At 40.2% G+C, this 72089-nt stretch overlaps 3 protein-coding genes across 5 annotated transcripts; all 3 read right to left on the bottom strand.

The window, feature by feature from the left end:
• Window positions 1–25668: 25668 nt before the first annotated feature.
• LOC104433508 (protein DETOXIFICATION 29) lies at window positions 25669–30035 on the bottom strand. 3 transcript variants are annotated; one of them, XM_010046278.3, is made up of 8 exons: window positions 29583–30035; window positions 28828–29369; window positions 27988–28074; window positions 26637–26693; window positions 26328–26566; window positions 26136–26254; window positions 25922–26008; window positions 25669–25832 (listed from the first exon to the last, which is right to left on the bottom strand). In XM_010046278.3, exons 1-8 carry the CDS (start codon window positions 29976–29978, stop codon window positions 25746–25748), a joined length of 1614 nt encoding a protein of 537 aa, XP_010044580.1. In that variant the 5' UTR covers window positions 29979–30035; the 3' UTR covers window positions 25669–25745. The 3 variants fall into 3 exon arrangements, with proteins under 3 accessions (XP_010044580.1, XP_039162350.1, XP_039162351.1); XM_039306416.1 differs by having other exon boundaries at window positions 25682–25832; window positions 29575–29708; XM_039306417.1 differs by having other exon boundaries at window positions 25682–25832; window positions 29571–29698.
• An 8978-nt stretch (window positions 30036–39013) lies between these two features.
• On the bottom strand, window positions 39014–43604 carry LOC104433507 (protein DETOXIFICATION 29). Its single transcript, XM_039306134.1, has 8 exons — window positions 43097–43604; window positions 42347–42888; window positions 41526–41612; window positions 40183–40239; window positions 39874–40112; window positions 39659–39777; window positions 39445–39531; window positions 39014–39355 (listed from the first exon to the last, which is right to left on the bottom strand). Exons 1-8 carry the CDS (start codon window positions 43496–43498, stop codon window positions 39269–39271), a joined length of 1620 nt encoding a protein of 539 aa, XP_039162068.1. The 5' UTR covers window positions 43499–43604; the 3' UTR covers window positions 39014–39268.
• Window positions 43605–69161: 25557 nt separating this feature from the next.
• On the bottom strand, window positions 69162–69974 carry LOC104451220 (major allergen Pru av 1). The gene is given in 4 exon segments (XM_010065935.2): window positions 69162–69371; window positions 69374–69403; window positions 69406–69464; window positions 69791–69974. Coding segments are annotated over 4 exon segments (483 nt in total).
• Window positions 69975–72089: the final 2115 nt, after the last annotated feature.

Genomic DNA, 72089 nt, shown 5'->3' with positions numbered 1-72089 from the left:
GTATATCCCTTGGCCACGAGTCTTGCTTTATTTCGTACGACTTTTCCTTTCTCATTCATCTTGTTTCTGAACACCCATTTAGCTCCAATAACAGTTTTACCTTTTGGTTTGGATGTCAATTCCGGACATCATTAATGCTGAACTGTCCGAGCTCTTCTTGCATAGCTTCAATCCAGCTTTCATCAGACAAAGCTTCTTCTATGCTCTTTGGTTCAATTTCAGAAACGAGTGCCACATCACTAGACTCTTCTCGCCTTTTGGATCTAGTGCGAATTCCTTCATAAATTTCGCCAATTATAAGATCTTTGGGATGACTGGACTTATGCTTCCCGGTTACTTGTTGATTTGTCGGTTGATGATCTCTTTCTTTATTTGGATCTTCACTAACAACCCGATGCTGGTTTTCCAGAGTCCGAGATGCTTCTTGAGTTGTAGACTTTGGAGGGTGCGGGATGTGTTCGGACTCTTCTTGATGAGTCTGATTTGATTCATCTTGCGTTGAGTCTTGAAATTTGACATTCATTGACTCCTCTACAGACTAACTCTTCTTGTTATAGACTCTCTAAGCTTTGCTTGAAGTAGAATATCCAAGGAAGATACCTTCATCTGATCTTTCTTCAAACTTACCAACTCGATCTTTTGCATTTTTCAATATAAAACATTTGCAACCAAATACATGAAAGTATGAAACAATAGGCTTCTTTTCTTTGAATAACTCATAAGGGGTTTTCGAAGAATAGATCTTAAGAAGACTCTATTGATGATATAGCAAGCTGTTGAAATTTTCAAACTTCAGCCCAAAATCGAGAAGAAATTTTACTTTCAATTAAAAGAGTTCTAGCCATTTCTTGAAGAGATCTGTTCTTTCTTTCCACAACTCCATTTTCTTTGAGGAGTATATGGAGAGGAAAACACATGCTTACAGCCAGATTCATCACAGAATTTTGTAAAATCTTGATTTTCAAATTCACCTCCATGATATGTTCTTATACTAGAGATAACACATCCTTTTTCATTTTGAACCAATTTAGCAAATTTTTCAAAATACGAAAAGGTTTCAGACTTACTTGCAAGGAAATATACCCAAGTAAAACGGGAGTAATCATCAACAATTACTAGGTAATACTTCTTACCCCCAATACTTTGAGTTCGGTTGGTCCGAAGAGATCCATATGCAGCAACCGTAGTACATGATTAGTAGAGACATAATTAATTGGCTTAAAAGAATTTCTTACCTGCTTTCCGGAATACATGGAGTGCATGAATCAGTCTTTTGGTATGGCAACCGGGGTAGTCCTCGAACAAGCTGATTTGAAGAAATTTTGGCTAATTGCTTCATGTTGACATGACCAAGCTTTTTGTGCCATAAGCTTGCTTCGTCTTGAATTGAGATAAGGCATTGCGATTCATTTGGTTTCACATCCGTAAGATAGATATTTCCATGTCTTCGACCCATGAAAGACCGAGTATAGTCTTTACCGATTCCGTAACATGTTCCTTCTTGAAAGAAGATCTTGAAACCAGTATCACACAATTGACTAATGCTGAGAAGATTGTAATTGAGTCATTCCACTAAGGAAACATTACTTATTGTGAGAGTTCCAATTTTCACGGTTCCAAATCCCACAATACTTCCTTTGCTGTTTCCTCCAAATGAAACTTTTCCACCATTTACTTGAGCAATCTTTATAAAGCAATTTGAGTCTCCTGTCATGTGTCTTGAGCATCCGCTGTCAAGATACCACTTTACCTGTTTCTTGACGGAGACCTGCATTTAAAATAAAGTCTCAAGCTTTCTTTGGTACCCAAATTTTCTTGGGTCCTTTGGTGTTAGTAAGATAAACAGTATTAACCCATACTTTCTTAACAGGTTTCCATACCATAGGACACTCTTTTTCAAAGCGATCCGGACTGTTGCACTTAGAACATCTGAGAGCATTTCTACCTACAGGTTTTACAAAAACTTTCTTGAAGTGATTTTTGTAAACCTCACTTGAAAGCCTTTTCTTAATTCTTTCTTTTACTTTAGGAAAATCAATCAAGGGGATTGTTTCTTCTGTCATACCTAGACCAGCCATATTGAAGTAAGGTCTTGTGCTTTGAAAGAATTTTCTCAAGTTTTTCAGACCCTATAGAAAATTTCTTTGATATATTTGATAAGTCTGTTTTTAAAAAGTATTTTCTTTTAAAAGATTATCTTCATTTTCTTTAAGATTGGAAACATACAAGTCTAGACTTTTAACTCTTTCTACTAAAACATTTTCCTTTTGTTTTAGAGCTGAGTTTTCTTTTTTCAGTTCGGAAATTCTTTTGAGAGAAGTCTTAAGACAAAAGCATAGTTCATCAATATATTTAGAAACTTTGACAGGAATTTTAAAATCACTTGCCTCAAATTCACTGTCCGAGTCCGATCCCGAGTCCGATCCAGTCCGAGTCCGATTGTGCCATCGACATAGATTGGCATATTCATTATCACTTTCTTCACACTCGGTATCACCTCCGGTTTCAGCTTTGAGAGCTTTTCGAAATTTTTTAGCTTTTCCTCTCTTCTTCTTCGTAAGAGGACAGGTTGGGTCCGACGTGTCCCTTTTTCTTGCATTCAAAGCAGACTACATCTTTATTTGGTTCCTCATCATCACGAGACTTGGTCCGCTGTCTTTGAAAGCTTTGTTTCTTTGAGTTGAACCTTCTTCCTTTTCTATTTAGTTTTCTGAATCTTCTTATCATGAGAGCAAGCTCCTCATCATCCATATCATCTTCGAATCTGTATCATCGAATCATCATTTGATTTTAATGCAATGGATTTCTTACCTTTTGGATCTTCATCTTCATTGATTCTTTCCACTTCATAGGACTGAAGAGTTCCAATCAGCTCGTCGAGATAGTGGCATGATTCTCTGCGTCTCTCTTATCGAAGTCTTTATGTGATTCCAATCCTCGGAGAGTCCACGCAGTAGCTTGTTTACCTTCATGGGATCGAAGTTGGTTGACCTTGATTTTCAAGACCATTCACAATATCGTAGAAACGACTAAACATGTCGATATTGATTCTCCGGGTTTCATTCAAGGCTTCGTATTGACCGAGAAGAATGTTGATTCTTGTTTCCTTTACTCGATCTGTTCCTTCATAGGTGATATGCAATCTGTCCCAAACTTCTTTTGCTGTACCACAAGAAGATATTCTATTATATTCAGTTGGTGATAAAGCACAATATAAGGAGTAAATTGCTTTTGCATCGAGTGTTTGTCTCTTGATTATTTCTTCCCGAGACATTCCGCTGGTTTCTTCAGTTTCTTTTCCTCTTTCGTAGATCGATGCAAAGTGGTAGGAGTAATTCCTTTTCTACAACATCCCATTCCGAGGATCCTTTGATCGTAGGAAAGCTTTCATCTTGTTCTTCCGGATGTTGTAATCCTTTCCATCAAAGTAGGGTGGTCTGGTATTGCTTTGCCCTTCCATCGCCCCGGTGCTAGCATACTAGCCATGGATCTTTTACTATGAAGTAAAACACTTCAAATAAAGTAAGTACATGTGCTCGATACCAATTGATATTGCTAGTATAAACACCTAGAGGGGGGTGAATAGGCGCACAAACAATTTGTCTCAAACACGAAGCAATTCTTAACAAATTGAAATACGATCGAGGTATAGAGAGTAAGGAAGAGAAAATTGAACACAGGATTTATAGTGGTTCGGCTTATTCCAAGCCTACGTCCACTCTTCCGCACCGACAACCCACCGGCTGGATTTCACTATAATCAAAAGAGAAGTTACAAAGACAGCTTTGCATTGATTCCACAAAGTGTAGATGTTCTACCACACCTCCTCAAGGTCTCTCACAAATATAGACTCTCTTTTGTATACAAGTATTCGCTCAAAGGATTTATCTAAACAAATAGGAGCTTCAGACTTTGGAATTCTTCTATCGCGCCCTTCTTGAACAACTAAGAACATCTTCCTTATATACTCATTTATGCCATCATACCCGTTGGCACTTACCAAAGGAATTCCTCCAATCTACCCGTTGGACGGAATCAATTAGGAAGATTGTTCGAGCTATTAAAGGAACGTGTTGATAGCCCATCAATCTCGTTCGCCCATACAATCGGGATCTCGGTTTCCATAAGTAGAACCTTCCAATAATATTTAGACAATCATCGAATCTTCAGTCATTGAATCAAACTTGATCAATCAAAGGATTCGATATGTCTTCTCCAGCCACGAGATCTTCTCCAGAAGATAAGGTTAAATCCTGAACAAAACATCCAGTTCTGGATAACCTTTCTTCAACGGATTAGAGACTGTCAATGAGGATAGACTTTGAGTCTTGAGTTTGGCTGTTCGGAAGTTTTCAGACTTTAACTAGCAGAGTCTGCAGACCTTTAGACTAGACTGATGGAAACGTTTTGTCAACTTCAAAACACTTTCACTGAGATTTCTCCAACAGCATTGACCTTGTTTTTACCAGGCACATTGCTTTTTCATGCCCCTTAATTTTGTCAAACTTTTTACTCTTTGAACTTTGGAACTCTTATGACTTTTGAGATGCTTTTCACGTTTTCTTGTAAATATCAAATGTATGTGGTCAATCCTTATGCCTTGCCCCAATGAAGGGAGATGATCACCGCTCGGGGTTTAGAAATGAACAATCAAGCCCAAATTGGTTAAAGCAACGAATATCAGTGTTTGGGTAGAGAAGGAAATGCTCTTCTTCACCTTGGGATGAGTCAAGTTCTAATAAGAATTCCTCTAAAGCTATTACCAGAAGATTGATGCAAGTGAAAGTAATAAAATCTTTCTTAATCTTTCGCTACAACACGATCGAAACCTCCTATGTTGACCTAGTGTAGGGTCGCTCTCAACAGGGGTATTTTGATGGATCATCTTTATTCAGTCCAAAGGCTTAGCAAGGGATTAGTGCGATGCTTGGGATTGATGAAGGAAACACCTTTATCATTTCTATCTTTGTTTTTAATGTGGATGAATCCTTCATCCTAAGAGAAGGTCGCCTTACATTTTTTCATCCTAAGCACTTCTTGTTTGACATGGTTAACGTTTCACCCTTTTGCCCGAATAAAGTCATTTTTATGAGGCCCTTTTCTCGAGGGTCACAGACATGAAGCACTTTTTTGTTGTTGTTTTTTTTTAATATCATCTTTTATTTATCTTTTTTTTTTGTTTCCACTGTCCCGGTTTACCTCTCATTCAAGAAGAGGAGATACTCAGCCGTATGTGTGGAGACTTGATGAGTCCTTGATTTGACTTTTTCCTCCGCCATTTCCTCATCGAACGGTAGGGTGCCTAAAACACAATTAGATATGTGTGTATGTAATATATGCATGATATCTATGATGCTATGCGACTCGGATTGTGCATGAAGTGGCTCCTTGGCCTTGATTTCATTTATGGAAAATACTTCTTGACTGCATCAGCGTTTACAGGTCTAGGCAATTCACTGCCATCCATTTCAACTAAGCTTTTGGCTCACTCTAATTTAGAAGGCTATTTCGTCCCGACAAGTGATGCAGGAAAAGGAGAAACACTTGACAAGGGTTTGAGTTTCCTGGCAAGTGGTACAAGCTTACCAATCTTAGAAGTCTTTTATCTATACTTGGTTAACAGCTTATCAAAAAAGATTATTTCAATTTATGATTTTGAAAGAAATATTCTTTATTTATAATCTTCGTCAGGTTTACAAATAAAGACCCCTTCAAAATGAGATAGAAACAATATTGTCTAAACTTCTTCGAGTGAAGATTTTTACATTTGAAGCTCCTACGTTAATTAAGGTGCCCTAATCTAAGAGACTTTATAAAAAATGTAATGCGAGTTTGAGAAATAGAAAGATTAGTTAGGCTAAAAAAATTCATTGAAGGTGTTTAGAGTTGGTGATCACCTTAACATTGTTACCAATCTTCTCTTTCATCGGCGATTCTCTTCTCATTTAGATCCTTTATCGACCACAAGAATCCAATACCAATCTTTCCAAAACTTGAGAGATCACTGCTTCTCTATTGGGGATTTTTTTTGTTTTTGTTTTTTTGCACACTTGGCTTTAGCCACATCTTTTTGCTATTTTTTTCTTTCATTTTGGAAATCTTAAAACTTATTATGAAATTACAATTGACAACTAAAACTTATAAAAAGTATAACCTTGTCTTAAAATTTGTCAAATTGATACAATTGAGTCATTTCGTTAATTTTGTCCAACTTGACTAATAGAAAATGTTGACATAACTTTTTTTTAATATTTTCTCTCTGCTAAGTGACGATGACATGACTAAAACATAAAATATAAGATTAAAACGCTGTCGTTTTGATTTAAACTTAATTTTTAATACAAAATTTATTTAAATTAAATTTAAACAAGCTAAATTACAATTAAAATCTCTCTCTCTCTCTCTCTCTCTCTCTCTCTCTCTCTCTCTCTCAATTTAGTTTATTTTTAATCAAATTTGAATAAAATCTATATTAAAAAGTTAGATTTTGACCAAAACAACATTATTTTAAATAGGTGGCGACTGTTGCCTTGTTCGGGTTTTCCATTTTTGGCACCTGGTGATTGTTCTCCCTACCGTGCCTTCTTGCCTCTCCGGCTTCATAGGACGCCATGGTTGTTGACAGTATATGGGTTGAGATTGGCTTAAGCGGGATGCTGCTGATGTCAACCTTTGCTTGGTTGCTCGGTGGCAACTGATGGCTTCCTGTCCGGAGGGTTGTTGCTTGCTGTGCTGTTTTGTTTTTGCCTATTGTTTGGGCTTTTCAGTTTGTTTGCTGTCTTCCTTGTCTCTTTCGGTTCCCTTCCACTCGCTTTGACATGTTGTCACTTTGGGTGTAAGTTTTTGGCTTCGTACTCTCTTGTATAGTTTGGTTTAAATCTCGATATATTCTTACCTTTCACAAAAAAAAAACATTATTTTAAATACGTTATCGCCACATAGGATAGAGAGAAATAAACCACACCAGCATTTTCCGTTAGCCAAGTTAGATGGAATCAATGAAATGGCTCAATCACACCAATTTTATAAGTTTCATGACTTGATTTCATTTTCTATAAGTTTTAGGACTTAGTTACACTTTTGTAACAAAATTTAGGATTGTCATTGCATTATTCCTTCATTCTCTCTCTCTCTCTCTCTCTCTCTCTCTCTCTCTCTCTCTTACTCTTTTTTTTTCCAAGCATTTTTTTTTAATTTTTTGTGTATTTTTTCTTTGGATGCATTTCGTGTAGTGCATTCACGGACCTGCCAAACCTTGGTTTTTACAGTGTCATCAACTTTAGTTAAATTCAACATTTTTGAACCCTTAGGATCTTTACCTTCAAGCAACGCATCGAACCATACTGTTTCAATGCAGTAATTCATCTGTCTTACCCTAGTGTAGGGATGATCACCACTTGAGTTGTCAAAAATGAATTTGCAGGCTCAATTAGACAATGCAATGGATAAAAAGTGCATATGATGGAGAAATAAATGTTTTTCATCATCTTAAGGCACTTAAATTCTTGTATGAGTTCATCTCCATTGAAGACGCTTGAAATTTGATATAAGCAAGAGCAAGAAAATTTTGTTGATTTTTCTCACCTCGAACTACCAATTTCACCTCTATCTCACCCCAATATAGGGTGGTTCTTGAAAGGAGTAACTCAAAAAAAAAAAAAAATCTCCAAATATTGCTAATATGAGTTAAACAATGGTTTATTTGTAATGTTTAGGATAGAGAATAAAATGGCTTTTGTCATTTTGGTGTATGTACCTTTTGTAAGAAAACCATTTATCATGTAGACATGGAATGTTTCCACTCATCTCATAATGTATAAATAGGGGCTTGTATATATGATAAGATTTATCTTTTATTATCTTGACACATCTCATTTAGCTTTCAAAAATCCACAATATTCATGGATTGCCTAACTAAATAAATTCTCCATGGAAATTGATAACTTAATAGGCAAAATAATCACACAAATCTTTCTCAAAAGATATGAACATTTTATGTGGTCATCAGCCTTAAGCGCAAAAGAGTTTGTAACTTCATAATAGACAATCTATCATCCAAAAAAAAGTCATCAAAACATGAGAAGCATAGTTTTGAGTGCTCAAATTTGTCGTTGTAAATTAATGTAGATTCCAAGCGATACTTGTTGGCTAATGATTTTTGGGCAACACTATAGTTCAAGCGATGGCCAATATTAACCCCTTGTGTTGATACACGGCGAACTCCTATTCAAGTGGGAAAAGTATTTCTTATGCAGCAAAATATCAATAACGGAATTGCACAGATGGCTCATATATACATTTGATGTTCCTTCTTTCCCTTTCTTTTGGTCATGACGAATACTATTGCTACCGGTGGAGTTGGAAATTAGTTGGCAAGAGTCAGGGACATAGTAGTTGAAGTTACAGAGTGATGGGCAAGATTTGTTACGAAATCGCACGTCGATTCCAGAAAAATAACGCTTGCAAACAATTCACCAGGTATAATATAATAATAAAAGAACAGAATCAAAAGAACACGCCAGAAAATTTGTTAACGAAGTTCACCCAAACCTGGGCTACGTCTCCGTGTAAAGACACTCTGTGAATCCATTAGACTTTGGAGAAAGTTGGAATACAACGATGATCTTAAGATTAAAACACAAAGAGATTGAGAACCCCCGTAAAGAAAAAAACTTACTTTTTTCTTCTCTCTTTTTCTTGCCTTTCTATTTTCTTTTTCAGCGTCTTAACGGCTAGCATTTTACCATCGCTAATATAAATGTATCACTTTTAACCTAAAAGAAAATCTAATAGAAAAGACAAAAAAAGCCCTTAAAATATTTGGCTTCATCTATAACAATCTTCCACTTGAAGAAAAATATATCCAAGCACCAAGCAACTTTGCATCCATCTTAAAAAAAAATAAAAATTAGTACTTGAAAAACTTGTGCCTCGGCGATACTCCTCATCAATCAACATGGAGTAATACCAATGATAGAAGTACATAAAATATGCTTCTCTCTGTCTACTACCTTGGTCAACATGTCAGCTAGATTCTTCGAGCCATCAATCTTCTGTAACTTTAACTCATTATCTTTTAATGCTGATTTAATAAAATGATAACGCTTCTTGATATGTCTAGTCATTGGGTGATAAGCTACATTCTTTGCTAAGTGCACTGCACTTTGACTATCATTCCACAGTGTACTGACTGGCTGTTTTCGATGTAGCTCCTCCATGTAATTTTGTAACCATATGATTTCCTTGGAGGCTTCTTTGATCGCCACGTATTCAGCTTTTGTCGTCGATAAAACAACTACTTTTTGTAGTTGAGATACCCAACTCACTGCTATATTTGCAATTGTAAAGACATATCTAGTGGTACTCTTACCACTATCTTGATCACCCAAATGATCTGCATCTACATAACCCTGCAACTCTAGAGGTGTACTACAATAAGAAAGTGAATAATTGGAAGTACCTGTTAGATATCTCAATATCCATTTCACTATATTCCAATACTCTCTGCCTAGGTTCTGCATATATCGACTCACAACTCCCACTGTTTGTGCAATGTCTGGTCTCGTGCTCACCATGGCATACATCAAACTCCTCACTACTGATGCATATGGAACTACTGCCATCTCATCTTTTAAAGCCTGAGTGCTCAAACACATATTCTTGGAAAGTTTGAAGTGACTCGCTAGAGGAGTTGCAACTGGTTTTGCCTTGTCCATGTTAAATCTCTTTAACACCTTGTTCACATAGTCTTCATGTGACGGTCATATTTACTTATTTTTCCAGTCCCTGAAGATTTTCATGCCTAAAATATTCTTGGCCTCTCCTAAGTCTTTCATAGCAAACTGTAATGATAACATCTTCTTCACTTATATGATTCTTTTCATATTGGAACTAGCCACTAGCATGTCATCCACATATAAAGAGAGATACATAATGTCATCATCATCATACTTACGAAAATAAACACAGTGATTAGACTTATAGTGTGCAAAACCTTTTTCTTTCATAAAACCATCAAATTTTAGGTACCATTACCGCAGAGCTTGTTTCAACCCATGCAAGCTTTTCTTTAAGCGACATATCATGTGCTCCTTACCTTTGACTACAAAACCCTTAAATTGTGCCATGTATAGTTCTTCATCTAAGTCACCGTGTAAAAACGTTTTTTTTTTTCGTCTAATTGCTCAAGATGAAGATCCTCCATTGCAACTATACTTAGCGGAACTCTAATTGATGTCATTTTCATTACAAGTGAAAATATCTCGGAGTAATCGATCATTTCTTTTTTAGAAAAGCCCTTGATTACAAGTCTCGCCTTGTATCTAATACTACCATTTGCTTTATTCTTAATCTTGTACACCCATTTGTTTAATAGAGCTTTTTTACCTATGAGGAACTTGGTCAACTCCCAAGTTTTGTTATGAAGTAATGAGCTCATCTCGTCTTTCATAGCACACTCCCACTATAAGTGAGACGTGTCTACCTTTGCCTCATCGTAAGTCTCCGTTTCCCTTGAATCTGTATATAAGATATGGCTCAGAATATAATTAGCTGATAGATCAAAAATTACCTTTGACTTTCTCACTCGTGTAGACCTCCTCAATACAGGTACTTCAAGGACGTTAGTGTTCTCTGAATCACTACGTTCCTCTTGAACTACCTCTTCATTGATAATAGGCTCATCTTGAACCACTCTTTCAAGTGCACTTTGATCTACTGGAAACATCTTCAAGAGCATTGTATCTAATTCAACATATTCTAGTTCTACTACCTTTTCATGCTTTGTCTGACGATCCTTGTACATCTTTTCTTCATAGAATACCACATTCCGACTGCGGATGACTTTGTTATTCTCATAATCCCAAAACCTATAACTATACCCATCGCCACCGTATCCGATAAAGACGCACTTTTAGGACTTAGCATCAAGCTTTTTCCTATCCTCTTTGTCAATCAAAGTATATGTAATACAACCAAACACCTTTAGATGTGAATAATTAATCTTTTTACTTGACCACTGTTCTTATAGTATTTCTCCATCCAACGCACTAAATGGACTTCTGTTGATAAGATAAATAGCTGCATCAACTGTGGCAACCCATAAGTGTAGCGGGAGACCCGCGTGTAGCCTTATGCATCTCGCACGTTCTAAAATAGTCATGTTCATCCTTTTAGCTACATCATTCTCTTGTGGAGTTCAGGAACAGTCTTTAATCTGTGTATGCCTTCTCGACTCAAATATTCTGCAAATTTCTTACTTGTGTATTCACCCCCATTATCAAACTTTAGAGCTTTAATCTAATAACATATCTCTTTTTCTACCATGGTCTTCCACATTTTAAACATCCCCTGATTTTTCTCTAAAAACATAGACCCAAGTCTTCCTTGTCGCATCATCAATGAAGGTAACAAAATATCTCTTACCGCCATAAGAGAGTTCCTGAGCAGGTCCTCATACATCAGTATGAACCAACTCTAGCTTTTGGTTTTTATTTTGTCGCCATTCAATTGAAAACTAACAAATTTCTATTTTCCATAAATGCAACTCTCACAAAAATCTAACTCGACGCAAACTTGGAAGTAATTTTCTCAAGTGTAATTGCTTTACACCTTTTTCACCAAGATCTTCCAAACGATAATGTCAAAGTATAGACAAATTACCTGTAGCCATTGTAGTTGCAATCATATCACTGATACTGTTTCTTTGGAGAAGGTAAAGTGTACATGTACGCTTTCTCTTTGCTACTACTCTTACCCCTGAGGTTATCTTCCACTCTTCGCATCCAAAGGTTATTACCAAACCTTCTTGGTCAAGTTTACTGGTTGAAATTAAATTTTTCTTTAATTCTGGAATATGCCTAGTTTCACGTAAAACTAGACATTCTCCACCTGAGATGTTCACAGTCATAGTTCATTTCCCAACAATGAGACACATGTGGTCGTTTCCCACAACCACTTGTTCGAAATCTCTATTGGCATAATCATCAAATATGTCTCTTTGCGAGGTGCAATGAAAAGAAGCACCAGAATCAATAAACCATTTATCTATCGTCAAGTCAAACCTTACAGACAAGCACAAATTATCTAGCAGAGATTCATCGCTAACCACATTAGCTCATTGATTCTCATCTCGCTGCTTCTTTTTGTAGGCTTCACACTGAAACCTCCAGTGTCCGGTTTGGTGACAAAACCAACACTCATCTTTTGCAACCTATCTCTTACCCCTTGATTGTGATCTGCCACACCCATTGAATTTTCCTCTACTTTTACTTCTTCCACGGTTCTCCACTGCGAGTGCCATTGAAGATGTAGATATAGAAAAATTATCTCCGACTGAGACTTTCCTTTACATATGTTCATCCATGATACTACTCATAGCATCATCAAGAGTTAAATCATCCTTCATGGTGCTCGAAATACCCTACACTGCGGTATTGTAGCTTTCTGGAAGAGAACATAAAAATAATAAAACTTGAAGCTTCATATCTAAATTTATGCCTGCGGATTCTAATTGACCCGTGACCTGCGTAAAACTATTAATATGCTTTGCCACAGAACCTCTGTCAGATAACTTCAAATTAACTAGTTTCTTCAACAAAAATACCTGATTTGATGTGGATGGCTTCTCATAAATATTTGTTAGAATATCCATGGCTTCTTTTGCAATTTTTGTTTTCGCAATGTGGTACCCTGTCTTTTTCGTCAACCCTAGACGAATCGCACCTAATGCCTTTCAATTAAGAATTTTTCATTCGGCTTCTGCTATCGAATCCACTTCCGCCAACTCGAGTTTCCAACTCTCAAGTGGTGCATAGAGATCTTTTTGATAAAGATAATCCTTGATTTGTAGTTTCCACCATCTGAAATCCTACCCATCGAACTTATTGATTCCGATTTTATCTTCTGCCATCATGTTTGCTTTCAATCAAACGTCACTGAAAAACCCTCAATGTTCTCGATTAGCCAACCCAAGCTCTGATACGAGTTGTTATAAAATGGCACGTCGATTCCAAAAAAATAATGCTCGCAAACAATTCACCAAGCATAATATAATAATAAAAGAATATAATAAGAACACACCAAAAAATTTGTTAAAAAAGTTCACCTAAACCTAGGCTATGTCTCCGCAAAAAGGCACTCTACGAATCCACTAAATTTCGGAAAAAAGTTGGAATACAACGATGATTTCTCTCAAGATCAGGGTATAAAGAGATTGAGAACCCTCGTAAAGAAAAAAAACTCACTTTTTTCTTCTCTCTTTATCTTGTCTCTCTATTTTCTTTTCCAGCGTCTTAACGGCTAGCGTCTTACCATCGCTAATATAAATGTATCACTTTTAACCTAAAAGCAAATCTGATAGAAAAGAAAAAAAAAACCCCTTAAAAATATTTGGCTTCATATATAACAAGATCAGGGAAGTGAGAGGGGGACTTTGTTCTGGTTCTCATGTTCTGAAGAATCAGGGCTTAATTGCAAAACAGTAAAACACGGCATCTTCCTTGCATTACTCTTCCCGTTAATGAGTGGGCAAGTAATACGGCAACGTAATTTTACATAAGCTTAGGTACGCCTTATGAGGACTGAATGCGCATTTGAGTGCAGTAACTACAGTTCTCGAGTAATGACATTCGCATTTTCATGTGATTCTGGTTCCTTTGGGCTTCCCATGATGCTGCGAATTGATTTTCTGGAGAGAGTATAGACATGAAGAATTAGTTTTTCAAATTGGGGTACGTATTTTCTCTCTCATTATGTGGAGATTCCTCTACCGCTCTGGTAGTCATCTTCTTCCTAAACCCCAATTCATTTCCTTTTAGCTTCGGCTTCTTCGCATCTACTTCACCATCTCATCCTGCAACTCCCTACATCACTTCGATGGAGCTCTCCATCTCCCACACTTTCCACCCTTCCTCCTTCCCTTTTACGATTCTTCCCTGTTTTCCCATTCCATTTTCTCCATCTACCCACTATCCCACCTTCTTCGTTGGTTCTATCTAAGTCGTGCATGTTCATCTAGCAACTTCACTGATGCCATTCCCATGTTCTGCATGCAACCTCTGTTGCGACCATCACCATCAAATCGAACTTTGAAGCTGTTTCTCCTATCGCGACGATGGACCTAGTTGAAGATGCTCGATTAGCTGCCTTATGTAGCCGATTAGGCAAACTTTGGTCATCTAATGCAATTGAAGCTTGGGACGATGCTCCTCCTGCAGCCACAATAGAAGAATGTAAGTTAACTCTTGTCGGTAAACTCTTAGCCAACTCAAATGTCAATTTTCCTGCTTTCCAGCAAACTATGAAAAAAGCCTGGTGGATAGACACTGTGAATGTTACTCCAAGAGAAGAAGGGTTCTATGTTTTCAAATTTATATCAGAAGCAGACAAACTGAAGGTTCTTGACAATGGACCCTAGTTATTCACTAATAATTTGCTTCTCCTCAAGCCTTGGGTTCCTAATACGCCCCTACACTACTACAATTTCACAACTTGTGCCTTTTGGTTACAAATCTTGGGCTTACCCCTTGAGCGATGCACTGAGCAATTCCTGAGAAGAATCGCACAGGATGTCGGCCAGCCTCTAGAGGTCTGGATTGATGCAAAAGAAGGACCTACATCTAGAGCAATAAGAGTTAAGGTCGATCTTCCTCTCACAGAACCTCTCAAACCAGGCAAACTTATACGTGTGGAAGGGAAAAATATTTGGCTCGACTTTTGTTATGAACAGTTGCCACATTACTGTTATTCCTGTGGTGTTTTGGGCCACTACGCCTCATATTGCAAAGAAATTCCCTATGATGAGACTCAGTTTGATAGGAGAGACAACAAGTATCATGGACAGTGGTTACGCGCTAAAGCTAATGAACATAGTCCCTATTGGCAGACATTTTATGAATTTCACATTAACCCGGAGGACATTGAAGAAAGTGTACCTGAAACACCTCAGCTAGGGCTTCTTTTACTTCCTCCTGCCCCTGTGGAGATACCAACTTAGCCAGTTTCTACTGATACACACACCATTCAGAATCTTCATAGCTCACATGTTGACAGTCATCATGATGTTCTGCTCTCTCAGAAAGAGATAACAACCCCCCTGTTCAAACACATATAACCGAGGTCAATGTACTTCACACTATTGCATCTCCATCAAAAAAAACCTAAACATCCTCGCTTGCAGGCTAAAACTACCCAGTTAAAGAAAGCAAAGAAACGTCCTATACTCCTAGATACTCTGGATGAAAGCACTCTGTTGGATACCCCTGTTCTTCAGGCTGGCAGGGCCTATGACGGGGCTGTGGTGGCTTGCCCAAATAAGCCACCAACTAACAAATGAAGATCCTAAGCTGGAACTGTCAGAGATTGGGCAATTCCCTGACAGTTAGCGCTCTTCGGGCCATAGTGGCTCAGGATAAGCCTGATATAATTTTTTTGATGGAAACTTGAAACCAGCAACCAGTTATTGATCAGCTCCAACGCAGGCTAAACTACAACAATCATTTTGTGGTGAACCCTCAGGGCTTGGCTGGAGGAATGGTCCTATTCTGGCAAGATCACATTTCACTTCATGTCCTGGTCCACACCTCTCATCTTATTGACACTGTTTGTTCTGACAATAGGGGTATTTCTACTATGAAAAGTAGCCTGCTTGACTTCTTCTCGAGTTATGTCTACTGTTAGGGATGAGTTCATTTCTGCTGTGACAATTGGAGGACATTGTGATAGGATAGGTTGAAAATCTCGATGACCACACGATGTATAAAGCCTATTAAAAAATGAATGAGTTAGTATTTCAAATTAAGGATGATATGATCGACCAAGATTTTCAATCACTAGCGAGATGAAAAAAAACATAAAATGGCTTGTTAAATATTGTAATGGACTTGTAATGACTAAATAACTCGTGCGACTGAGGTTTCTCTTGAAATTTGGGGGCCAATTAGATCTCTAAAAGTCGTTGGAATTTGTTGAACATCAAATGAATCCCGCGATGGATGCTCGCATCTCATGAGTTGCCGATCAAATTGCGACTGGCTACAGTGAGGGTCGTCTCCGCCAAAATTCTTTCGTTCCTAGTGAGTTATCGGCTCTGTTTCATTTTGGGAAAAGTACTAAAAAATGTCCTAAACCTTTTGTCTTTGTGCTGATTTAGTCATAAACATTTTTTTGGTGCCGATTTAGTTCTAAACCTTTTTACGTTGTGCCAATTCAGTCCTTTCTGGCCAATTTTGGCTGGATTTTACTAACTGGACGCCGGCCAGTTGACGTGGCCTGATCGACGCTGACGTGGACAACTTTTAATAATATTTTAATATTTTTGAATTTGCTTATTCTTTTTTTTTTCTTCTCTTCTTCTTCCTCTAGCCGGTCAACGAACCTTGGCAACCACCAGAGGCGACGGCCGGCGAGGTCGACCTTGACCTCGCCAGCCACCTCGCCAGTGGTCGCGAGGGCGGCATTGCGCTAGGCAGTGAGGCTCACCCTCGATGGCCATGGGCGAGTGTCGCGACCTAAATTTTCAGGGGCAATCCTAGAAGTTTAGGTTAATGGATTACTAAGTCCGAAGACTTGGCGCGGACCCTCCCAAGTCCTACCAATCGCGACTTGATAGAAATTAATTCATTTAAACATGCAATTTCAATTTGGAGCCGCCACTAACCAATTATGGTTGGTTAGAAACCCAAGTAAAGTATGGGAGAATACTTTACTATTGCGAACCAGAGATTCAATAGGTCCGGGGACATGATTACGCTAGATTAATCTAACGCCCTTTCGGTACCTTTTATTTTAATTTCAAAAATATTTTGCAGGCAATGTTGATTAATTTAAACCTAAGTTACTAACATGCAAATGGTGGTCATGCGGGTGCGCAATCAATAAAATAACATTCAAATAAAAATGCTAATAAAAATGCATGTCCTAAACATGATTTCTAAATGACATGACACCTAATTTTTCTTTTTTCTTTTAAAAAAATAATTATATGCAATCTTAATCTAAATTTAATATGCATGGATTTTACTTTAATGATATATGGTATGACTTAAACTTATTACTATATGTATGCAATCTAATTTTTATAATCCTAAATATGCGTATGCTACATGATATGTGATGAATGACATGATATTTCTACATGCATGCTATTTTATGATTTTTTTTTATGATGATTGATTTTTTAATGCATATATGCAACCTATACTAAATAATGATGATGTGAGATTAATTATGAATTAACCTTAACTAACCAATGAAATGATTTTTATTTTTTTTATTTTTTAATGACATAATGTTTTTTTATTGAAAAGAAAGTAACTTAATGGTGCAATGATTTTCTTTTAGCATTTTCCTTTTATTAAAAAAACAATTAAACTATAACTCACATGGCATGCATAACATTTTTTTTGTTCCTCTTTTTGTTTTACTAAATGAAAATTGACTTAATCTAAAACTAATTAGACTAACTAAAGTGAATGATATTCTAATTTATCTTAGGAATCAATTTAACTTAAACTATACTTTATCCTGAAAGCTATATAAAAATCAAGACATGCCAACATTATTTAAAATTAGCCCTAACAAAAACCACCCATCTAAAAGTATAATCTAAAAATTATAATCCTATAAATGCAAATTCTAATTTACTAACCCTAAATGCTCTAATGCAATATTTAGATTTTTATGTACTTTTTGATTTTGATTTTATTTTTTTAATTTTTCCAAACAAGTAATTATTTTAAAAGAATTAAGACAAGAATTAAAATAACCGAAAAAATAATCCGTTGTCTCACAGATTAAATTAACAATTATTTTAACTCTATAACGATTTAACAATTGAAATACTATCAAAATTCCTAAAAATTAAAGTAATTAAAAAAATGACCCGACGTCTTACGGGTCAAATTAATAATTACCATAATTTGAGATAAAGTACTTGCAGTTAATACCTACGAGATTTATAAAAGAAAAGCACATCTCAATATTCTAAATTGAACAATAATAACAAAATAAATAAAATAAAGAAAAGCAAACTACCTAATTTGCTTTTTCTTTTTCTTTTGTTTTTGTTTTTTGTTTTTCTTTTTTCTTCTAGTCACGTGCTCGTGAGTCTCTGGGTCACTGGGGAGCAGCACGTCGTCGGACCAGCAGGGGGCTCCGACGAAGGTGAACCGGCGGTGGGCGAGCGGTGAAGAGGTGACGCGACGGTGGGCACTGGATCTGCTGGCGTCGCAGGGGTGGTCACGAACAGAGGTGCTGCAAAGCATCACGGGCGAGCAGCGCAAGGGGAAACTTCAGGTGCGGGCGCGATCGGAAGCGGGGCCGTCGTGGGATCTGCAGAGGGGCTCCGGCATCGCTGGGTCGTTGGCGGGGCTTCGGGTGCGAGTCCGGCGTCGCGAGTGTTAAGAACATTCATTCTTTGAAGCTCGGAACAGAGAGGAAGCTTGAAAGAGAAGTTAGACTGCATCAAGACAAGTCTATGGCTGTCATTGGAGAAGCTTGGAAGAAGTAGAATTCGCAATTGTGTAACCGTAATGCTGTCAAATAAGGCCAGCTGTGTATCTACATAAGACGGTGAAGATAAGTCGGTGAAGAAAAGATATCACGTGAACAATTTCCAGAAGGAAAAGAGAGGCGTTAATTTCGTTAGCTTAGCCTTTGTGAAATAAGTTCTTTTCTGTTTAAAGTCTTTACGTTGACAGCTAGCATTCGGTTTTTTTATTAAGCTTCTGTTGTATATAGATAAAGAGCGACTTCTTCTTCAAACATTGATTCATTGTAACCGTCTATGAGAGAATAGAGAGGAGAATACTCCATTGAAAAGGTGCTCTGTATTTTTGAGGTGAATACACCATAATACGTAAGAGAATAAGGAATCATCTTCTTCAATAGCATTCATCTGTAATCTTGCTCTTTTTCACATGGTATCAGAGCAGTTATCGATCATCTGGATTTCAATGATCGCAGCAGATCAAAGTAGCTGTTGATCATCTTCGTGTACTGATTTACTGAAAGTTCTCACAAGAATCTTGCGTTTGATTCTTCGTTTCCTCGGTAAGATCCGAACCTTGCTGGTATCACGAACAGATCATCATCTCGATCAACAGTAATCCTGTTTTGAGTCACAAAAATCGATTTCTGTCATCAAAAATCTCTCGAAAGTGCAGCAATGGCGGGAAGGACACGAAGTATCCATTTCCAATACATGTTAACATCTCCAATTTTGTCACGATTAAACTTGCTGAAGATAATTTCCTATTGTGGCAAGCACGTTTCACAGTTCCTTCGAAGTCAAGAACTCTTCGGTTTCATCAATGGTGAAATATCTTCACCTCCTCGAATCCTAAACACCGAAATCGAAGATTGTGAAACAGAAGTCATAAATCCAGATTATACAGATTGGACAAGGACCGATCGTTAGTTTCATCCTGGATCGGTGGAGCTGTATCTCGAGAATATTCTCGAGCTTGATTATTGGTTTAGAAACTTCTTATGAGGTATGGCAGACCCTTCTTAATCGTTTTACTCGAAATCGGTAGCTCGAGAGTTTGAACTAAGAGGAAAGTTACGGGCATGTCAAAAACGAGATAGAGCGCTTTCTGTTTATCTGAGGGAGTATAAGTCCATTTGTGATCAGCTGAATGCAATTGGAAAACCTATAGATGAGATAACTAAAATGTTTGGTGTTCTTGAGGGTTTAGGGCCTGAGTATGAGAATTTCAGAACTACTATCTACCGTTTGAAACCCCAAAGACTATGATGAAGTGATAGCACAGCTTGAACGATTTGAAACAAGATTAAAGACATATTCGATGAATCAATTTAACCCTAATGGGCTTACTTGGGACAAAGAAGTTCTGAAACACAACTGAAAGGAAATTCTGAAAGAGAATACAGTTTTCAGACTTCAAGTTTTGGAAGTCAAAGAGGTGGCAACAGAGGAGGACGCTTTTTTGGTCGAAGCCGTGCAATGAATAATGCAGGCCGGAGTTATGGATACTCAGGAAGAAATCAGTACTACAGACCAAACAATTTGAATCAGGAACGAACTGATCAACAATTCAAGCAGAGGATTGATTATTCTAGTCCCGGGACGGGGTTTCGTCCATATGCCGTTATTCACAAAGGTATCAAGACACTAAATCCTATCCGACTCAAGTCTTGATGCCACGAAACATGTACAAAATGAGAAACCAACAGAAAGCATCCGGTTAGAATGTCGATTTGTAAAAGACCAGACACGATGCTCTTCGGTGCCGGTATCGTTTCGATAACTCATATCAGCTGAAGAAATTCCAACCGCTTTGGCAGCAGTTCATCTAGAGGATCCAAGAGGAAGTGAGTGGTATCCGATACGAGCAACAGCACATATTAGTGCTGATCCCGGTATTCTTCTCAACTCTACTCGATATATCGGAAATGACACAGCTTATGATAGGTAATGGCTCTTGTTTACCTATTACTTATACCGGTAATACTCGTTGAATACAGAAAATAACACGTTACCCCTAAATGATGTCTTGATTGTGCCCGAAATCAAAAAGAACCTCCTCTCTGTTTCAAAACCGATGATGACTATCCCTCGTTCTTTTATTTTTGATAAAATTGGTGTCTATATAAAGGACAACCAAACCAACAAGACAGAGATGCTCGGAAGGAAACTTAGAGGACTTTACTTGTGTGGATCCTCAAACTACAGCAAAGATACTTTACTCGAAGACATAGAGCAATAACAGCAGAGATGTGGCATCAAAGATTGGCCCACGCAAACTTCAATATAGTAAAGCATTTGCAGAATAAAGACTTGATTTCCGTAATACAAAGTCTGAATCCATTTGCAGCAGCTGTCAAGTTGCAAAAAGTGCAGCCTTACCTTTCCCATTATCGACTCTACATCTACTATACCATTAGAAAAGATACATTGTGACATCTCGGGGTCCTCACCAAAGTGAAATCTTCACAGTAACTTTCAGTATTATGTCATATTTGTAGATACTTTTTCTCGCTACAAACTGGGTCTATCCAATGAAGTGAAGTCCGACTTTTATGACATCTTTGTCATGTTTCGAAACTAGTCGAGAAACAGTTTGATCATCAAATCAAAATGTTTCATTGTGATGGTGGAGGAGAGTTTACTAGTAAAAGGTTTCAAAGTCATTTACAGAATTGTGGCATAAAGCAGAGTCTGTCTTGCCCTCATACACCAGAACAGAATGGAATTGCAGAGAGGAAACATCGCCATATAGTCGAGTTGGGGTTAGCCATGATGTATCATTCTCGAGTTCCTTTGAAATTCTGGGTAGATTCCTTCATAACAGCCAACTATATTGTCAACATTCTTCCTACACCGAAATTACAAATGGCTTCTCCTTATTCCAGACTTTTTAATAAGCAGCCTAGCTATGACCATCTCAAGGTGTTTGGGTGTGCTTGTTACCCGTGTCTTCGATCCTATGCTCAACACAAGTTCGACCCTAGATCTCTCACTTGTGTTTTTCTGGGCTATAGTGAAAGGCATAAGGGGTATCGTTGCCTTGTACCTACTAATGGCCGAATTTATGTTAGTCGCCATGTGGTCTTTGATGAAACCTTCTTTCCATTTAAAAGGAAGGTAATATCTGACTATGATCAGTACACAACTTTGTATAATCAATGGGCAGATGTGGTTAATCTTCTTGATTCCACAAATACAACCTCGGTGGACAACCCTTCCACTAATCATACAACAGCATTTCAACTACCTCCTTCAGAATAATCGATCGCACTCATATATCACAATATGAGGGTGTTCCACATATATCAACTTCTCCTCAGCAACAGTCAGACTCGATTGCTACAGAGCAACAAGATGCTCTATCTCAAATTGCCGAGTCAGGAGAACTTATCTTTAATCAAGTTCAACCAGACTTAACAGCCACTTCTTCAGGTACTTCTCCTGTCCATTATATGCAAACTCGATTGAAGTCTGGTATCATCAAACCTAACCCCAAATATGCATATTTGGCTGACTATAAAGTACCTTTGGAACCAAAATCAGTCAAAACAGCCTTAGCTGATAAAGGATGGTATCAAGCCATGAAGGAGGAAATGGATGCCTTGTATGAGAATCAGACATGGCTCTTAGTTCCTAGAACAAAGCAGATGCATGTTATAGGCTGTAAGTGGGTGTTTAAAACTAAACTAACACCTAATGGCAGTCTAGAAAGATTAAAAGCTCGTTTAGTTGCAAAGGGATTTCATCAAGAAGCTGGGGTTGATTTTACTGAAACATTTAGTCCAGGTCATCAAGCATGCCACTATTCGGATAGTCCTTTCGTTGCAATAATGAAGAAGTGGACTATACACCAGCTAGATGTTAAAAATGCTTTTCTCCATGGTACATTGAATGAAACAGTTTACATGGAGCAGCCCCTGGTTTTGTTGATCCTCAACAATCTCATTGTGTATGTTTACTTAAGAAATCCCTATATGGCCTTCGTCAAGCACCACGAGCATGGTTTGACAAATTTAGCAACTTTCTCCTGGAGAATGGTTTCTTCTGTAGTACTGCTGACCCGTCTCTCTTCGTGCTTCACTCTGGTTCAGACACAGTTCTACTACTACTATATGTTGATGACATAGTTCTGACAGGAAGCTCAGCTCAGTTACTAACCACTTTGATTGAGTTACTGAGCCGTCACTTTCACATGAAAGATTTGGGCCATCTTCACTACTTTCTCGGCATTGAAGTCAAACGCTCTCCTTATGATCTATTTCTCTGTCAAACCAAATATGCCATTGATCTATTAACAAGAGCTCATATGACCAGCTGTAAGCCTGTATCAACTCCTCTTCCACTTCGAGTAACTCCTATGACAGATGATACTACTTTGCTCGAACCCTCTTGAGTATAGAAGCCTTGTGGGAGGGCTTCAATACTTAACAATTACTCGACCCGATCTTGCTTATGCAACAAATACCTTGTGCCAAAAATTGCAGCATCCAACAATTGCGGATCTTCATCGATTAAAAAGAGTACTTCGCTATGTCAAAGGCACTACTCATCTTGGTCTTTTTCTTCATTCACGTAGCTCCACAGCTCTCTATGGCTTCTCAGATGCTGACTGGGCTGGGTGTGCTGACACCAGGCGATCCACAACTGGCTACTGTACATATCTTGGATCAAATCTCCTTTCCTGGTCAGCTAAGAAACAACCAACTGTTTCTCGTTCTTCCACGAAGCCGAATACCGAGCTCTTGCATCTACTTCAGCTGATCTTACTTGGATTGCTTTTGTTTTGCGTGATATTGGTATATCTCTTCGTCTCCTACTCTCCTATTTTGTGACAATAAGTCTGCTATATCTCTTACAGCCAATCCAATTCTTCATGCCCGAACCAAACATATAGAGGTAGACTTCCATTTTGTTCGGGAGAAAGTCTCCTCAGGATCTCTCCGTATTAGTTATGTTCCTAGCCATCTTCAACTTGCAGATATTTTTACAAAACCTTTGACACGTTTTGTTCATATTAATCTTCGTACCAAATTGGGCATGGGATTTTCATCCCCTCCCAATTTGAGGGGGATGTTAAGAACATTCATTCTTTGAAGCTCGGAATGTAGAGGAAGCTTGAAACAGAGAAGTTAGACTGCATCAAGACAAGTCTATGGCTGTCATTGGAGAAGCTTGGAAGAAGTAGAATTCGCAATTGTGTAACCAGTAATGCTGTCAAATAAGGCCAGCTGTGTATCTACATAAGACGGTGAAGATAAGTCGGTGAAGAAAAGATATCACGTGAACAATTTCCAGAAGGAAAAGAGAGGCGAGTTAATTCGTTAGCTTAGCCTTTGTGAAATAAGTTCTTTTCTGTTTAAAGTCTTTACGTTGACAGCTAGCATTCGGTTTTTTTATTAAGCTTCTGTTGTATATAGATAAAGAGCGACTTCTTCTTCAAACATTGATTCATTGTAACCGTCTATGAGAGAATAGAGAGGAGAATACTCCATTGAAAAGGTGCTCTGTATTTTTGAGGTGAATACACCATAATACGTAAGAGAATAAGGAATCATCTTCTTCAATAGCATTCATCTGTAATCTTGCTCTTCTTCACAGCGAGGGGAGGACACGAGCGGCGGACGGCGTCGGGTGCGGGTCTGGCGTCGCGGGGAGCGGGCTGCTGCGATGGAGGTCCGCCGGTGTTGAGTGATGCTGGAGCAGCGGCGGAGGTGGCGGGTCTGCTCGGAATTGGCTAGGCTGCGGGTTGTAGAGGCGCGGTCGTCGGGCTGCAACGGAGGAGCAGTTCCTCGGGCAGAGGGTGGAATGGCTCGACTCGGGCTCGGCTAGAGCAGCAACAACGTCAGTACAGAGGCAGATCGGCACTGGGTGGTCGCGGCGTGGTGGTCGCTCGGGTCGTCGTGCCGTTCGGCGGCGCGTCGGTGCAACACGGGCCGCCGGATCGAGGGCTTTCCGTCGGGTTCGGTGTTGAACTCAAGCGTCGCCGGATTGAAGCGAAACGGAGCCGGTCGTCGCGGTGGAGAGGAGTAAAAATCGGAGCCGGCGGGAGGAGGGCCGAGACGGAACCAGCAGAGGGAAGAGGGTGATGAACAGTAAATGTCCAATCACCTTCTTTCCCTTCTGCTCTATTTTTCACTTTTCTCCTTTTTTTGCCCTTTTTTTAACTTTTCTCCCTTTCTCTTCTCTTTCTCTCTGCGCAAGTTTAAAGCTTCTCTTGACTTTTCCTTTTTTGTGTTTTCTTTTTCCTTCCCCGAAAGATGAAGAGAAGCCCCCACAAACCGAAGCCTCGGCTTCTCTTTTATAGAAGAAAAACTTGAAATTGTTGAAGATCCGGCGATATTCACTCAACCTCTTCAACAAAGAAATGGCTCCAAAATCCGGCCGTTGAATTATTTTGAATTCAATTTTTTTTTCAAAATTTCCCTCTACAACCAAATGCTATATTATTATTTTCTAAAAAATAAATTAAATTTTAAAATAGGTGTCAACAGCGAGGCTCGACCCTCACCAGATCTGGCGAGAGCGAGCCTCACTCGCCCGACGCGAGGCCACCCTCAAGGCTTGGGCAGCGAGGCTCGCCCTCGCCAAATCTAGTGAGGGTCGAGCCTCACCCATTGTAGGTGAAGGAGACCCCCACCAGCTCGGTGTGAGGAGCATGGGGAGGAGAGTGAAGCGACTGGGGTGAAGCTCGACGAAGGAGACGACGCGGAGCATGAGCCAAAGTTCGTGGTGCCACTCAGCGGTAGCAGCGACAACGACAACAACGAGGAAGCGAATGAAGACCTGAGCCTGAAAATCGTCGAGAAGGCGCTCTCGGCATGTGCCGCAAAGCTCACCTCCATGCCGCTGGGCGTCGATGTGTTGGAGGAGGACGACAATAGGCCTCGGTTCCATAAGACCTCGAGGACCGAATCTGGCCACCTCCTCGCGCCAAGCTAGCGGGGCTCGCCCTCGCCGCCTAGGCCTTGAGGGCGGCCTCACGCTAGGAGGGCGAGGCCGCCCTCGCGGCCACTGGCGAGGTGGCCGGCAAGGTCAAGGGTCGCCGAGGTCTAGTGACCGGCTGGAGGAAGAAGAGGAGAAGAAAAAATAAATAAATTCAAAAGTATTAAAATATTATTAAAAGTGGTCAACGTCAGCGCCGATCAGGCCACATTAGCCAACTACCGTCTAGTCACCAAAATCCGGCCAAAATTGGCTGGAAAGGACTGAATTGGCAAACCGTAAAAAGGTTTAGGACTTTTTTGGCACTCCTGTTTCATTTCTCTAAGTCATTCGCTGCTGCAAGTCGCTGGTCTTCAGAAGGACCTCCCCACCTTTTTATTCTTTCTTCAGCAATAGAAGCCTGAAAGCGCAGAGACAGCGATTAGCTTCGACCTATTCCTGAAGCATTCATATCGCTGAACATACAGAGGCATAAGGAAGCCGTTTTACCTCTTCGTTCCAGTTCGTCCTATAAACCATGAAGATGAGCACACATGTTTGCACTACTGTACCCATCAACATTCCGCACCAGATCCCCTGCATATCAATGAGTGATCAGCTTTGACTATCTGGCATTGCTTTTAGTTTATCAAATCAGCGGTAAAATTACTGCAAAGAGTCGAACTGTTACTTCCAAGATGATTGAGCACGAAAGGAAACTTACCTTGACACCCCAGTTTAGTTTATAACCAAAGATCAGACCCATGGGAACTCCAAAAAGATAATAGCAGGCAATGTTCACATATGCAACTGTGGCTTGCCATCCAGCTCCGATGGCCACGCCTGTTAAGAAGAGTAGATTGTGTAGTTGGCAAAGAGATAGCTAAAAAGAGGAGAGAAAGACTGGAAAATCTACCCGAGAGCACTGGTTGGACGTTATTGATGACTATGCACAAAGCCAGCACTGGCGTGAGCTCCTTGACCAAAGCCTGGACGGATGAGTCGCTGGAGAATAAGGATGGATATACGTCTTGAGTGGCAAGCAAGATCGCCGACAAGACTAGACCAACCATGAACGAGGAGATCACTGCCACTATGAGCGAGAATTTTGCCGTTCTTGGATGAGCTGCTCCGAGTTCATTTGACACCCTCACACTGCATGACCAGGGAACCATTTCAGATGCAGAGAGAGATTTTTCCGAGGGCCTACGATTCCAGTACCAACCTTATGGCTGCATTCATTCCAAGAGCCTCCATGAGTGTCCACCCCAGTATGTTCATGCTGCAACATCAGATACAACGCCTCAAATCAAACATCAGAACCAAGAATCGAACTGCGCCCTCAATCACATTACTCTTATCCAATTACATTTTAACCCTGTTACCAAGTGTAAACAACCTAAAAATGTGTACTACAGTTACCAAATAGAAACATCTGTATCATGTTTGTGGGTCCTATATACGCAACTCATAACAATCCCCGTCTTAAAAAAAAAAAAATGCAGCTTTACCGTTCTCCTTTAATTGAACCAGAAATAGAAGAAGACAAAGAGTACATGACAAAGAAGAAAGATGAGAGTAAGATATTTCATCTGAACAATGATAGGATGTTTGGTGCTCTACGAAAACGTTAGAGAAAATTGACGAATGACTAATGACGATCGAACCTTGCCTATCAATTGAACCTACAGGTAAAGAGAACTGTGCACATTCTAGAAATAAGTTGCGACTTTTCAGCAGATGAAACCTTATCGTGCTTCTCAACTCGTGATGTCACAGAAGCCAAATAGGATATCGGTGCAAATCAAGCGAATGCCATATTCTCACATTTCACGGTGATTCAATCTCTCTTTCTCTCTTTCAAACTGGTAGGTGGGCACTTCAAGATTACATCACTTGGTATCTGGTCTTATATATATATGTGTGTGTGTGTGTGTATACGCGTGCTAATTCAGCCAATCTCTACTGTAAAAGATAACTAAACTCACGAGGGAAAATCAGGTGAAAACGCTTGAAACCTCAAACGCATCTAAAGAAGTTCTTAAACTTTGCATCTTCAATGGGAAACCTCGTCGAACTTTAGCCTTGATTCATCACTACAGAACCATTCCTAGTAAACCCAGTTCTAGAAGCAAAGCGTGGGACATATGGATAACGATTGTCCTTATCGAGAAGAGCTGGAGTGAACAGAACAGTCACCGCCATTCTAGGTTTGGAGATTATTCTCCTAGGTTTGGTAATGGCGGCCATGTATTCCCATCGTTAGTCAATTACGGTTCTTGCAGGAAGCTACACAGGTTGTAACCCGGTTTTCTCACTTTGGAATCGTCAGTGATATCGAAAGCCGCTTTTTTTCTTCTCCTCGAAAAGAAAAAAAAAAAAAAATGCTGCCAAAGAAAAAGCAGGCTAATTTTAAAGGCCGTATAGAGAGTGGTTCCAAATTAAATAGACATGTCCCCACTCCAATTATTCTCATTTATTGCATTTCTCAACTGATCTGGCCATTTTGCTTCTCAAGAATGAATTGATAACCCCGAAGAAAGAAGGTTTAGATAATGATGGGGGAAGAACTATACCAGATAGACAAGGCGTCCACCGAAACCTCCGCATTCTTTAAGTAACCCGCGAAGAGAATGAGCGCCATGAAATACCAAACCTCCAAGCTGCCACGACAAGAAGATAAAGAAAGAAAAGAAAAGAAAAAGGCACGTGAAATTCAATTGTAGAGATTTCAATTTCAAAGGTTACGTCTCATAAATGCTGCATTAACTCCACTCAATTTCATTATATGATTAAGACATACGTAATTAAAGGTCGAGGTGAACTCTCTGCCGGTTACCGACCAAAAAAAAAAAAAAAAAAACTCTCTGCCGATCCTCTTCATTTTATATAAAATATTTTTTCCGATTACTTTAAGGTAAAAGCATCTTTTTATATAAGAGATGAACACGGAACACGGCAGATCATCTGTATCTCCATCGTCCGCGAGATTCCAATAATGAATGGCCAGCGTGGTTTAAAAATCGGGGATTGACCCCGTCGAATTTTAAAAATGGCCGGCTCGTCTCTAGGTGGAGAGCAGAATAGTCCACACCGTGAAAGCTTCCCCCACTTGTCAATGTTCAAGACCGGTAGCGGTAGAAGGAGGAGAAGACAGCGTTTTTGACAAGTCGTGTTTTTCGCTAACCATTAATCTTCACTGTTCTATGAAACACCGAGGAAGGCGGGCAACCGCGACCCTAATGCTAACCATTAGACTTCACTGTTTTGACAAGTCTTGTTTGCAGAATTCGAGCTGGCCCTAAACGCATCTGAGGCTTGTTCTCTAGCTAGCAACCGCGACTCTAATGCTAGGGATGTTAAAAGACGAGTTCGCAGCGACAGAGATCGTTAAGATGTTAAGCGAAACATGTTACCAGAGCATGACGGCCGAAGCGAGGGACAGCCTCACGAACCCCCACAGGTTCTCGAATGCCTTCCAGGAGAACCCCGTCCACGCCCTCCCGCACGTGCCGCTGAATATGTAGGCGAGCAGGGCTGCCACGATGACCACCCACGAGGCGTCGAGCACGACGGCGGCCCCAACGAGCCCCCACCCGAGCTTCAGCATCAGCAGCCAACTGAACACGATGTGGAGCACCAGCACCACCCCGGCGATGACCGCCATCACCATAATCTTGCTCTGCGCCTGCAGGAACTTGGCGATTGGAAAGTTCATCGCGTACATGAACAGCTGCGGGATCATCCAGACCGCGAACATCCCGGCCTCATCCGAGATCGCCTCCGTCTGCCCTATCAGCCGCAGGAGCTTCGCCGCGAAGATGTACAAGAAGCACAGCGCCACTGCCGTCGTGTTGAGGATGACCCAGGAGCGCTGCAGGTATATGCCCAGCATGTCCAGCTGCCCCGCCCCGTAAGCCTGCCCGCACAGCGTCTCTAGCGCGCTTCCCATCCCAAGCTGCCAGATTCATTTGCAAATTCATTATCCCGTGCACGGCACGCGAACTCGAACCAACAGTCGGACTAAGCTTTATGTGTGGATTCTCGGAACTTATTTATAAAAAAAAAAAAAAATGATTTTATCTTCTGCGCGCAGAACTGAGATGTGGGCATGTGTACTATAGTCATGTCAGTTACAGTGATACGCAAACGCGTATACCTACATATATACCATGACACCCGTGGAGAAGCAGGCGATGACAGAGTTCTCGACGGAGACGGCGGCGAGATCGAGGGTGCCGACGTGGCCAGCGAAGACCTGGGTGATGGCGCCAAGGGAGTACCAGCAGAGGGAGGTGAAGATGGCTGGGCCAGCAAGGAACCACAGCTTCTTGGATTCCTTGGCGAACTCCCGGAGGAAGTCGCGGGGCCCCTTGATTGGGGGAATGTCGTCGGCCCGCGGTGTGAAGATGAAGGCGTGGTTGACAGTGGTTGAGAGCGGCTGGTTCGCAATGATCACCTGCTGGTCGCGGGCATGGTCACCACCGCTGCTGCTGCCGCCAACATCATGATCGGCCTGGTCCGCTATCTCGGCTGGCGAGAGGAGTGGCTGTTTACTGTTCTCCATGATTCAGCAGCAGCAGTAGCAATCTTAGTGTTGTCGCTGCTGCAGCTGCCGCGCGCGCGCGCGAGACAGAGAGAGATTATCACTATATAAAGACTCTGGAATAGAGGGTGGGATGGTACTTTTCGCCATGATATGGGGTACTATATATTATAATCATTTTTACTGAATGTATGCATAGTGGTTGGGAATTTTATATGACAGTTAGGGCGGTCCAAGTTGGATTTCGTCAGTTTGCAAAAATAAAACATTAAAGTACAATAATAGCGAAAACATCACTGTCAATGTTGAGGGACATATAAATTAATCCTTAACGACAATAATGACATAAATAGTTTCAAAACTTTGACCAAATATATAATATTGTTCCCAAGTTATAAATTTATTTAATGGAGTCCTTAGATTTTAGCATAATATGCAATGTTGTCCATAGATTTTTGATTTGTTATATATGATCCATAAACTATAAGTACATGTTCAATTTAATCTTTAGATTATAAATATTCAATGTTGTCATTTATTAATTTAAATTTAACAACGGCATTGAACATTTTATGCAGTCTAGATACTAAATTGAACATGTATCAAAAGTTTAAAGACCATATTAAACAAATCAAAAGTTTATATATGACATTGCATATTGGGTTAAAATTTATTGACTACATTGCGTATTGGGTCAAAATTCAAAAATTATTTATGTTTTTGAGGCTTTAAAGTCCCTTAGTATAAATTGAGAGTTTTTCATAAAGTTTTTTGCCCCTACCTTCGGTGAAAACTAGCTAAGCATGATGCAAGTCCTCACCTGTCTTGCATTTTTAGCCTTTTCGGAAGGAGACTTCCATTAATTAATGAAATTTCGTCAATTGCCCTTTTGTCTCTCAAAAGTTTACTAATGGCGCGTTTGGTAACGTTTCTGTTCAAAAATTATTCCAGGGAACAGAAATAGAAAAAATTATTTCGTTCCGAGGAACAATTTTTTAATGAAGAAGACGTTTGGTAAACTTGTTTTGGGAATAAAAATGAACAAAAACACATTTGGTAAATTTGTATTCTTTTTTTTTGTTTCTTTTAATTTTTTAATATTTTTATTTAATTTTTCTTATTTTTCTTTCTTTTTCTTCTTTTGGCCGCCGCCGACCTCGGCCATGGCCGGCGACCGGCCGACGAAGGCCGGCGACCTCGCCTTGGTCTGGGCAAGCTCGGGCTTGCCCAGATCCGGCGAGCTCGAGCTCGCTCTGCCTTGCCCCACGACGGCGAGGCTTGGCGGGGCAAGGCCGGGCGAGCTCGGGCTCGCCGGATCCGGGCGAGCCCGAGCTCGCTAGCCAAGGCGAGGCCGAGCCTCGCCGAGGGGGCCAACAACGCTCGGCCTCGCTAGGGGCCGATGACGCTCCGGCGAGGTCGCCGGCCATGGCCAAGGCCAGCGACCGGCCAAAGAAAAAAGAAAAAGAAAAGAAGAAAAAAAGAGAAGAAAAAGAGAGGAGATTGAAAATTTGTTCTTAAAAATTGTTCCGAAAACATTTTTTTTTTTTTTTTGTTTCTCGTTTCTGTTTCAAATGTGTTCGTTGGGAACAAAAAAATAGATTTGGAACAAAAAAACAGAAATTTTGTTCAAAAACAGAAAAAAAGAATGAAAACAAACAGGCCCTAAAAGTCCAATTTTGCCCCTTTTCAAAAATAAAACCCTAACTCTACTTTCCCTTCTCTAAGTTTCGCACAAGAGCCTCCGCTTCTTGGCTCAATTCCCCCACTCAACTCTGCACCTCATTCGTCGCTCACTTAACTCCGTGCTTCATTCACTAGCTTGCCCTCTTTAGTTTTCGCTTAGTTAGCTCGCCCTCTTCACTTAGACCTATCGCTCACGTCATTTTCGTTGGTGGAATTGTATTTTTTTTGGAGGTTTTTCTCTATTGAGAATTTTTTACCCAAATTGCTTGGCTTCAAGTTGGCCGATTTTAAACATATCTACTATACAGTAATTGTTTTTCACGAAAATCCTTTAGGCTAAAGTCTTTTACATTTCCCCCGACAACTTTCCCTCAGAAAAAACTAAACGTAGTATTTGGTTTGTGCAACCAAACATGCAGCTGCATGAGCAAGGTGCTTTGCTACGAAACTGTAGTCCACCTCTTCTTGCGTTCAATCAACAACCAAACTCCGCATCCTCATCCCTTACTATCCCGCTATAATAAATAAGTTAACAATCATAGTGCTGATCACTGTAGATGATGTTTGTGAGAAGATGAAGAACCAGATGGCAATACGAGGATGAATAGATGCAGATGAAATGAAGAACTGAATCTAAGATAGAATAATCGATTCTGGAAGTGATTTGTATTTCATTGTATCAATTGTATCATTGTAATACAAAGTATTTGAATTAGTAATGAGTACAGATTCTCTGTTCTACCTCCTCTACTCTATCTTACTTGTAGCTTCTGCATCGCGACCTCCTGCCATTGATCATTCTTCGAAGCTTTTATCTGATACAAGAATGCCGAGCATTCATAGAAGATACTCCTTTCTCTCTTTCATTCTCTCACCTTCTTATCTATCTTCTTCCTCACTTCTTATATAGAAGAGAAAGTACATTCAATGAAGAACAGATAAAACCGAATCTCGGTTACAAGGAAAAACAGAATACAGCTACTCCTTTTAACAGAATACACCTAACCGATTACCCCTTATAGCACACGTGTTGGTTTTACATGACTTGGCGATCCATGTCATTCTCTATTTCGAGCATCTCCTTCATTGATGTCGATCCAAGCTGGTCTTTATTATAAGTTCTTTACCGTTGATCATTATTTCTTGTAGTTTGCTGCATCGCCAAGTCCTCTGCTTCCTTTTGTTTATTGTTTTCCAACACGTGCCGTTTCTGTTCTTCTCCATCAACTTTTGTTCCTTTATATTTAACAGTTTGAACATTTTGGCCAACTAATCCCTACAAATACACATGAGTTGCCGCATCCATGTGTCTGAACACTGAACTTGCTATGTCCAAATCGAGTGTGTAATTGTTCGACCATCTCTTTAAAGGCTTTGAGATATAGGATCTACTTAGCATGAAAATAAATGAGAAATTCGCTACTATAGTCCAAATTTTGTTAACAAGTGCCAAAGCCACTAAAAGTGAAAAAACTTTGCACAATGCAATGCACTGATTACTGTTGTATTAGATACAATCAATGCTTTTAGAAGTGCAATTTTCCAAACTTGATTAGTGTATTGAGGGTAATTATTTACCTTTTTGCTACTCCAACTATTATGAGAAAAGAAATAAAACTTCCTCATGTAAATTGTCGTCTTAAAGCGATGTAAATTTAAGATACCGCTATTCTTTCCTCCACTTCTTAAGGTCGTTGATGATGCAGTTAGAATCAAAGAAGACTCTGCCAACCATTTGAAGCTTAGCATTTATCAAGGTCAAATTACAATCTAATTCTAGAAGTTGAACGATTCTCAACTTAAAACATATGACGTCCCAGAAAAGGGACAATGGGCATCTTTTAACTCGTGACAAAATAGCATCATGCAGCACCATTTCAATTGCGTCCGACGTTGGTTTACTGGACTTAAAACCGACAAGACACGAGTCATGCTCGATCCATTGGTGGACATAAGCTTTCCTTTGGCAAGGGACGATGCTCCATATGAGCCACAGGGGATTAAAAAATTAGACATGGTCAACGTCTCAAGCAAAGCGAAACCTCCATTAAGTCCATCGCACCAAGTCTTCTGCAAAATGTTAACTAAACGATAAATGCTTGACCTAAACAAGATTTCTAATTGCAATATCAATTAATTCTTTTTGGATTTTTCTTGTAATGAAAATTAAACCATTCGCAATGCATGAGATACAATTTTAATTTAAATTATGTTTATGTGATCCTAATTTTACTAGTGACATGTGGCGTACATTCTATGTGCAACCCAATTCTAATGATGGCCAAAAGAATTGAGAATAAGCCTAGTATGACAAGCAATGACATGAATATAATGACATGGATATTATGATGACAAGTCAATGATGACATGGCAATGTAATGATGTGGCAATAATGCAACTAATTCTATGTGACATATGCATGTCATTTTTTTTTCATTTTCTTTTGAACTAAAATAGAAAATTACCTAAATTATGCGATTACCTATTTTTAATTAGGAAATAATTCATAATAATTCATATTCTTCATGTGTCTAAATATGAGTTATTGAAGCATGAACACTATCCATAAGCTTTCATGTAGTGTCGGACACTCTGACATGTGTCTGATACTCTCCGATACTTTTTGACACTTGGTCACCTAGTCAACTTTTCTGGCACTCTCTGATACTCAAGTCTAGAATTTTGATATGCAAATTTGGAATTCCGACACATAATTCTAATATGCACATTTTCAACTATAAAAATTTTCAATAAATGAGGAGTCAAAATGTAAATATGTAAATAATAATAATAATAATAATAATAATAATAATAATAATAATAATAATAATAATAATAATAATCATGATGATGATGATAAATGGAGAAAGAAGAAAAATCTAGTACTTTCTTCTCTACCGACTCTCACTTTTTGTGACACACAATTCACCCTCCAATTTATTTTTTCCTCTTCTCTTTTAACACACTCTGACACGCGAGTCTAGAATGTGCATTGCTTGTTTTCTTTCAAGTTTTATGGATTATTAGAACAGAGTTGAATTTGTCAAATTAAAACAATGAATGATATTAACAAATGGTGGATTAATATTTTTGTAGTGTAAATTCATTATAGGATTTTTATTATTATTTATTTATTTGTGAATTTGAATCAAATTAATTTAATTAAAATAATTATAAAAATGATCATTTATTATGTATATATCAAATTATACATTTAATATATAATATTTCCCAACATGTCGGAATTTTTTATTTTTTAGAAAAGACATGTCGGCGTGTCGTGTCGTGTGTCGCATGCCAATACTACTGAGAATATAAGTTGTGGTCAATGGATTAAAATAACAAATGATAATTATTAAATGTGATTATTCACTGCAATCCTTTAATTAATAATACATGTGAAACCTAGATAGAACTTAGAACCTGTGACATGGTAGGTTCCGATTTCTAAAGTATGTAGGGTAAATTCCAGATTCTAAAAAATAATAAACCTAACAAGTTCCAGGTTTTGCTCATGTTCTTGCTAAGGAGAGAGTCCTCTGTCGACCTAGTCTTCTTTGAATGTTTAGGACTTTGCTAGTATAATATTATTTATGTCTATTGTGAGAATAACAGTTTATTGTGAGTCATAAATTTTTATATAAGTGGACCGTACAATAATTTATAATTTTTTTATTATTTAATTTTTTTATGCTCTAAAATAAACTATTACTCTCACTATATATCTAAAACTGTCACCCAATTTTTTCTTGTCATTTCCTCCTTCTATATATGTGCATGCTTTCGACATCATATTCTTGACCATATATCATGTGCCCATAATTGCCGCTTCTTTCTTTTCATGGCAGGAAAAGATTTTCAAAGGATAAGCTTTGTCTCCTTCTAAGTTTTTATCAAAGAACCCACTTCCTTAGTCTGGTACCCCATGCGCACCCCACGTGATTTTTGGTCACTATAAATCTTCCATGGGCTTGTTCCGATTTTCACTTTCTTGCGAGCCTAATCTAGAATATTAAATTAAACTCAAAGCCTTACGGCACCTATCCAATCAAAATGCAATTTATGTGGATTTAATACTATGCAAATGTAAATTAATAATTTTTTTATTAGAGGTAGAGAATGATCCCTAATTTTCCATGTGATGAATAGTGAGAAAATTACCAAAAAAATCTTAAATTTATTATAATTATGTCAACTTAGTCATAAACTTTTTTTCTTGTCAATTTAGTTCTAAACCTTTTGCATATGTACTAATTCAATCCATCTAACTAATTTTGGCTGGTTGGTACAGACATAGATAATTTTTTTAATAATATTTTATATTTTCAAGTGTTTTAATTAATTTTTTTCTTTGTTTCTCTTTTTTTACCCTCCATTTTCCTTCTTCCTTTGGTTGGTTGTTGCCAACCAAACGCAAGGGTCGACGAGGCCTTACCAGATCTAGCAAGGCTCAGCCTCGCCCTCACCAAAGTGGCCGGCGAGGTTGAGCCTAGTTAGAGGAAGAAGGAAGAAGGGAAAAAGAAAAGAAAAGAGAGAGATAAAAATTAATAAAAAAATTAAGAAAATAAATTATTATTAAAAAAATTGTTCAAATTAGCCAAAATTGGCCAAAATGACTAAATTGACACAATTGCAATAAGTTTATGACTTTTTTGATAATTCTCCTAATAAATGGCTAAATACATTGTCAAAATTTATGTATCAACAAATGCCTCTCTTTAAAAATAAGCTTGCAAATGTTTCTTTTGGAGAAAATGATACCTAAATTTTGACTATGCAAACACAACATAATGAAATGAATCTTTTTGTTAGGAATGTGGATCTCAATGAATCCACCCCCATTTTCTAATATGAAATGTAATGTGAAGAAGTGGAATGTGATAAAAATGCTGATGCTAACGCTATTCTGGAATGTACATTTCAAGATTCATTGGGGTCTATCAACTTGATTGAGGTTTATGCATAACGATTTTACTATGCATCACCAAATTTCTACTTGGAGCATCATCATTAAGATAATTTTCACACATAATGTGGACTTCTTAGAAATGCTAAATGAAAGAGTTTTAGTTTGAAGGGCTTTTGGCTCACTCTCATTTAGAAGGCTATTTCATCCCAACAAGTAATGTTGGAAAAGAAGAAAACACTCAACAAGGGTTTGAGGTTTCTAGCAAGCAGTACAAGCTTACCAATCTTAGAAGTCTTTTGTCTATACTTGGCCTACGGCTCATCAAAAAAGATTATTTCAATTTATGATTTTGAAGAAATATTCTTTATTTATAATCTTCGCCAAGTTTACAAATAAAGACCCCTTCAAAATGAGATAGAAACAATATTGTCTAAACTTCTTCGAGCAATTTTTTTTCCATTTGAAGCTCCTACGTTAATTAAGGAGCCATAATCTAAGAGAATTTATAAAAAAAAATAAAATGTAATGCAGGTTTAAGAAATGGAAAGATTAGTTAGGCTAAAAAAATTCGTTGGAGGTGTTTAGAGTTGGTGATCACCTTAGCATTGTTACCAATCTTCTCTTTCATCGGCGATCTCATTTAGATCCTTTATTGACCACGAGAATCCAATACCGATCTTTCCAAAACTTGAGAGATCACTGCTCTGTTGGGGAAATTTTTTGCTTTTTTCTTCTTTTTTTTGCACACTTGGCTTTAGCCACATCTTTTCACTATTTTTCTTTTTCTTTCAATTTGGAAATAAGTGCACCGAAAGTTTTAAAACTTATCATGAAATTACAATTAACTCCTCAAACTTATAAAAAGTATAATCAAGTCTTAAACCTCATTAAATTGATACAATCGAGTCATTTCGTTAATTTTGTCCAACTTGGCTAACAGAAAATGTTGACATAAATTTTTTTAATATTTTCTCTTTGCGAAGTGACGATAACGACTACAACGTAAAATATAAGATTAGAATGATGTCGTTTTGATATAAATCTAATTTTTAATACAAAAATTATTTAAATTAAATTTAAAAAAGCTAAATTACAATTAAAAAAGGTGGGAAATTTGGCAGCGAGGCTCTCTCTCTCTCTCTCTCTCTCTCTCTCTCTCTCTCTCTCAATTTAGTTATTTTTAATCGAATTTGAATAAAACTATATTAAAAAAATTAGATTTTGACCAAAACGACATTATATTAAATACATTATCGCCACATTGGATAGAGAGAAATAAACCATACTAGCATTTTCCGTTAGCCAAGTTAGACGGAATTAACGAAAGGGCTCAATTACACCAATTTAATAAGTTTCATGACTTGATTTCATTTTATATGAGTTTTAGGACTTAAGTATGCTTTCGTAACAAAATTTAGGATTTTCAATGCATTATCCCTTCATTTCTCTCTCTCTCTCTTTTTCCAAGCGTTTTTTTCTTAATTTTTTTGTGTTTTTTCTTTGGATTCATTTCGTGTGGTGCATTCATGGACCTGCCAAACCTTGGTTTTTGCGGTGTCATCAACTCTAGTTAAATTCAGCATTTTTGGACCCTTAGGATCTTAACCTTCAAGCGACGCATCGAACCATACTGTTTCAATGCAGTAATTCATCTGTCTTACCCAAGTGTAGGGATGATCACCACTTGAGTTTTCAAAAATGAACTTGCAGGCTCAATTAGACGAGTTTGTAACTTCAGAATAGATAATCTATCATCCTAAAAAATGTCACCAAACATGAGAAGCATATTTTTTGAGCGTTCAAAATTGTCGTTGTAAATTAATGTAGATTCCGAGCGATACTTGTTGGCTAATGATTTCTGGGCGACACTATCGTTCAAGCGAGGGCCGGTATATTTAATCCCTCGTATTTCTCACGCAGCAGAATATCAATAACGGAATCGCACAGATGGCTCATTTATACTTTTGCTGTTCCTTCTTTCTCATTTATACTTTTGCTGTTCCTTCTTTCCCTTTCTTTTGGTCGTGACGAATACAATTGCTGCCGGAGGAGTTGGAAATCAGTTGGCAAGAGTCGGACATAGTAGTTGAAGTTACGGAGTGCTGGGCAAGATCAGGGAAGTGAGAGGGGGACTTTGTTCTGGTTCTCATGTTCTGAAGAATCAGGACTTAATTGCAAAACAGTAAAACACGGCATCTTCTTTGCGTTACTCTTCCCGTTAATGAGTGGGCAAGTAATACGTAATTCTGCATAAACTTAGGTACGCTTTATGAGGACTGAATGCGCGTTTGAGTGCAGTGACTACAGTTCTTGAGTAATGACATTCACATTTCCATGTGATTCTGGCTCCTCTGGGCTTCCCATGATGCTGCGAATTGATTTTCTGGACAGAGTATAGGCATGAAGAATTAGTATTTCAAATTAAGGATGATTGATCAACCAAGATTTTCAATCACTAGCGAGATGAAAAAAAACATAAAATGGCTTGTTAAATATTGCAATGGACTCAGAATGACTAAATAACTCGTGCGACCGAGGTTTCTCTTGAAATTTGGGGGCCAATCAAATCTCGAAAAGCCGTCATAATTTGTTGAACAGCAAATGAATCCGGCGATGGATACTCGCATCTCATGAGTTGCCTGGTCAAATTACGACTGGCTACAATGAGGGTCATCTCCGCCAAAATTCTTTCGTTCCTGGTGAGTTATTGGGCTCCGTTTCATTTCTCTAAGTCGTTCGCTGCTGCGAGTCGCTGGTCTTCAGAAGGACCTCTCCATCTTTTTATTCTTTCTTCAGCAATAGAAGCCTGAAAGCGCAGAGACAGCGATGAGCTTCAACCTATTCCTGAAGCATTCATATCGTTGAACATACAGAGGCATAAAGAAGCCGTTTTACCTCTTTGTTCCAGTTCGTCCTATAAACCATGAAGACGAGCACACATGTTTGCACTACTGTACCCATCAACATTCCGCACCAGATCCCCTGCATATCAATGAGCGATCAGCTTTGACTATCTCGCATTGCTTTTAGTTTATCAAATCAGCGGTAAAATTACTGCAAAGAGTCGAACTGTTACTTCCAAGATGATTGAGCTTGAAAGGAAACTTACCTTGACACCCCAGTCTAGCTTAAAGCCAAAGATCAGACCCAGGGGAACTCCAAACAGATAATAGCAAGCAATGTTCACATATGCGACTGCGGCTTGCCATCCAGCTCCAACGGCCACGCCTGTTAAGAAAGAGTAGGAGCACCGTCGCACATTTAAGACTTGTGTAGTTGGCAAAGTGAGAGCTAAAAAGAGGAGAGAAAGACTGGCAAATCTACCCGAGAGCACTGGTTGGAAGTTATTGATGACGATGCACAAGGCCAGCACTGGCGTGAGCTCCTTGACCAGAGCCTGGACGGATGAGTCGCTGGAGAATAGGGATGGATATACGTCCTGAGTGGCAAGCAAGATCGCCGACAAGACCAGACCAACCATGAACGAGGAGATCACTGCCACTATGAGCGAGAACTTTGCTGTTCTTGGATGAGCTGCTCCGAGTTCATTTGACACCCTCACACTGCATGACCAGGGAACCATTTCAGATGCAGAGAGAGATTTTTCCGAGGGCCTACGATTCTAGTACCAACCTTATGGCTGCATTCATTCCAAGAGCCGCCATGAGTGTCCATCCCAGTATGTTCATGCTGCAACATCAGATACAGTGCCTCAAATCAAACATCAGAACCAAGAATCAAACTGCGCCCTCAATCACATTGCTCTTATCCAATTACATTTTAACCCTGTTACCAAGTGTAAACAACCAAAAAATGTGTACTACAGTTACCGAATAGAAACATCTGTGTCATGTTTGTGGGTCCTATATACGCAACTCATAACAAATCCCTGTCTTAAAAAAATGCAGCTTTACCGTTCTCCTTTAACTGAACGAGAAATAGAAGAAGACAACGAATACACGACAAAGAAGAAAGATGAGAGTAAGATATTTCATCTGAGCAATGATGGGATGTTTGGTGCTCTACAAAAACATTGGAGAAAAACGACGAACGACTAATGACGATGGAACCTTGCCAATCAATTGAACCTACAGGTAAAGAGAACAGTGCACATCCTAGAAATAAGTTGACTTTTCAGCAGATGAAACCTTATCGTACTTCTCAACTCGTGATGTCACAGAAACCGAATAGGTTATCAGTGCAAATCAAGCAAATGCCATATTCTCGCGTTCCATGGTGATTCAATCTCTCTCTGTCTCTCTTTCAAACTGGTAGGTGGGCACTTCAAGATCACATCACTTGATATCTGGTGTTATATATATATATATATATGCGTGCTAATTCAGCCAATCTCTACTGTAAAAGATAACTAAACTCACGAGGGCAAATCAGGTGAAAACGCATGAAACCTCAGGCGCATCTAAAGAATTTCTTAAACTTTGCATCTTCAATGGAAAATCTCGTGGAACTTTAGCCTTGATTCATCACTACAGAACAATTCCTAGTAAACCCAGTTCTAGAAGCAAAACGTGGGACATATGGATAACGATTGTCCTTATCGAGAAGAGCTGGAGTGAACCGAACAGTCACCGCCATTCTAGGTTTGGAGATTATTTTCCTAGGTTTGGTAATGGGGCCTATGTATTGCTATCGTTAGTCAATTACGGTCCTTGCAGGAAGCGACACAGATTGTAACCCTGTTTTCTCACTTTGGAATCGTCAGTGATATCGAAAGCCGCTTTTTTTCTTCTCCTCGAAAAGAACGAAAAGAGAAAAAAAAGAAAATGCTGCCAAAGAAAAAAGCAGGCTAATTTTAGAGGCCGTATAGAAAATGGTTCGAAATTAAATTGACATGTCCCCACTCCAATCATTCGTATTTATTGCATTTCTCAACTGATCTGGCCATTTTGCTTCTCAAGAATGAATTGATAACCCAGAAGAAAGAAGGCTTAAATAAGGATGGGGAAGAACTATACCAGATGGACAAGGCGTCCACCGAAACCTCCGCATTCTTCAAGTAACCCGCGAAGAGAATGAGCGCCATGTAATACCAAACCTCCAAGCTGCCACAACAAGAAGATAAAAAAAGAAATGAAAAGAAAAAGGCACGTGAAATTCAATTGTAGAGATGTCAATTTCAAAGGTTACGTCTCACAAATGCTGCATTAACTCCCCTCAATCTAATTATATGATTAAGACATATGTAATTAAAGGTCGAGGTAAACTCTCTGCTGGTCCTCTTCATTTTCTATAAAATCTTTTTCCGATGACTTTAAGGTAAAAGCATCTTTATGCATATGAGATGAGCACGGAACACGGCAGACCATCTGTATCTCCATCGTCCGCGAGATTCCAATAATGAATGGCCTACGTGGTTTAAAAATCGTGCATTGACCCCGTCGAATTCCAAAATGGCCGGCTCGTCTCTAGGTGGAGAGCAGAAAAGTCCACCGTCAAAGCTTCCCTCACTTGTCAATGTTCAAGACTGGTAGAGGTAGAAGGAGGAGAAGACAGCGTGTTTTGACACGTCTATTTTGTCGCTAACCATTAGTCTTCACCGTTCTATGAAACACCGAGGAAGGCGGGCAACCACGACCCTAATGCTAACCATTAGTCTTCACCGTCGCTAACCATTAGTCTTCACTGTTTTGACAAGTCTTGTTTGCAGAATTCGAACTGGCCCTAAACGCATCTGTAGCTTGTTCTCTAGCTAGCAACCGCTACCCTAATGCTAGGGATGTTAAAAGATGAGTTCGCAGCGACAGTGATCGTTAAGATGTTAAGCGAAACTTGTTACCAGAGCATGACGGCCGAAGCGAGGGACAGCCTCACGAACCCCCACAGGTTCTCGAATGCCTTCCAGGAGAACCCCGTCCACGCCCTCCCGCACGTGCCGCTGAATATGTAGGCGAGCAGGGCTGCCACGATGACCACCCACGAGGCGTCGAGCACGACGGCGGCCCCGACGAGCCCCCACCCGAGCTTCAGCATCAGCAGCCAACTGAACACGGTGTGGAGCACCAGCACCACCCCGGCGACGACCGCCATCACCATGATCTTGCTCTGCGCCTGCAGGAACTTGGCGATTGGAAAGTTCATCGCGTACATGAACAGCTGCGGGATCATCCAGATCGCGAACATCCCAGCCTCCTCCGAGATCGCCTCCGTCTGCCCTATAAGCCGCAGGAGCTTCGCCGCAAAGATGTACAAGAAGCACAGCGCTACTGCCGTCGTGTTGAGGATGACCCAGGAGCGCTGCAGGTATATGCCCATCATGTCCAACTGCCCCGCCCCGTAAGCCTGCCCGCACAGCGTCTCTAGCGCGCTTCCCATCCCAAGCTGCCAGATTCATTGCAAGCATATTCATTATCCTGTACACGGCACGCGAACCCGAACCGACAATCGGACTAAGCTATATGTGTGGATTCTCGGAACTTATTTAAGAAAAAAATCATTTTATCTTCTGCGCGCAGAACTGAGATGTGGGCATTTGTACTATAGTCATGTCAGTTACAGTGATACGCGAACGCATAATCTACAGATATACCATGATACCCATGGAGAAGCCGGCGATGACAGAGTTCTCGACAGAGACGGCGGCGAGCTCGAGGGTGCCGACGTGGCCAGCGAAGACCTGGGTGATGGCACCAAGGGAGTACCGGCAGAGGGAGGTGAAGATGGCTGGGCCAGCAAGGAACCACAGCTTCTTGGACTCCCTGGCAAACTCCCGGAGGAAGTCGCAGGGCCCCTTGATCGGGGGAATGTCGTCGGCCTGTGGTGTGAAGGTGAAGGCGTCGTTGACAGTGGTTGAGGGCGGCTGGTGCGCAATGATCACCTGCTGGTCACGGGCATGGTTGCCGCCGCCACCGCCACCGCTGCCGCCGACATAATGATCAGCTTGGTCCACCGTCTCGGCTGGCGAGAGGAGTGGCTGCTTACCGTTCTCCATGATTCAGCAGCAGCAGTAGCAATCTTAGTGTTGTCGCTGATTCAGCTGCCGCGAGAGAGAGAGAGAGAGAGAGAGAGAGAGAGAGAGAGATTATCACTATATAAAGACTGAAACAGAGAGTAGGATGGTAGCCTTCGGCATGATGTGGGGGACTATAGATTATAATCATTTTTACTACACGTATGAATAGTGGTTGGGAATTTTATATGAGAGTTAGGGAGGTCCAAGTTGCATTTTATCAGTTTGCAAAAATAAAACATTAAAGTACAGCAAAAGGGAAACATCACTGTCAATGTTAAGGGACATACAAATTGATCCTTAAAAGATAATGATATAAATAGTTCCTAAACTTTAACTAAATATATAATATTGTTTTCAAGTTATAAATTTATTTAATGGGATCCCTAGATTTTAGCATAATATGCAATATTATTTATAAACTTTTGATTTGTTCAATATGATCCCTAGACTTTGGGTATATATTCAATTTAATCTTTAGATTGTAAATATTCAATATTGTCATTTTATTAATTTAAGTTCAACAACAACATTGAACATTTTATGCGGTCTAGAAATTAAATTGAATATGTGTTAAAAATTTAAAGACCATATTAAATAAATTAAAAGTTAATAGATGACATTACATATTAGGTTAAAATTTATTGATCATATTGCGTATTGGGTCAAAATTTAAGAATTATTTGTGTCTTTGAGCCTTAAAAGACCTTTAGTAAAAATTGAGAGTTTTTCATAAAGTTTTTTGCCCCTACCTTAGTGAAAACTAGCCCTAGCAAAGCTAAAAGTCTGACGCAAGTCCTCACCTGTCTTAAGTTTTTAGCCTTTTCGGAAGGAGAATTCCATTAATTAATGAAATTTCGTCAATTGCCTTTTTTGCTCTCAAAAGCTTACTAAAAGTCCAATTTTGCCCCTTTTGAAAGATAAAACCCTGACTCTACTTTCCCTTCTCCAAGTTTCGCACAAGAGCCTCCGCCTCTTCGCATAATTCCCCCACTCAACGCTGCACTTCATTCGTCGCTTACTTGACTCCGTGCTTACTAGCTTGCCCTCCTTAGTTTTCGCTCAGTTAGCTCACCCTCTTCACTCAGACCTATCACTCACGTCATTTGCGTTGGTGGAATTGTATTTTCTTGGACGTTTTTCTCTATTCATAATTTTTTACCCAAATTATTTGGCTTCAAGTTGGCCGATTTTAGACATATGTACTATACAATCTCTGTTTTTCACGAAAACCCTTCAGGCTAAAGTCTTTCACATTTCCCCAAAAACTTTGCCTAAACCCAAACTAAATAAAGTATTTAGTTTGTGCAGCCAAACATGTAATCGCATGAGCAAGGTTCTCTGCATGGAAACTGGAATCCACCTCTTCTTGCATTCAATCAACACCTCAATTTCCGCATCCTCATCCCCTACGATCCCGCTATAATAAGTAAGTTAACAATCATAGTATTGATCACCCTAGGTGATATTCAAACACTTTGGCTCGACTAATCTCTACAATTACACATGAGTTGCCACGTCCATGTGTTTGAACATTGAACTTGCTATGTCCGGATCAAGTGTGTAATTGTTCACCGTACCGAGGGTACTTATTTACCTTTTTGGTACTCCAATTGTTATGAGAGAAGAAATAAAACTTCTGCATGTACATTGTGTCATCTTAAAGCAATGTGAATTTAAGATATCACTATTCTTTCCTCCACTTCTTACGGTTGTCGATGATGCAGTTAGAATCAAATGAGGTTCTTCCAACCTAAGTAGTATTGACATATGACACACGACACGACACGTCAACACGTTGTTTCTTAAAAATAGAAAATTCTAACATATTGAGACACATTATATATTAAATGAATATTTTTATTTTTAATTAATTTGATTCAAATTTATAAATAATTAATTAATTAAAAAATTCTATAATGAATTTACACTAATAATATTAATAAATTGATAAAAAATTATTAATGAAACTAAGGAATTTGAATCAACTTATTTAAATAAATTCATGATCTTCTATAATGACCAAAATTTATCATTCAACATTCAATATTTCTATTTTTTGAAATTAATATTTATTTTTTATTTATTTTTTCAATTTAAAAAAAGATCTCATCGTTGGGTCCACCCTCAACCCCTGCCCCAACTCATTTCTTTCCCTCGTCTCTTGCCACCCCAACCCCAACCCCAACCCCAACCCCAAATTTATTTCTCTTTTATTTCCATCACCTGACACATCCCAACCCCACCCCCAAATTTATTACTCTTTTATTTCCATGACCTGACACGGTGTCACTTTCCCCTCTCTCCAAAATTAAAAATCAACCCCCTCGCCACTCCCTTCTTTCCCTCGTCTCTCCCCCCCAAATTTATTTCTCTTTTTTTCCTCCCCCACCACCTTCCCTCTCTCTCCAAAAGAAAAATGAAAAATTCCAAATAAAGATCCGAAATTAATCTATTTTATCAAATTAAGACCAAAAGTAAATTTTGTGTTAAATAAGAACCCAAAGTAGATCAATTATTTCAAAGAATGACTGAAATGAATTTTATATCAAATAAGAACTTGAAGTGATCGAGTTAATCACTATTAAGGACCTTAGCTCACCGGTAGAAATTTTCCATCGATTAAAATAGGAGCAATTTTGTCAGAAATTTGTGATTGGAAAAAAATGAAAAATTTTAAATTAATTAAGTTTAGGTTATTTATTTAGATGTTTACATTTTCTTCTTTCTTCTCCCTTGTTATTCCTCAACCAAATCATTGCCCAATCGTCGTTGTGACTCGATTCTCCTTGCTCCTCGCCTTGCTTGACCGGCAGAGAATTTGGGTCTCCGCAAACAAACAAAGAAGCATATAGTTTTCTTCTTGTTTTTTAATTCATGCCTCAACCGGCGGAGAATTTGGATCTCCGCATATGGTTTTCTTGTTGTTTTTAATTCATGCCTCAACCGGCGGAGAATTTGGGTCTCCGCAAACAAACAAAGAAACATATGGTTTTCTTCTTGTTTTTTAATTCATGGGTCTTCGCAAACAAAGAAAGAAGCATATGGTTTTCTTCTTGTTTTTTAATTCGTGCCTCAACCAGCAGAGAATTTAAGTCTTTGACTTTGCGGAGGATGGGTACAATGAATAGGGAGAACTTCGGATAATTTGGGTCTCCGCAAACAAAGAAAGAAGCATATGGTTTTCTTCTTGTTTTTTAATTCGTACCTCAACTGGCGGAAAATTTAGGTCTTCGACTTTAAGGAGGATGGGTACAATGAATAGGGAGAACTTCAGCCTTTGACTTTGCAAAGAACGGGTACAAGGAACGAGGAGATTGTAGAAAACCTAGGGTTTTTTTTTTTTTTTTTTTTTTGGTTTCTATTTTAGGATTTGTTAATTTTCCTTATATTTTTTAAGACAAAATTGCCTAAACTCCAGTCGTCATAAATGTTACATGTTTGATAGCCGACGAATATTTAGTTGACCGGCAAGGTCAGGTTCTTATTTGGAATTAATTCAATCACTTCGAGTCCTTATTTGAGATAATGAGTCTACTTTAAGTCTTTATCTAACACAAAGTTAATTTCGGATCCTTATTTGAAAAAATTGGTCCACTTCGGATCCTTATTTGGAATTTTCCCAAAGAAAAATCACGCCAATTCCATAGAATCCCCATTTTTTTTTTTTTTTTTTTATTCTTTTTGAGTTTCCTTCTCAAAAACTTTAGCCAGCGCCCTCCTCCTCCTCCTCGCCGCACGACCCCCTTCCTCTCCTCTTCCTCTCAATCTTTGCTCGCTCTCGATCCTCATCACAATCATTCACCAGCTTGCCTCTGGCCTTTCCTCCCTCGTAGTCGCAGCCTTGTCACCAATCCATCGTAGCATCATAGTGGCGGCCCTCGCCTCAGTCTTTGCTCTTTCTCTCACCATCACAGGCCCACCGTTGCTCGTGGCCTCATCTTTGCTCCCTCGCCCTCACCTCCACCCTCTATCGTCTTCTGGACACACGTGTCAAAATGTGTTGAGAAAAATTGACCAAGTGTTGAAAAATCTGACACATGTTGATTGCGTGTCCAAGCAAGTCGACATGTCCGACACGCTTCAACACGTGTCGGACACAACACGGAAGCACGTGCAACATGTCCATGCTTCATAGCTTCCAACCACTTGAAGCTTAGCATTTATCAAGGTCATATTAGAATCTAATTTTAGTGGTTGATGGATTTCTCAACTTAAAACATATGACGTCCTAGAAAAAGGACAACGGACATCTTTTAACTCGTACAAATAAGCATCATGCAGCACCATTTCAATTGGGACTGACGTTGGTTCATTGGAGTTAAAACTGGCAAGATATGAGTCGTCAAAGCTCGATCCATTGCCGGGAAATATGCTTTCTTTTGGCAAGGGACGATGCTCCACGTCAGCTTCAGGGGATTAAGAAATTAGACATGGTCAACATCTCAAGCAAAGCAAAACTTGCATTAAGTCCATCACACCAATTCTTCTGTAAAATGTTCAGTAAATAATAAATGCTTGAACTAAACATGATTTCTAATCGCTATATCAATTAATTTATTTGGGGTTTTTCCTTTTTGAACTACCCCTCAAAAAAGGGAGTAGGTTTAGGGATATTATCTAAAAATCGAGCATATGGCTTATGATTAGGCACGGACCCTCTCAAGCTTATACCTCGCGTAACATTAGAGTGTTCTTAAGACTTTCATAATAAGGAGTAACCACTAGTTTGTTGGGATCGACTAAAAACTAAGTGAGGTGTGAGAGTATACTCCACTTCTTACACAACTAAAGAATCTAGAATCAGGAACTTGATTACACTAATTAACTAATTAGTACTATTTCAATACTAAATATTGTTCATTTTTTTTTACAAGGCATTATAGATTAATTTTAAGCGTATGCACTAACACGTGGGGTAATCATGCAGGTGCACAGTCATCAACATAATAATCGGCAATCAAGGAAAGCATTGAATGCATGTCATGGGATAGCAAAGATTTAACACTAAGGAAAAGATAAATGTTAATCCTAACTAAACTAAAGGGAAGCTAAACTCAATATAACAAAACTATGCATTCAAAGACATTTGTCCCTAAGGAGTCAAGGACAAATGAAATAAAGTAGAGCCCTAAGGCTACGTTTAGTCGTCTGGATAATAATCAGGATAGGATAGGATAAAGTAGGATATTAAATCCTTTGGACAATAAAGGCGGACATATCTAATCATATCAAGTGTTTGGTGCACTTCAGGATAAGATTAAAAAAATAAATATGATATTCATTAAAATTATAAAATTAAAAAATAGAAAATTCAATTAATTAAAGGCCATGGAAAAACCCTAGATCTAGGAATTGTGGCCACCTCCGCAATGGCCACCATTGAAAACGGCAAGTGATATCTTCTCTTTTTGTTAAGTTCTTTCTTTCCTTAAAAAAAGTCTTATCCAATCCAGCTTATCCCATCCCCTCCCCGGATTTTTTATCCGGCGTTTTATCTGGATATATCCAGGTTTGTTCGATCCGGTAGACATTCCCAAACATCGGATATGATAACAAATTATCTTATCCGGACTCAAACCGACTACCAAACGCAGCCTAAGGGTTTAGTCAACCTTGAGCATAATTCCAAATTGAAAGGCTTCCTATTTTTAGGAAAAAAAAATCACTCCAAAGATTAATTTTAACCATTTCAAGAATTTCAATTTTTTTTAGAATTTTTTGGAATTTTTCGGATTTTTCGATTTTTTTTTTTTATGAAAAAAATGAATTTTCGAATTTTCCCAAAAAAACTAGATTTTACAATTTTTTGAATTTCTTAATGTTTTCTGAATTTTTAATCTTCGGAAAAAATTTTGAATTTTTATTATTTTTTAAATTTTTAAATTTTTTTAATTTCTTTTGAAATTTTTAATATTATAATATTCGAGGGAGCGGGTTTGGATCGGATAAACCAGATCTGACTCGCTGACCCTGCCCAAACTTGGATCCGACCCAGTCTGATAAATTTTTCTAAAATTTTTAGTTTTTCATTATTTTTTTTTAATTTTCTATTTTTTTCTTTCCTTCTTTTCTTTTTATCTTTTCCCTATTTTGTCTTTTCTGCTGCACTCCTCGTTCTTCACGCCTTCTTCACCGAAGGTCTCAATCCACTGTCCTCTCTTCCCTTATGTCTTTTCATTTCCTTTCATCACCTCTTTTTTATTTCTTTTTCTTTTCTTTTCCTTTTACTTTTTCTCTTCTCCTGGACTTCTTCTTCGTCACGCATTCTCTAAACGCCCGAAGCCATTTTTGTTTGCTATTTCTCCATTTTTTTCACTTTTTCTGCATTTTCTCCTTTTTTATTATTTTTCTTCTTCTTCTTCTTCTTCTTCTTCTTTTCTTCTCTACGCCTGTCTTCTTCCTTCTTCCTTGACGACTCACCTCTCCTCATTGAACACTCACCTGCAACTCTCCTGCCCGAACCAGCTGTAAGAAGTTCAAGAAGAAGTAAAGAGAAAACGATCGAAGACGTAGAGAGAGATTTTTTGTATATTGTATCGTCTTCAATAATGAACCTGATGTACATCCTTAGTAGATATAATACAAAGTGTAAGAAAGAAAGGAAATTAATGATCCTGTGTATCAATCTAAATTAATCAATCTAATCTAGATCTAATCTTAAATTGATTTGTACAAATCGTAATCAGATCGTAATCGGATCTCAATCCATCCTCTATCAAGGCCGCATATCTCTCAACACTCCCCCTCAAGCTGGTGGCTTATATATGTCTAAGACACCTAACTTGCTTAAAAGATATGTGTGCTGTCTTTGACATAGAGGTTTGGTGAAGATGTCTGCAGGTTGTTATGTCGTCCCAATCCCTCTTGTTTCGATGACTCCCTCTAAGATTTTGTCTCGTGTAAAGTGACAATCCACCTCTATATGCTTGATTCTCTCGTGCACTATAGGATTTGCTGCAAGTTTTAGAGCTGCATCATTATCACAGAATAGCTTCGTTGCTCCTTGTACCTGTATTCCAAGATCCTTAAGAAGACCTCGTAACCACACTATTTGACAGGTAGTTTTAGCCATAGCTCGATATTCTGCTTCAGCTGAAGATAGAGATACAGTGGGTTGCTTCTTAGTCTTCCACGAGAGTAAGGAATCACTCAATTTAATGCAATATCCATTGACAGATCTTCGACTCATGGGATAAGTTGCATAATCTGCATCACAATATGCTGTCATTTCCATGTTGCGTCTTCTGGATAAGAGAATTCCAAGTCCTAGACACTTCTTTAGGTACTTGACTATTTTAAGGGCGACGTTCATATGTGACTGCTTTGAACTGTGCATGAACTGGCTAAGTGTCTGCACTGCATAAGAGATGTCAGGCCTGGTCATTGTCAGATATATGAGTTTTCCGACAAGCCTTTGATAGATTGAAGGATCTTCCAATGTGAGATCATCATCCTGAGACATTCCTTTGTCATATTCTCGCAAAGTAGTCTTAGTATTTCGTTCAATGGGAATAATGGTGGCTTGCACCCCGAAAGACCGCTTCGAAATAATCTCCAATATGAATTTCTCGCGACCGAGAGAAATGCCTTATTCAGATCGGGCAATTTCAATGCCAAGGAAATATTTAGGTGCTCCTAAGTCTTTTATGTGGAAAGTTGCATGCAGAAACTTCTTAAAACCTTCTATGGCAGCCTTATCATTTCCCATAATGAGAATATCATCAACATATATCATCAAATAAATAGATGACATACCTTTAGTCCGTGTGAATAAGGCATAATCATGTCTGGACTATTTGAAACCAGCTGTTGTAAGAGCGCTTGCAAATTTAGCATACCATTGCCTGGAAGCTTGCTTTAATCCATAAAGGGATTTACGGAGGCGACACACTTTATTCTCCCCCTGTCTCGATAAGCCCTGAGGAACATCCGTATATATCTCCTCATCTAAATCACCGTGAAGGAAGGCATTATGAACGTCCATTTGGTGTAGAGACCAGTCATGAATAACAGCAACTGACAAGAATGAACGCACTGTAACATCTTTAGCTACAGGTGAGAATGTCTCATGATAGTCGAATCCTTCTCGCTGAGTGAATCCTTTGGCAACCAAACGTGCTTTGAATCTTTCAATGGAGCCATCAGCTCGATGTTTAATCTTGTACACCCATTTGCAGCCAATGGGTTTACGATTTGGTGGTAATGAGACGAGATCCCAGGTCTTGTTATCAATTAAAGCCTGTAATTCTGCTTCCATGGCTTTCTGCCATTGTGGATCAACAGATGCCTCACTATAACTAGTAGGCTCCCTATCCTCCGATAATTGACTAACACAACACCTATGTTCCGGTGATAAATTATGAAAGGAAACATAGGATGAGATGGGATATTTGATACCTGGTGAATTGAGAGAGGCGCATACATAATCCTTTGTCCAGGTAGGAGGTAGTGTAGCTCGACCAGAACGTCTTGGGGGATCAACCCTTGTGGGTGAAGAAGGTATTTCTCTGGAGGAGGCATGCATTGTCACGCCCCGAACCCCGAGCGCGCGCACATCCCACTACGGTCGATCAAAAATGCAACATCCTAGGATATGTCGCCGACCCATTTATTTTATTACGCATGCGGAAGCGAAACAAATCCCCTGACAATAAAATACGGGATAGAAAAGCAGGAAGCAAAACCACAACATAACACTTCCATAATTCAATAGAGTTACAAATGAGGTCTACGGCCAAAAGTCTACAAAAGACCGGCTCTTAAAAATGAATTGTCCTACGACCTACAAGTCGGACACGTTCTCCAATCTTACGACTTCACATCTGCAACTCCTCAAGGCCAACCAAAGCTATCTGGCCACTCCGTCCACCGGGGACCTGAAATTTTAATCCCACAACCGGGATGAGACGATGTCTCAGCAAGTTCAACCCCCTAAACCCCTATTAGAAAGAAAATACGCCCGGGTGGCCTAGCCACATCACACGAAGACTTACCTCGCCTCGGCCTTCATCCGTTGGGTTAGCACAATTTATATAATTCAACCACGTACAATTATGATAACCAAACAACCGTGGCACAATCACATTATCAAGACAATTCAACCACTTGGATCGTCTCAGCGATCAATCGACTCGGCCGATTACATGTCATTCTAGCAAATCAATCGCTGCTCTCAATCCTGGCCCTATAGGAAGGTTTAACAATCAGTGGCAATCACGGCCCCACTCGGCACGACCTTTAATTAGGTGGTCCGTCACGGCCTCACTGGGCACGACCTCTAATAGGTGGTCAATCACGGCCTCACTAGGCACGACCTCTCCTAGGTGGTACATCACGGCCTCACTGGGCACGACCTCTCATAGGTGGTTCATCACGGCCCTATTAGGCACGACCTCTCATAGGTGGTTCATCACGGCCTCACTGGGCACGACCTCTCATAGGTGGTTCATCACGGCCTCACTGGGCACGACCTCTAATAGGTGGTTAATCACGGCCTCACTAGGCACGACCTTTCCTAGGTGGTACATCACGGCTTCACTAGGCACGACCTTTCCTAGGTGGTACGTCACGGCCTCACTGGGCACGACCTCTCATAGGTGGTTCATCACGGCCTCACTGGGCACGACCTTTCCTAGGTGGTACATCACGGCCTCACTGGGCACGACCTTTCCTAGGTGGTACATCACGACCAATCTCCCATCAATTTCTACACTTAGGATTTATAAAGAATCCCTATTTATCACAATCACACTCCATTTGCCACAATCAATCATCGAATTCAAATTCTAAATACACAGCAGCGATCAGCACGAAATTCTGAGAGAATAAGGTTCCAAACTAATTTTCAGAATTTATTAAATAATTAAATTTATTCCGAAAATTAATTAAATAATAATATCCATGTCTTTCACGATCCACACTCAATTTATAATATCCAATCGTCAATTTCAAAATCTGACTACACAACAGCGATCGGCACGAAATTCTGAGCAACCGGGGTCAAAAAATAATTTTTCCGTTTTTTTTTATATAATATTTTAATAATTTCGGGATATAATATAATATTATAAATTCCAGAATTCGAAATCATTAAATAATTCAAAAGTAAAACCCTATTATGTCACATCAAGGCTTTATATTAAAATAAACATACTTAACTTTAAACTAAACAGACTTTAACTTAATTAAGCATCTTAATATAATCCTCAACCAAATAAACTAATCTAACCACCTAAACTTACTTAACTTAGACTAAGCACACTTAGGGCATCATTAACCGTCTAATCAAGGTTTAATGAGTTAAACTCACCGGATTAGCGAGCTGAGCGGACCAAAACGACGGGGACGCCGAGGAGAACAACTTTCCTCAAAGCGGGCCGAGCATCCGGGCTCGGGAAGGCGGCCAAAACGGGCCAAACATGGGCTGCCATACCCATTTTCTGGGTTGCTGATTGGGGCTGAGAGGGAGCAGATCCGGCGCCGGTTGAGGCGGCCAAGGGCGGCAGAGGCAAGGCGAAGCTCCGGCAGGCTAAGGCGAGGGCGCACGGTGGCCGGAGGCGGCTGAGCCGCGGCCTAAACTAGCCGAAAGGCCTCCCGGAGGCGAAGACAAGCAAGGACGACGGTGAGGGAGGTGGGGGTAGGCGGAGCCACGTCGGTGCACGAGACGGTGAGCTGGCTGGACGGCGACTCCAACGGTCCTTGTTAGCTCCGACGGTGGCCGGCCCAGCTTGCACGACGGCTTGGACGAGCAAATGCAAGCGGAGCAGCGACTGGACGAGCTGGAGAGGCGCGACGGCAGCAGCTGGCTTCAACTGGCTTCCACGAGCGAGCGACGGCGAGGACGGCGGACAAATGACGACGGCGAAGCCTCCGGTGGTCGAGCGGATGGAGGCGGCGTCGGGGCTGGTCTGGTTCGCACAATGCAGCCCACTCCTCCCCTCAACCGGTTCCAAGCTTGAGGAAGAAGAAGATGATGGGACCTCTTCACTTTTTGGGGACCAATTAGCGTTTGCCACTTGTCAAGCTCTCATTCAAATTGGCCCCAACTACCATGACATCAAGTGATGTCATCTTCCACTATCTCATCCCTCCACAACATCTTCCAATGGTTGCTGCAATTTCCTTTTTTCGCCTGCGCCTAAAATTTTGCACAACCAATTCTTCAATTCCACTTCGATTCTTTCCAATGAATCAAATCAAGTTCATAAAATTAATCCAATGTCACCACACTTCAATTAACATCTTCACTGATCCGTAGAACCAACTTAATTCCCAAAAGTACGACCAAAAGCGGGCTTACTAATTTCTCGAGCCAAATTAGCCATACCTTGATTAATTTGCCGAAAACTCGCTTGCATGAAAAATCTTCCGAAGATGAATTAATGATCCTAAAACGATTTGTGACACACCCGACTTCCAATTTCGAATTCCATCTCAATTCCACGGTTAATTTCACTTTGGCACGATACTAGGGCGCCCAACCTACCAGTAGCTTTTAGAAATTTTCATGCATTTGACTCGTGGTTGATCATCTCAAGCCACAATGTACATCTTTGAAACATTGGCGCTTTCGGTTGTCGGGGTAATCTCAAGGTTTCAAATATAAACACAGGGTACCAAATCGATAGAAAAGTCGGTCCAGTGCCGATCGACACGAATTGTGCGATTTGGTGGAATCACCCACACTTGATCACATACCTTTGTCGAGTCGACCTATCTCCAATCTCTAATCGATTTTTAATTGTGCCGTAATGACCCTTGCAGATTAGCTCGGTCGAAAGATCGCTTCCTGGCCAAATTCTCGAGTCAGATGCATTAGAAACTCTTAACGGCTTCACCCGATAGACTAGTTTTCACATGAGTGGCCGACTCAAGGAAAGGAACTATATGTGTGCCAACGAAATGCCCGTCTCAATTTATTGAAAATAGAAGTGGAAAATCGGGATGTCACATGCATAGTATCTCGAAGTTCTTCATCAGGAGAAAGATCTTCCATTGAAGTCCCCGAAACATTCTCTGGAACCTGATTTTCATCAGAAGCAGGTGCTGCTACCGGATTACTTATTGTCACGGATGGATTATTAGCTGATATTGCTAATGGTATGTAATCAGGATCAGGATATGTTGTCTCATCAAGTAAAGGAGGACGGGAAGTATGGACTGTATCTGATTCTACATGTGAGGATATCTCGTCATTAAATGGAAAAACATTTTCATGAAAGATAAGATCTCTACTTACAAAGAATTCCTTTGTAGACAGGTCAAGAACCCGATATCCCTTCTGCAGATTAGGGTATCCCATGAATACGCAACGTCGAGCACGAGGATCCATTTTATCTCGAGGGCCCATTATTGCTGCATAACATAAGCATCCAAAGACTTTGAGATGCGACCGCTCCGGTATTTTCCCAAATAGCAACTCAAAAGGCAGTTGTCCATTGAGGACTCGAGTAGGCATTCGGTTGATAAGATATGCAGCTGTAGTAACGCAATCTCCCCAATATTCATCTGGAATTGCTGCTTGAAATTTCAAGGCTCGAGCAACTTCCAGAAGATGTCGATGTTTGCGCTCAACCACCCCATTCTGTTGTGGTGTGTATACACAGGAGCTTTCATGTTGAATTCCATGAGATGAGAACAATGAAGTGCAATCATGGTTGAAAAATTCCCTTCCGTTATCAGTACGGATCTTCTTAATTGACTTTCCGAATTGATTTTTCGAAAGAGCAATAAATGTCCTTAAATGAGAATAAGCTTGGCTTTGAGACTACATTAAAAAAATCCATGTTGCACGAGAATAATCATCTACTATGGTGAGAAAATAACGAGACCCATCATGATTTGCTGTATGATAAGGCCCCCAAATATCCACATGAATCAATGAGAAAGTTTCACTAGCACGAGTACTTCCAGTTGGAAATGGCGTACGTGACTGTTTTGCGAGAGGGCATATGGAGCATTGAGAATAAGGAAAGGAAGCACTGTGACCCATTCTTAAGTGCATAATGAAATTCTTTTCATTGGTAGTCAAATTACACAACGAAGACTTATTGAAAGGAGTGCTAGAAAAATTGAAATTACTTGGAAAGCTTGTCCAAAAAAAAAAAGGCCTTCAGAAAGGCTACCCAAGCCCATCAATTTGCCAGTCGAAAGGGCTTGAAAGAAGCATGTGTCAGCATCGAAGAATACCCTACATGAGTTTTCCTTGCATACTCTCGATACATAAATGAGATTAAACTGGAATTCTTGGACATAAAGGACATTTTCAAGGATAATGTGAGGACTAAGGTTCACAGTGCCTGTCACATTCACATGTGTGGTATTCCCGTTGGGTAATTGAACTGAAACAGGAAAATTGGATCCTTCATTTATACTTGTAAAAAATCATTTATCACAAACAATGTGATCGCTTGCCCCTGAATCAATAATCCATGCCTTCCTTGAAATAGAATTAATTAAGCGATGTGAAATACCTGAGAAACTGCCCCCTTTATTGGAGGTATCCAATTTTTGCAGAGCCTGTAACAGCTGTTGATACTGGCCATAAGAAATAGGGTGATCAGCATTTTGGCCTGTAGATCCAGTCATTTGATAGGCAGCTGCTATTTTTTTCTCCTTTTCCCCGGGCTTTCCATGTAACTTCCAACAGCTGTCAATCATGTGGTAAGAACGCTTGCAATAATCGCAAAACATTTTACCATTTCCTTTAAAAATAGGCCTGAAAATTTTTGCTGACGTGGCATAAATCTGGCCATCCATTCCTTTACTCGCGGAATCATATCCGCCGTCCAATCCATCCGCGCTTTCAAATCCATGAAGACCGTCCGATCCACGCCCACGATATGATCCGTTCGATGCACGCCCACGATCTGGACCGTCATATCCTTGCATTAGATCTCGGCCATTGATTCCATCCCTTTTAAAGGACCGAGCGTCTCCCCCAAACCCTACGGCGCCTCTTTTCTCCTTTTCTCGATTTAAGGTTTTCACAGAACCATCTTGCCGTTCGCCGTTTGCCGCGAGTGCGATGATGTCGCTGTTTCTCGCGTGTTTCGGATTGGCTCTCCTCCTGCACAACCAGTTGGTAAATTCATCCGATTGGGGGAACTGGATCCATGGCCGGAATCTGTGAACGAAAGGTAATGTAAGTTTCGTTCAAAATCAGCAAAAAACGTGTAGCCTTCTCCCTTTCTTTGATAGATCAATACTGTTGGAGTGTTGATTTTGGTCCCTCGAGTTTTTCTTCGACCGCTTCAAGTTCGTTCCATAAAGACGATAGCTTGTTGAAGCAAGCCGTGACAGTCATATTCCCTTGTTTGAGATTGCTCAGTTCCTGCATGAGTGAAAAAATTCTTGCACAGTCGAGTTTACCGTACATTTCTCGGATATTTTCTCACATCTTTTGAGCGTCTTCTATGGGTGGAAGTCCAGCTGTGACTTCTGGAGAAATGCAATTCCCGATCCAGGTTCGGATGAGCTGGTTGCATTTCCTCCAGTGTCGGGCTAGACGCTCATCCGAGGGAACGGCGATGGTTCCATCTAGGAACCCGTTTTTGTCCTTCGTTAGCAGCGCGCGCCGAAATTCCCGCGACCACCTGGAGTAATTTTCGTGTCCGGTAAGCTGCTAGCTGATTAGCTTCAGTTCCGGTCTGTCGGCGGTGGAAACAAACAGGGGGTCGCCGGATTCTGGCCGTCCGATGAAAATCGATCCTAGATACGACAAAAATTTGGGCGCGAAACCCGGGTAGGGATTTGTTCCCGTACTCGGATTAGTCAACCCGGTTCCATAACCCGCATTGAAATCGGTCGGGTATGGATTTGTTCTATTACCCGAACCATCGGATTCATCTGCTTGCCCCGTATTCGCTCCAACCGACCCGGCGGATATGCTTGCCCCGCTTATGGCTAGTGGGCTACCGCCGGGTTGAGTAGAGGCCCATGTCCCTTGAATTCTTGGCGATGATGCATTCGGTCTAGGCCCAAACAGCCACGGATTGTGCTGAATCTAAAAAAATGGCCACTAGTAAGGATGGCCCATCATTGGTTGGCCCGGAATGGGCTGTACCATGAAGGGTTGCCCTAGATTTGTTTGAGCTAGAGAAATCCCACCATCTTGGGCCTGAATAGGTTGTTCTTGGGATCTGACGACGTCAATGGTGTCCCAATTTTCTGCAGGTTGCATGGGACTTTCATCTTGCGGATGCGGATCAGAGGCTGAAGGTAAGTGGTTTGTCATGGTAGAAGTATACTAAGATGTTGAATTTGCGCAGGATTGGAGGTCTCAATAGAAACAAGGTGAAGAAAGGGTTCGAAGATCTCGATGGGAAGAAAATAGCGAAAGCAAATTAGAGAACTTTTACTGCTTTGATACCATGTAAGAAGTTCAAGAAGAAGTAAAGAGAAAACGATCAAAGACGTAGAGAGAGATTTTTTATATATTGTATCATCTTCAATAATGAATCTGATGTGCATCCTTAGTAGATATAATACAAAGTGTAAGAAAGAAAGGAAATTAATGATCCTGTGTATCAATCTAAATCAATCAATCTAATCTAGATCTAATCTTAAATTGATTTGTACAAATCGTAATCAGATCGTAATCGGATCTCAATCCATCCTCTGTCAAGGCCGCATATCTCTCAACACCAGCGCCACCGCTACGACAAGCCCCTCACTAGCCCTTGAGGCGCCGGAGCCACTGTCCGACATCGGTCGTTCTTTGATTTCTATGCATGCGTAAAATAATGACACTTGAACTTTCAAGGGTCTTCATATGCCTTTTGCCTTGCCCCAGTGTGGGGGATAATCACCAACTGGGTTTAAAAAGAAATGAAATTGTAGGCTCAAGTGGGCTATGCAAAGGATATAAGCATGTAGGATAGAGAAAAAAAATGCTCTTCGTCATCCTAAGGCACTTAAATTACCATATGAATTCATTGTAATAGCACGACTTGAAAATTGATGTAAGTGAAAGCAAGAAAATTTCAATCCATTTTCTTCACTTTATGGTGCTATCTTACCTCCAATTTGCCCCAATGTGGGGTGGTTCTTGACAGGATAATTTGAAAGAATTTCCACAAGTGTATGGAGCTCAAAGGGGTTAAGCAATGGATTATATGTAGTGTTTGGGATAGAGAAATGAATTGCCTCTCATCATTTCGGTTATCGTACCTTTCGCGAGAGAACTCTTTACCTCACGATATGGAACTTCCTACATTCATCTCACAAGTGTATCAAGTGTATAAGTAAGGGACTGTGTATAGATAGGGCTTGCCTTTCATCATCCCGATACGTCTCATTTAGCATTCTTAAACATTAATGTCACTCCATTGAGTTGTCTATCTTGATAAATCTCCACATGAAATTGGTGAGCTAAATGAAAATTTTCTTCTCAAAAGAGTTCAGCAACTTTAAGCATGAAAAGCTTTTGTGGCTTCAAACAAACAGTTTACCATACTAAAAAAATTCTCTTATAAGTATGAAAACATGATTGCAAGCATTCATTCAATGAAATGTCCCACGAAGGGACTGTCTCAAGAATGGATGTCCTTGGATTGAAAATCCGCTTTTGATTTGATGAATACTTCGTTCTTGCTTTTGCCCCTGTACAAGAGAACGTGCATGAATAGGATACTATGCAACTCAAAGTAAATTCAAATTGCACAACCATTTTGGCTTGGATCGAGATTTTGTCTCAGTCATGTCACTACTAGAATTTGTAGCGCCCCCCAATTCGTCATCTGCAAGGAAAAGAACAAAGCGTCATCTCCCAAAATTATTTATGTTCAAAGACGAGATGTACCTCTTTCATCAAAGATGGATGATTCTCTTTTAACTTGCCCTCATTTAATGGGCGAGAATGAAAATTCCGTCAAGCATGGAAATGGAACACACTTTGTTTGGCCCTTCAAGATGGATATTTAAAGTAGTATCGAGATGTGGCCGACATTAACTCTTTAGAAACTTGTTGAGTAACAATTGAACCAATTGCAACTTGATGTGCCTTTTCGATGCTTTCTTATCGGGTCAAGAAAGTAATGCTCAAACATGAAGTAAAATGAGTCAGAAAATTAAACAAGGCTAATCTAATGCATTCTTTTTTGGAAATGTCTTGAAAAATGATCTTTTTTTTTTTTTTTTTTGGTTCTTTTGGATTTTTTTTTTATGAGGAAGCATGAAGAAGCCCAGTCCTCAGAATTCTCCTTGGATGATATTTTCTTTTCATTGTTGGATATCGTCACCGGGCTGGTTTGGTGTACCTCATCATGCCCTCAAAATAAAACTTGTAATTTTATTGATATTCATCAATCAATTACATTTATTGAATGGAAATGCAATTTTCAAGCCCTAAAAAGAAAGCGAAAAGGAAGAAATCAAAAACAAGCCCTAGAAAGCGATAAAAATTCCGCGCGGGGGAATGTAAGAAAGCAAAGTAAATGAGTTACTCTTGTGGGCTAGAGCCCATCTTCTCCCGAGGTCCTTCGTCAATGGCCCCTATGAAGACATCATCGAAGAGACTAGAGATTCCTTCCAATGCATTTCGGGGTTTTCGATCTCCGGGGTGTCGGATCATCCATGCCACCCCATCCATCCTGGGACAATGTCGCGGGGATCAATATAGAAACCGGGAGGAGCCGAATACTTCACCAGATAGTCGAATTTTCCGCTTGGCTGCCCTGGGTATCTATTACTTCTGCTTCATCCCGCATCATTATGGGAGGACCGGGGAATGTCTCGCGAATGTTTGGGAGTATTGGGTTTTGCCTTTCTTGCTCGTGGTCGTGGCGGGTTTCGCCTTTCCTCGTCTTCGTCCTCCGTAACTTTCCCCCAACTCTTCGATGGTACCCTAATCCAGAAAGACGGGACCTCCGAGGGGCTTCAATGGGGTTTCGAATCCTCGACCATTTCTTCCAAGGCCACCGCAGAATAAAACCATTCCCAACCATCATCCTTCCTACCATTAGAGTAGCATTTGAAACTTCAGAGTTGGTGGTGGTGAGTCTCGAGAAGCATGAATAGTGGATACCAACTCAAATGAGTGGTAGCTCGATTCGAACTCAAAGTCCGGCTCTACATAGGGGATAGCTGTCTCATGATAAATTCGGTGATCTTCTTCGCCATAGACAGTGACTAGCTTCCTTTGATTACGAATTTCACAGCTTGATGTAGACTTGATGGTACCGCCCCCAAAGAAGTATGAATCCAAGGACGACCCGGCCAGGAAATTAAAAGCAAAGTAGGGATATCCATTACCGGAAAGGAACATTGAAAACCACCGGCCCTATTTGCACATCGAGGTGAATCTCCCCAAGCACCTCCTTCTTGTACCATCAAAAGCTCGGACGAAGTCTTTGCAAAGATGTATCCTGGACGGGTCCACCTTAAGGCGATGAAGAGTGGCGGTGGACATATGTTTAGGCGGACCCATTATCAATGAGTACTCGAGACACATGAGAAGCCTTATGCTTGACATACATAGAGTGCCTTGTTATGCCCCTACCCTCAAGAGGGAATTCCTCATCGTAAAAGGCAATCATGTCCTTAAGAAGGATCGATCCCACAAAGTCTTCCAACTTGTCCGCCACGACCGTTTCAGGTACACGAATTTCACTTAACACCTTCATTAGAGACTTTTGATGCACGGGGATGCAGGAGTTCAAGCAAAGAAACTGGGTGGGCATCTTTCGTAATCTGTTCGACCACCTTGTACTCGCTTGCTTTGATCACGGCCGAAACTCCTTAACCTCTTCATCGGTGACAGGTTTTGCGGGTTGAGTATTAGTTTGAGAATAAGTCCGACTGACCTTGTAACGAGGTCAACATCTAGGTCATAGGACCAAGGGACCGCCTTATTGTTGACATATTCATACGGTTGAGGCATTTCAATCATTATCTCATCGTCGATGCATCTTCAAGTGGGGGCATGTCCACGAGTGAAGGATCAACTTCCTCTTTATCAGCATTGAGCGCCGCTTGCTCCTCCTCCCAATCAATAATGATGGGGGAAATAGTGGAAACTATAGAGTTATGGTCAGCATAAACGATGATTCCGTCATCCACCATCCCGGTGACTCTTTCCTTCATCGCTGAAAGAGGAACATCCTCCCGATCTCGGATAATATCCAGCTCTTACCAAGCCATTGTAAGCATCTCGCCACATGTACCTTCGAGTTCTTGATTCGACGAACTTCGGCTCTAGGATAGCATTGACCGTACCTTCATGCTCCGGTAACGGATTTTTCTTGACGTTTGGCTGAGCGCCTGAAATGAAAAGGCCTTTGTGTCCAAGAGGTTTTGGATCTTGTGTTTCAAGGTGAAACATTCATCGCTGAATGTCCTAATTCACCGCTATGATAGTCGCACTTCTTCGTCGAGTCGTAACTACGAATGCTTTCGCGGTTAGGGCGCTTTTGGTTCGCTAGTAAGCAATCCTTTCTTTCTTAGAATTGCCAACACTTGGGATGGAGATCCGAGGGAGAGGAGAGAACCGCCTTCTTGCTTGGGCAAATGATTGACGGCCGGTAGCTTGCTGTTGCTTTGGATTCATCTCGGATAGCCAGGGTGCGATTGGCATTTTCCGGCTATAAGCCATATTTACGTCTACAAAGCAGTCTCCTTCTCTTTCTTGGCAGAATCTTCTACTCGATGGTTCAGTAAACCATCCTTCCCTTATTCCCATCTCGATTTGTTCCCCACGTAAATAAGCTGATTGAAGCTTTCAACGTACGTGCTGGCCATCCGAATACGAAACTCGATGGGAGAGTTTTGATAAATAACTTCATCAGCTCCTTGTCGGCAGGCTCGGGGGTGATTTGAGCTGCCGATTTCGCCATCTCACGGCATACTCTTTGAATGACTCGCTCCTCTTTTTCTCCATCCTCTCGAGATCCTCTCGGGAAGGTGCAATATCCATGTTGAACTTGTATTGTTTGAGAAATGCGTCAGCCACTTCATTCCAGGTGTCGAGTAGGTTCACATTCTTCATGACATACCAATTTAGTGCAGCCCGGTCAAACTTGCATGGAATGATTGGATCATGAGAGGCCGTTTTGCACATGGTACATCGAAGATGAGCTTTGGGCAGGAAGTACCATCGTATTTCTCAAAATCCGGCATTTTGAATTTCTTTGGCATCTTGACTTTCTCGTACACGGACAAGTCGAACGGGGAGTGAACTCGTGACTCTGCAGCTTGTTTCAACTTTTCTTCCATTTTAGCAAAGCGTTCATCCCGCCTCCGTCTTAGGGATGTTGACAAGCTTAGCCTTTTCCACATTGATCGAGAATGGATCATCTTCCAGTCCGGCATGTCATCGTCAATCGTTTGAACCTTGTTTGCTTGCTTTGGGATAACCACTTCGGGGAAGAGCAGGTGCAGCTGTTGGATTTGCCTGGAGGAATTGGAGTTGATCCGTCACATGTTGTAAAGAGGCGAGTACTTGTTGGAGTTGAGTCTCCACAGGTGGAGACACGATCACGCATTTCGGTTTTGTTCAGCCATTCTCGCTCTTAATCGCGTGATGATGGGCGAACGTGACGGATCCGTTATCACCTAAAAATTAAGAAATGAACACAAATAAGTATCTCATATGAAAATACGCCGATCCATGGCAATACTCTAGAAATTTTATTTATCAATGGAGCTTTTGACAAGCCTAGAAATTTGATATGTCCTAAGTAAACGAACTAGGAAAGTAAATGACTCAAACTCCCTAAACATTAATCTAAAAATGAGAATAGCAAGATTGATTCGAGCACTTCATTTGGCTTGATCAATATACATTCGGGACACCATTCGACGCAATCGTTTGTTCTCCTCTTGAGCTTTTTCAGCAACTCTTTTGAGGCGTTTATTCTCAGCTTGATTGGTGATCTTCAACGGCGCCTCCGGTATCTTCGGAAGCAGCTTCTCGGGAATCTTGTGTTGTTGGATGTACTTAATCGAGGCATAGTACTTCCTTTCGTGCCTTTCAACTCCTCCTCGGGCCATTTGAGCTTTCGCGGATGGCACATGTCCCACATTGATTTGATAGTGAGAATGGAATCTTCATGGCCTCGGCTTCCATCGACAAAACTGACTTGGAGTGGCTCTACTTGTAACGCCGGGGAAGCTCTTGCACGACTTGATATTGACGAGTCACCCTAGTCGGATAGTACTCCAATGCTCCGGTGAATCCCAATAGAGGGATTGGGCCAACTCCTCCACACGAGAGTCTCGCTACCCGAACTTGGAACCATTTAGCATGCCATAGGAAACCCTTGGAAGTTGGTTTTTTCATGAAAGCTAGCCACCTAGAATAATGATAATCCGGTGCATGTTTTTGGTTGTTCTCAAATCTCATAATAGGTGGTTGGAATTACTAACATCATGTATAGTCATTAGACCACCAAACCCTTTTATATGTGAAAGAAACCAAATTTGTAAAAGTTCAGGAGAGGAATGGAGAGTCTTATCGCCACCTCTTTTGAAATGAGTGAGGGAAAGGAAAGTTTCAGTTAGAATAGTGTTTACAAAATTCTTTCCTTCCAACACTTGTTTAACTAATTGAGCGATCAAAGGGTTAATAGCATTCTTGCAAGAAGGGAAAACTATAAACCCAAAGAAAGCCAAAAGGAAAACCCTTCGCATTTGAGATGAAGTGCCTTTTCAAAACATTGTTTCAGAAAAGATAAAGGACATGCATTGCGGTTAGCCTTTAAAACCTTTCTTAAATCGTCTTCCTTAATTCTCAGAAAATCAGATAAGGTCATAACAGATCTATTCCGATAGGTGGACTAATCAATTCAGCTTTCAAGGATTTTCCTATGGCAATGCTATACTCTTCCAAGGTGGGAGTGAGCTCATGCTTACCGCCGAAGATAAAAGTAGAAGTCTCGGGGGCACCAACGGTGGGCGAGTGCTTGGACGAGGCCGACATGGATGTTGATACGCAGCAGCGGAAGTAGTCGACCAATATGTGACTCTACAAACCTGACGGCCATCTTGATCTAACTTGTCCCACCAAATGCTAAGCTCTTCCCTTGGAGGGAAAATAATTCGAATGTCCGGTGTCCCCATTGTATATTGATCAAGACTCAGACAATCCTAATGCCATGGACCGACAAAATAATGCGATAAAGTAAGTAAATTGCAAAGGCCAAAATTTAGAGAACTTACTTTACCAATGATGGGCAATCACATAGACATGCGCATGTTAAGTGGCTCGATTTCTACACTATAAGGCTTATCAAAGTGAAGCCACAAGGATGATCGGACTAGCCACGAGCTTGTGGACTATGTCGGGTCCTCATGACTCCGGCTTGATCAAAGAGCGACCCGGGTCGCGAGCATGCGGACCGAGGTGGGTACTCTTGACACCATGAAAGAAACTTCGGGATTGAGATGGGCGACTCGCACCGCGATCATGCGGTCGGAGTGGCAAACATCTCAATACCATCCTAGATGATCCTAATGCGGCCCAGGTCCGGCGGCGGGTTGTGTGTGCAATAGTGTAGTGCTAGATGCAAGGCATGCACAACATTTTATATCAAGCAACACTTCATATATGAAAATAAACCATACATTCCTACACCTCCCTACAAAACAAAGGTTAGCAAACACTTCCCCTTATACCTCCCATCCTGCAAAACATTTAACACCTTAAATGTTAGGGACGCACTGGGATCCTCGCTGCCAAACAAAAACATTTTTTTCAAAAGAAAATTGGCCTAAGTCCACTAAAAGTTTTAACTCAAGTCCCAATGAGTCGCCAAGCTGTCGCGACCAATTTTTTTTCGGGGTGTGAACCACCTAGGGTTTGGCTAATGGATTGTTAAGCCTAGACTTAATTCGGGCTCTCCCAAGCCCATACCATTCGCGACTTAAGTTTAAGTTCTTAACATGCAATTGATTTTCAATTAGGAGTCGCCACTAATCTATTTTTGGTGGGTCGATTAGAAACCCAAGTAAAATAATGGGAGAATTATTTTACTCCTACGAACCAGAGACTATGGGTACGGGACTTGGTTACGCTAAAATTCTCTAACGCCCTTTCGGTACCTTTCTTTTTATTTTAATAAATGTTTGGCAAGCAGTTTGGATTGATTTTAAATCTATTTTCCTAACATGTGAGGTGACCATGCAGGTGCACAAACCACCAATTTAACACTCAAGAAAAAATGAATAAATTGCAGTGACTTACCTCAAAGCAACGAAAGCATCTGCAATGTTAAATTAAAATCCACATCAACAACCCTAGATATGGTTTCTAATTAACACACAATTTTTATTTTGTTTTCACTTTTTAATGAAAATCATGCAATATGCAATGCAATATTAACTAAATGACCTAATTCTAATAACATGTAATTTGAATGGCCTAGCAAAAAATAATAAATGTCATGCATCTCAATGAATTCTAACCCTAATGACGTGCATATGACAATTTTTCTTTTTCCTAAAAGAATACATTTTTTATCCTAAGAAATAAAGACAAATCAACCTATGGCATTTTTTATGTTTTTTTTTTTTTATGAAATTCGAAATTAGGTGAAATATGAAAATTACCTAATTAGATTAAGATCCTATTTAATTTATATTAAGAATTAGGTTGAGCCACATCCTAATTTAAACTAAAATATTATCTTAACCTAGATAATCCTAAAATGCAATCCATTTAATAAAATACCTAAACCTATAGTAAATTAAGAAATTATCTAAATTAACTTAAGTGCAATTTCTATCCTAATATGCAATGACGTGCAAAATGTACCCTAATTCTACATGAATTATGCATGATGATTTTTTTTATGTTTTTCCTTTTTCCTTTTTTTTTTAAATTTCAAAATTAATAATTGCCAAATAATTAAACATGCAATCCAAATTAAAAGAACTAGCAACCTAAATGAATTGATTTGATTTTTTTATTTTTTTAAAATTCGAAATAAAATACCTATTGTGAACATGCAAACCCTAAAGCTACATTTTCTATTTTTTTTTTAAGAAAATTAATTTAAGCAACACCACATCAAATCAAGCCATATTGATACACAAATTGACGAACCATATCTCGAGCATGAGATCGGTTGGCCAATTTCACATAAATCACGAATCGGATCTCGAGCGGGAGATCGGATTGGCAATTTTAAGTGATTGCGAGTCGGATTTCGAGCTTGAAAATCGGACCGAGAATCACTAATTTCCAGGCAATTTCATGTCATGGAATTTCAATTTCAGATTAAGGAATAATTACACTAAAAAAGATAAAATAAAATAGCAAAAATAATTAAAAAAAAAATAAAATAAAGAAAATACCTAAATTTTCTTTCACTTTTCTTTTCTTTTCCTTTTTCCTGAAAAAGAAAAAGAAAAAGAATAAAATAAAATAAAGCTGGTGGGTCCGGCGAGGGGAGCCTCCGGCTAGGGTTCCGCAGGGCGTGACGGTGGCGCGGCACCAGGGGGCTTCGGCGCGGGTCGTCGGGACAGCTCGCAGTCGTCGGGCGGAAGAGGACCGCGGCCCTGGCCGGGTGCGGGCGTCGCGGCGTGCACGGCGGTGTCGGGACAGGAGCACCGGAGCTTCGGACTGCAGGTGGAGAGATCCGGACGCCTGCGGATCGCGGATCTCGCCGCGGCGAGGTGGGACGAACGACGGCGCTTCGGGTCCATCGCGGGGGCGGGCGGACTCCTGCACGCAGGTCGGTGGCAAGGCGCTGCTCACGGGGCTGACGGACGCGGTGGAGGCGGATCGTGGTGGTGCGGCGCGGCGGAGATGCGGAGGTAGCCGGTGGAGGCGGTGCCGGCGCGGTCGACGACGTTGGCACGCGGCGCGGCGCGCGGGGGCAACCCGGCGAGGAAGATGAACAGTGGCGTCCCCTTTCTTTTTTTTTTTTCTCTTTTTCTCACGTCACTCCTTGTCTCGTACTCTCTCTCTACTGTTTCCTTCTGCAGACATGACTTTTCTTTTCTTTTTTTCTGACTTTTTTTCTCTTCAAGACAAACCAAAGACAAACGGAAGAAAGCAATTTTTTTCTTGATTTTTCTTTCGAATCCCCGCTCACCAGACCCCAAGAACTCCTCACGTAATTGCTCTTCAAAAATTTCGAAAATCCCCCCCCTTTGTCCGTACGTGTGCAACGCCTTTTATAGGGGAAAATTTTAGATCTTTGAAGCAAATTTTATTTCCAATTTCACTCGTGCATAATTTTCTGAATATATCATTGCACTACATGTGATATTCTCTTTTGTATTTTTCACATATTCTATCCAAAAAATTCCCTTTTTGCACGAAATACACCTCGCAAAGTGTATATTACCCAAATATGTGAAAATCCTAATGCAATATAACACAAAATAAAATTTCCCTAAACTATATGCCATGTGATTTTTTTATTTTATAGCAAAAATTAACCCTAAAAATTTAGGTGTCAACAACAAGCCTTGTATAAACATGTAGCATAGTTTATCAAATTCCACAAAACCACCGCACTGCATTCCTATCACACCTTTTATTCTCTTATTCTCAACAAAGACAAGAACAACAACACTCACCAGCCCAACATGCTTAGCTCCAAATAGAGTGACTCAAACTCTTCTTGTCTCCTTTTCAGTTTAGCACAACAATACATATTTAACACATTACTTAAACAATACATGACCGGAGATCGGCTCAGTAGTCATAAGGGTTTGCAATAAGATAAGCCTCGATGGCCTCGACCATCGCGCACAACTCCTCTTTCCTGGCATTGATCTCCTCCTCGGGGATGTCCACCTCCTCGCCAATGGTGAAGTAACTAGCCGCGCACTTCAACACCAAGCCTCCCAATGCTAATGCGATGATCTTCACCTCATAGCTGATCTTCTCAAAGGTGGTGCCCAAAGCACTTCGCCCTCGATGATTGAGTAGCAAAAGAGGTGAAGTTCTCCTTGTCCAGGTCCTCAACCTTGTGCTTCGCTATCTTGTACTAACTGCCTATCAATGTAACAAAAAGTCACATTCACATTTAGAACTCGCAAGTTTCAATATCACAAGCACCAATCTTCATGGTGTCCATCAGGCCATTTAGGAATTAACCCAATTGTTCTTACCACAATCCAATACAACTGACTTAGACATAGCCCAACTTTGCCTAATCAAAATCCGAGTCACATAATCACTCGTGTAAAGTTAAATGGTTAGAAACATCTTAAGTAACCGAGTCATATTTCTATCTTTTTCCATATTCATTATATTTTTCCATAAGGTTGAACCCGCCTTGATTCAGAGCGATCCTAAGTTTCTAATACGGATGGACTAACCTTCGCCAAAAGTCATCAACTTGATGGTCCCGGGACCCCCATCGCCCTCGAGGACTTCAACGCTCTTGGCGGCTTGCAGGAGGACCTTGGGGAGGAGGTTATCGGCATCGAGGATAGCAGCCTTGAATATCCTGGCTCGAGGAATGGGGGACAGGATATCGAAGCGAAAAGTGACAACACCCATGACCGGATCCTAACAGAGTTGCTGAAACTGAGAAGGAGGTGATGATCTGGAAGTAGTGATGAAGTTGGTCTCTGGGACTTGGGAGTGAAGAGAAGAGGCTGAGTTGAAGTTGACATATATAGAGAGAGGGGGACTGAGTGTGAAGGGTTCTGATGTGACATCCTGAAATTCGACCCCGTTTCGATAAAGTGAAATGTGCATATCGTCAGCGCCCCTATGGTCCTTTTTCTCTGAGCTGATCACTCACGAGTTAGCCAACTTATTGGGTGAAGCCGTTAAGGGATATACCGCGGTAAAATCCCTAAAAGCTACCTAATTGGTTGGATTGGACTAAAATCGCGTCCGATCGATTTTAATCATGAAATTTAACTCGGTTTTGGGAATCGAATATTCGGACGTGTCATAATTCATTTTTAGGATCTTGTCTCATTGTCGTCAAATTTATGACGAGTCCGAAATTTCAATAAAGAAATTATCGGAGGAAAAATGAAGACCAAAAGAAAATAGAAAGGGAAAGAGAGAAAAGAAAAAGAATAAAATAAGACTAATTTATTTTATTTTTATTTTATTTCTTTTCTCTCTCTTTTCTCTCTTTTTCTCTCTTTTCTCTCTCTCTTCTCTCCCCTTTTCCCCCGTGCGGATTCCCCCTCCCCACGCCTGCCCTCTCTTTCTTTTTCTTTGACCAGTCAAAACCCCTATCCCTTCTCTCTTTCTTCTCTCTCTCTCTTCTCCCTTCTTTCCGAACTCTCTCTTCCCTTCTTCTTGCTTGTTGAACCGAACCAGTGAGGCGGAAGAAGACGCACGATTGCAGCTCGCCGAAGCCGCCGCTCGCCGCCCGTCCCGCACCCGCGACGCTCGCCCGCGCACATCGTGCGCTCCGCCCCGCGTCCGTCGCCGCTGCCGCTCCTCCCCCGTGCGAATCAAGCCCTGCTCCGCCCCTACCTAGCCCGACCAGCCGCCTCCGGCCACCACCCAGCTCCGCCCAGCCACCGTTCGGACCCGCCGGAGCTCCCCTTACCCTCCGCCGGCCTCCCTCGCCGTTTTGGCCGCCGAGAAGCCCGGCAAGCCCGATCAGCAACCCAAGAAATGGGTTTCCAGCGGCTTTAGGCCCGCTTTTGGGCCGTTTCCGGGCCCCGAACCCGAGCCGTGCTTTGGGAAGAATCGTTCCTCGCGTCGCCCCCGTCGGATTGATCCGATTTGCGCGTGATTTGGTGAGTAATCTCACTAATCCCTGATTAGTTGGCTAATTATGCTTAAGGTTGGTTTAGCTTTAATTAATTATGTTTAGGTTGTTAGATTAGAATAAATTAGCAATTATTAGTTAATTGTGATGCGATTTAGATAAATTGATTGCGCAATTAATAAGTAGACGTGGTCTACTATTTATTGGAAGTGTCTCGGGAATTTTCCAACCCTAATTGGGCTTCAATTTGCGATTCGGGCCTAAGTGGGATTTTTGGCATTTAAATATTATTTTTGGAATTAAATTAATTATTTATTTATTTTCCGAAAATTCAACCTGAGATGGCTAGTGACCGGAATATTATGTTGATGACTATGGTGAAGTCCGTTTATTTAATCGGGCTTTATTTTGAGCTAAATTGAACTTTTAATATTAATTATTTAATTTTCGAAATTAATTAATTATTTATTTATTTATTTTCTGAAAATTCAATTGAGATGGCTAATGACCGGAATATTATGTTGATGATGGTGGTGAAGTCCGTTTATTTAATTGGGCCTTATTTTGAGCTAAATGGAATTTTTAATATTTATTAATTAATTTTCGAAATTATTTATTTATTTATTTATTTTTCGGAAATTAAGATTGAGATGTCCGACGACCGAAATCTCGTGCTGATTGTCATGGTGCAGTCCGTTTATTTATTTGAGCTTTGAATTGTGCCAAATTGAATTGAATGTGGAATTTAGGATATATATTCCTAAATGGTTGTGGTTAATTATTTCATTGAGAAATCGTTGAGTATTGATTGAAACTTGAAAGTGGTCGAGTGGGACCGTAAAGCCATTGAATCTTGAAAGGGTCGAGTGGGACCGTAAAGCCATTGAATCTTGAAAGTGGTCGAGTGGGACCGTAAAGCCATTGAATCTTGA

This window comes from Eucalyptus grandis, chromosome 2, assembly GCF_016545825.1.
Source record: "Eucalyptus grandis isolate ANBG69807.140 chromosome 2, ASM1654582v1, whole genome shotgun sequence".
Taxonomy (NCBI): domain Eukaryota; kingdom Viridiplantae; phylum Streptophyta; class Magnoliopsida; order Myrtales; family Myrtaceae; genus Eucalyptus; species Eucalyptus grandis.
The sequence above is the reverse complement of the archived record's forward strand: the minus strand, read 5'-3'. Positions and strand labels throughout refer to the sequence as shown.

Coding starts and splice junctions, on each gene's coding strand:
- LOC104433508 (XM_010046278.3), bottom strand. CDS start 29,978: ATGGAGAACAGTAAACAGCCACTCCTCTCGCCAGCCGAGATAGCGGAC. Junction 29,370..29,582: donor GCTTCTCCACGGGTGTCATG/GTATATATGTAG, acceptor TGAATCTGGCAG/CTTGGGATGGGAAGCGCGCT. Junction 26,255..26,327: donor CGTCCAACCAGTGCTCTCGG/GTAGATTTTCCA, acceptor TCTTCTTAACAG/GCGTGGCCATCGGAGCTGGA.
- LOC104433507 (XM_039306134.1), bottom strand. CDS start 43,498: ATGGAGAACGGTAAGCAGCCACTCCTCTCGCCAGCCGAGACGGTGGAC. Junction 42,889..43,096: donor GCTTCTCCATGGGTATCATG/GTATATCTGTAG, acceptor TGAATCTGGCAG/CTTGGGATGGGAAGCGCGCT. Junction 39,778..39,873: donor CTTCCAACCAGTGCTCTCGG/GTAGATTTGCCA, acceptor CTTTCTTAACAG/GCGTGGCCGTTGGAGCTGGA.